The sequence below is a fragment of the Apodemus sylvaticus genome, chromosome 7 (genome assembly GCF_947179515.1).
Source record: "Apodemus sylvaticus chromosome 7, mApoSyl1.1, whole genome shotgun sequence".
NCBI lineage: Eukaryota > Metazoa > Chordata > Mammalia > Rodentia > Muridae > Apodemus > Apodemus sylvaticus.
The window spans coordinates 92,196,445-92,268,533 of NC_067478.1; the positions used below are offsets into that span (position 1 = coordinate 92,196,445).

The window sequence follows — 72,089 nt, forward strand, 5'->3', positions numbered from 1 at the left end:
CCTCAGCCTGTTGACCAAAGTTCTCCTGTATTTCTTTAAGAGATTTTTGTGTTTCGTCTTTCATGACCTCAGCCTGTTGAGCAAAGTTCTCCTGTATTTCTTTAAGTGTTTTTTGCATTTCCTCCTTGTTGGCTTTTGTATTCTCCTGGATTTCTTTCAATGATTTTTGTGTTTCCCTTGCAAGGGCTTCTAACTTTTGATCCATTTTCTCTTGAATTTATTTAAGTATGTCCTTCATGTGTTCCTGTACCAGCATCATGACCAGTGATTTTAAATCCAAATCTTGTTTTACTGGTGTGATGGGGTATCTAGGACATGTTGGTAGAGGAGAATTGGGTTCAGATGTTGCCATATTGCCTTGATTTCTGTTAGTGACGTTCCTGCGTTTGCCTTTTGCCATCTAGTTCTCACTGGTGTTAGTTTGTCTTGTCAGTGCTGGACTCACCAGTGTAAGATGCCCCTTCCCAGTTGGCCTCTGGTGCACAGCTTACCTCCTGCACTGCTTGTAGACAGGGTGCTGCTGCCCAGGCTGTTCAGATCCTAAAGCAGGCACCCGAAGGCTCCCGCTGGGGCCCGCTGGATTCACTGGAGCACACTGACTTCTCCCGGCTGGCCTCCCGGAAGCCCAGCTAGCTACTTGCAGGACTTGGAGATGTGGTGCTGCTGCCCAGGCTGATCTGGATCCGGAAGCGGAGGGAGTAGGCTTCTGCCTGAGGCCTTGACCCAGATGGAGCCTGTGTGCACCCCCAGGGAGTGCTGATGGTGTATGCTGCTGTGATCTCCCCTGTGTTCCCGCTTACTCCGCTGGGCAGCCAATCCGCCAACCGGGCTGTCGCACACAAGGTTAGCCTGGCCGCCCAGTCCCTGAGTCCAGGCAAAAGCCTGGGAGGCCAAGGTCTGAGCAAAGTTCCCCTAGGGCTATGACTATTAATTGGGTCTGCCAGGTGATTAGGAAGGCGGGCGTGCACGCCCGTGCTCCCTTAAAGCGCCGGGAGAGTCTGCTGTGCTAACAAACCCCTGGGCAGGTTGACTCCCAGATGGCCCACCAAGCCGCCCAGTCCTTGGGGTCAGTCCTGTGCCTTTTGGGGCCTAGACCCTAGCTTTGTTAGCCTCAGGCTATGCCTGTTACAGGTCTGCCCTCCAGAGCTCTCTGTCGTCCTGCAGGCAAAATGTCAGCGGCACGCGCGCAGGCCTGGGCAAAAAACCCCCTGGCTGGGTTGGCACCCCGATGGCCTCCCGACCAGCCCAGGGCCTGGGTGCAGGCCAACTCCCGTCGGGCTCAGACCACCGCAGTGTTGGCCTCGGATTATGTTTGTGTACCTCAGTCTGTCTGATCCCTGGAGTCCGGAACCAAGATGGATGCACCTCTCCTGACTGGTGGGAGGCCGAGTTCTGAAGTGGCCTCCGTGCAGGAAAGGCGCAGCACAACTGCAGGTGCTTGTCGCCCGGCTGGTCAGCAAAGGTCAGTGGTCGTGGGCGCAGGGCCTAACTGGTCCCTGTGTCGCCCTGGCTCCACTGCTGATGGCCCTTCAGCTGGACCAGGTACTGCTGCACTGCCGCAGCCGCCGCCGCCGGAAGTGAAACTCTTGGAAGACTTTCTATGACTCCTTCTATTTCTTTAGGCATTATGGGACTGTTTAGATGGTCTAGTTGGTCCTGATTTAATTTTGGTATTTGGTATCTGTCAAGGAAATTGTCCATTTCCTCCAGATTCTCCAGTTGTGTTGAGTACAGGCTCTTGTAGTAGGATCTGATGATTTTTTTGGATTTCCTCAGTTTCCCTTGTTATATCTCCCTTTTCATTTCTAAGTTTGTTAATTTGGATACTTTCTCTGTGCGCTTTGGTCAGTCTGGCTAAGGGTTTATCTATCTTGTTGATTTTCTCAAAGAACCAGCTCCTGGTTTTGTTGATTTTTTGTATGGTTCTCTTTCTTTCTACTTGATTGATTTCAGCCCTGAGTTTGATGATTTCCTGCCTTCTACCCCTCCTGGGCGAAATAGCTTCTTTTTGTTCTAGGGCTTTCAGGTGTGTCATTAAGCTGGTAATGTATGCTCTCTCCATTTTCTTTTTGGAGGCACTCAGGGCTGTGAGTTTTCCTCTTAGCGCTGCTTTCATTGTGTCCCATAGATTTGGGCATGTTGTGTTTTCATTTTCATTGTGTTCTAAAAAGTCTTTAATTTCTTTCTTTATTTCTTCCTTGACCAAGGTATCATTGAGTAGAGTATTGTTCAGTTTCCACGGGTATGTGGGTTTTCTATTGTTTCTGTTGCTATTGAAGACCACTTTTACTCCATAGTGATCAGATAGGAGGCATGGGATTAGTTCTATCTTCTTATATTTGTTGAGGTCTGTCTTGTGACCAATTATATGGTTGATTTTGGAGAAGGTACCATGAGGTGCTGAGAAAAAGGTATATTCTTTTGTTTTAGGATAGACTGTTCTATATATATCTGTTAAATCTAATTGGTCCAAAGCTTCAATTAGTTTCATTGTGTCCCTGTTTAGTTTCTGTTTTCCTGATCGGTCCATTGAGGAAAGTGCAGTGTTGAAGTCACCCACAATTATTGTGTTAGGTGCAATGTGTGCTTTGAGTTTTAATAAAGTTTCTTTTACGAAAGAGGGTGCCCTTGCATTTGGGGCATAGATGTTCAGGATTGACAGTTCTTCTTTTTGTATTTTTCCTTTGACCAGCAAGAAGTGTCCCTCAGGGTCTCTTTTGATGACTTTGGGTTGAAAGTCAATTTTATCTGATATTAAAATGGCTACTCCAGCTTGTTTCCTGAGACCATTTGCTTGTAAAATTGTCTTCCAGGCTTTTACTCTAAGGTAGTGTTTGTCTTTGACCCTGAGGTGTGTTTCCTGTAAGCAGCAAAATGTAGGGTCCTGTTTACCTATCCATTCAGTTAGTCTGTGTCTTTTTATTGGGGCATTAAGTCCATTGATGTTAAGAGATATTAAGGAATAGTGATTGTTACTTCCCATCATTTTTGACGTTATTTTCTAAATTTGAATGCTTATCTTCTTTTGGGTTTGATGAAAGGTTACTATCTTGCTTTTTCCAGGGTGAAGTTTCCCTCCTTGTATTGGTGTTGTCCTCCTATTATCCTTTTTAGGGCTGGGTTTGTGGATAGATATTGGGTAAACTTGGTTTTGTCATGAAATGTCTTAGTTTCTCCATCTATGGTGATTGAGAGTTTTGCTGGATATAGTAGTTTTGGTTGGCATTTAAGTTCTCTTAGAGTCTGCATGAGATCTGCCCAGGACCTTCTAGCCTTCATAGTCTCAGGTGAAAAGTCTGCTGTGATTCTGATAGGTCTTCCTTTATATGTTACTTGGCCTTTTTCTCTTACTGCCGTTAGTATTCTTTCTTTGTTTAGAACATTTGGTGTTTTGAATATTATGTGACGGGAAGTATTTCTGTTCTGGTCCAGTCTGTTTGGAGTTCTGTAGGCTTCTTGTATATTCATGGGCATCTCTCTCTTTAGGTTAGGGAAGTTTTCTTCCATAATTTCATTGAAGATATTTGCTGGCCCTTTAAGTTGCAAATCTTCACTCTCATATATGCCTATAATCCTTAGGTTTGGTCTTCTCATTGTGTCCTGGATTTCCTGGATATTTTGGGTTACAAGCTTTTTGCATTTTGCATTTTCTTTAACTGTTGAGTCCATGGTTTCTATGGAATCTTCAGCATCTGAGATTCTTTCTTCTATCTCTTGTATTCTGTTGTTGAAATTTGCATCTCTGTCCCCTGATTTCTTCCCAAGGCTTTCTATCTCCAAAGTTGTCTCCCTTTGAGTTTTCTTAGTTGTTTCTACTTCTATTTTAGATCCTGGATGGTTTTGCTTAGCTCCTTCACTTGCTTGTTTGTGCTTTCCTGTAATTCTTTAAGAGATTTTTGTGTTTCCTCTTTCATGACCTCAGCCTGTTGACCAAAGTTCTCCTGTATTTCTTTAAGAGATTTTTGTGTTTCGTCTTTCATGACCTCAGCCTGTTGACCAAAGTTCTCCTGTATTTCTTTAAGTGTTTTTTGCATTTCCTCCTTGTTGGCTTTTGTGTTCTCCTGGATTTCTTTCAATGATTTTTGTGTTTCCCTTGCAAGGGCTTCTAACTTTTGATCCATTTTTTCCTGAATTTCTTTAAGTATGTCCTTCATGTGTTCCCGTACCAGCATCATGACCAGTGATTTTAAATCCAAATCTTGTTTTACTGGCGTGATGGGGTATCTAGGACATGTTGTTAGAGGAGAATTGGGTTCAGATGTTGCCATATTGCCTTGATTTCTTTTAGTGACGTTCCTGCGTTTGCCTTTTGCCATCTAGTTCTCACTGGTGTTAGTTTGTCTTGTCAGTGCTGGACTCACCAGTGCAAGCTGCCCCTTCCCAGTTGGCCTCTGGTGCACAGCTTACCTCCTGCACTGCTTATAGACAGGGTGCTGCTGCCCAGGCTGTTCAGATCCCAAAGCAGGCACCCGAAGGCTCCCACTGGGGCCAGCTGGATTCACTGGAGCACACTGACTTCTCCCAGCTGGCCCCCCCGGAAGCCAAGCTAGCCACTTGCAGGACTTGGAGATGTGGTGCTGCTGCCCAGGCTGATCTGGATCCGGATGTGGAGAGAGTAGAGCTGAGGGCTTCTGCCTGAGGCCTTGCCCCAGATTGTGTCTGTGGACCAGATGGAGCCTGTGTGCACCCCCAGGGAGTGCTGATGTTGTATGCTGCTGTGACCTCCCCTGTGTTCTGCTCACTCCGCTGGGCAGCCGATCCGCCAACCAAGCTGGCGCACACAAGGTTAGCCTGCCCGCCCAGTCCCTGAGTCCAGGCAAAAGCCTGGGAGGCCAAGGTCTGAGCAAAGTTCCCCTAGGGCTATGACTGTTAATTGGGTCTGCCAGGTGACTAGGATGGTGGGCTGCGCGCCCGCGCTCCCTGAAAGTGCCGGGAGAGTCTGCTGTGCTAACAACCTCCTGGGCGGGTTGACTCACAGATGGCCCACCAAGCCGCCCAGTTCTTGAGGTCAGTCCTGTGCCTTTTGCGGCCTGGACCCCTGCTTTGTTAGCCTCAGGCTATGCCTGTTACAGGTCTGCCCACTAGAGCTCTCTGTCGTCCTGCCGGCAAAATGGTGGCGAGCACGCAGGCCTGGGCAAAAAACCCCCTGGCTGGGTTGGCACCCCGATGGCCCCCCAACCAGCCCAGGGCCTGGGTGCAGGCCCAACGCCCGTCGGGCTCAGACTCCTGCGGTGTTGGCCTCGGATTATGTTTGTGTACCTCAGTCTGTCCGATCCCTGGAGCCCGGAACCAAGATGGATGCACCTCTCCTGACTGGAGGGAGGCCGAGTTCTGAAGTGGCTTCCATGCAGGAAAGGCGCTGCACAACTGCAGCTGCTTGCCGCCCGGCTGGTCAGCGAAGGTCAGTGGTCGTGGGCGCAGGGCCTAACTGGACCCTGTGTCGCCTTGGTTCCACTGCTGATGGCCCTTCAGCTGGACCAGCCACTGCTGCACTGCCGCAGCCACTGCTGCCGCTGCCGGAAGTGACCGCTCCACTACATCTTACTGTGTCACTTGAGACATGGCACCAGCCATGGCTGGCTTGCCCATCCCAACTGACTAATTGCCCTGAAGTCTAACATAATCTCTCAGTGCTTTCCTCTTTGTAATCTTTGTGTCTGATGTAGTTAACTGTGTATACTGTATTCCAAGTTTGTCTGTGTTGATTTTTTTCTATAAAATTTCCTTTGGATAATGAAATAAAATTGTGTTCTTTAAAAAAAAAAGTAATGCCACATGAAAACAACCATGATATCTCTAAACTATAACTAGACTTAAAATGTTTATTGAATTTTAACAGATTCATCTATAAATAATTTAAAAACTACATTACCTTAACCAAATCTTTGCTTACTCTTTATAATCATCCCATGAGTATTTCACAGTTATTTTGTATATGAAAGCAGAGAAACATATCTCATAGCTGTGTGAACACAGTATTTAAAATTGGTCCTTGACTTTGAAGTTTGTCTTGGAAAAGGAGTTTTATCAAGAAGTTAGCTAATAATCATGTGCAAAAGTATTATAACAGTTATAAACTTAACAACCAATATTTGCAGGATGAAAGATGCACCAAGAAGGTATTGTTTGCTTGTGAATGTGAACTGATAGTAAACACCATTCAACAATGATAAAGTGAAATGATGTTTTAGATGATAAATATAAGGAAAGGCATAACACAGAAATACCACTCCTCAGACCATTTCAGTCTTAAAGGGAAAGAGGAGGTAGACTGGTTAATTCCATAGTATTCAAAGTCAAATAGTAAAGTAAAGGTTTTCATGTTCAATATTATGGATCTACAACAATCATCAAAACATACCAAGGATTTCAATGTTTGATCTAAAACAAACAAGTTATCTAAGTGAGAGAAGAGATAGGAAGGTAAGATAAGGAGTTCCTTGATGACTTGTTCTAAATTGAAGGTGTGGGTTAGATAGAGCATTATTAGGTAAACCTATCCAGGAAAATTGTGTATTTATATTAAAATTAATTATACTCTACCTAGAGATACTGGGCGGTATCTGTCTGACCAGTAAGGCAGATGGGGATTGAATGCCTTATGTTGCCTCAGAGATAGTAACGCCAATTAAATGCACTTTGTGTCAGCATCACACCCATCTATTAAGCATATATGGGAAAATGTTAAAACATAATTCTTTTCTTGCCTTCTGATACATCTCTTGAAAATGTGAGTGATCTTTTTCAGCTCCTTTCCTAGATTGTCTAGAGACAGGACCTCAGACTGTCTAATTCCAAGGTAGAGTGGTGCTAGGAGAAACTGAATCTGGGTGCTCACCTTTTCTCTACTGGGAAACTTCTCTCCCAGTTCTGTGTGAGATTTAGAGCCAGTGACCTTCTCATGAAGTAGTTCTGTAGTATGTGATGATCGTTCAAATAAACCTTTCCCAATCTCTTTTACTCAGAGGATCAAGACACAGATCTCAAGTTCTCAGTAGTTTACGTATTAAGAATTAATTGTCATAGTTCATGTTCAAATTTTTCAAATCAGTAGAATAAAGTTATGGCAGTTTTGAAAGTTAAAAAAAGAGGTGTCATAAATAAATATATACTCATGTATATGGCAATATATGTATATATTGTATATATACATATATATGTATATATATTCTCACAAGACTTCCTATAATTACTATGAACTGCATAGAGTGATGGGGGAAGCTAAGAACAATTAAAATTGTATCTTAAGTTCCCTGTGTGACATTCTTATCTCCCTGGTGTATGATTCTTCTGTTTGGAAATAGTAGTGATCTTTAGTTTAAATCTAGAAATTAAGCCCTGGTGGATATGTCTTTATGAAGTGTGTATGACATTGACTTTCAAACTAAAAATAATTAGTAAAATATTTGAAGGCATGTCAACGTGTTTCAGCTGATTTAAGGCATGGTGAAATAATGATTTGTAATTGTTATTAAATCTTGTTCTTTTCATGGCTGTTTTTCTTCTCAATGTTTCTTTCTTTTTTCATTTTTTCTTTTATTAATTAATTTATTTTTTATACTCCATATATTATTCCATCTACTGCTGTCCACCCTCCAACTGTTCCACATCCCATACCTCCTCCCCAACCCCTGTCTCCATGTGGCAGTCCCCACCTGCCACTCCACCTAACCTCTAAACTCCCTGGGGCTTCCAGTTTCTTAAGGGTTATGTACACATCTCTGAGTGAACACAGACCCAGCAGTCATCTACTGTATGTGTATTGAGGGCCTTATATCAACTGGTGTATGCTGCCTGTTTGATGGTCCAGTGTTTGAGAGATCTCAGTGTTCCAGTTTAATTGAGACTGCTAGTCTTTCTATAGGATTGCTCTTCTCAGTAGCTACTTTCATCCTTATCTAATTCAACAATGGGGGTCAGCCTCTTCTGTCAATTGGTTGGGTGCAAATATCTGCATCTGACTCTTTCAGCTGTTTGATGGGTCTTCCAGAGTGTGGTCATGCCAGGTCCCTTTTTGTTAGCATTACGTAGCCTCAGTAATAGTGACAGGCCTTGGGACTTCCTCTTGAGCTGGATTATACTTTGGGCCTGTTGCTGGACCTTCCTTTCTTCAGGTTCCTCTCCTTTTCTATCCTGTAACTCTTTCAAATAGGAACAATTATGGGTAAGAGTTGTGACTGTAGGATGGCCCCTCTCTCCCTCTTTGATGCCCTTTCTTCCTGTTGGAGGTGGGCTCTCTAAGTTCCCTCTCCCTACTGTTAGTCATTTCATTTAAGATCCCTCCTCCTTTTGAGTCCTGCGAGTCTCTTACCTCCCAGGTCTCTGGTGCATTCTGGAGGGTTCCCCAACCTCCTATCTCCTGAGGTTGCCTGTTTCCATTCTTCCTGCTTGCCCTCAGGGCTTTGGTCCTTTCTACTCACCCAATATGAGAACAGTTCACCAATCCCCTCTACTCCCTCCCTGCCTCCACTTTCCCTCCCAGGTCTCACCCTCACTACCCATTTGTGATTGCTTTTCTTTTCAACTTTTCTTAAAGAATCTCAATTAATGGTCTACAGAACAACACATTGACTTAAGTAAATCTGTAATTAAGCGGTGATTCAGAAGAACATACAATGAATTTTGTACATATTTTAGAAGAGATAATAAATTACTACTAGAATTGCTTTCCACAAAAATATAGGATGTAAATTCTGAATACAATATAACAGAAATTAACCAAGAAAACAAAGCAAAATGAAAACCTGTCACTAGTTTTCATGAATTGTAGAGTTAAAGATGAGCACCGTAGCTTATGAAGTAATTGATAAGGTGGAAATGTAGAACATAAAACGTCTATTATTCATGTTTAGCTCATTATAAATACATACATAAATTATTAGTACATGATTGAAACATGTCTTTATAGAAGGTGAACATAAACACATGCCTGCTACTCAACATGGTTGAATAATGCTTTTATGATAGGGAAAATGAATCTCTGAAACAGAAGTTTGAGTGTTTAAGAGGGCAATAGAGATGATTGAACAGGTTTTGCTACAGCCAAGCTTTAACACATACATTTACAAAATAAATATATTAACAGTAAAAATTAACAAAAGTTAATACATATGGATCCAGTGGTTTATGTAAATCAGTAGGGGTAGAAGATGGATGTATAACACAAAAAGACCTTAGGTCATTTACCTAAATGGTTTTGCATCAAATAAATGGGAATAAATGGTGAACTTATTCATCCTCTACATACTCTATTCTATCTCTTTTATTATTTTCCTTTTATGTCAGATTTCTCATTTATTTGTGATAAGAAAATTCTTTCCCTATAGCACATGTATTCTTAACTTTAGGTACTATGTAATACAACTACAGCTAGATTGTATTTATATTCTCAATTATAACTATATATTGATAGAAGAACTGCATATTTCCCATTCCCTTGGCGTGGAGCCACTCTTCTATTTTTCTCCATAATTCTTACTATTTTAGACATCTCATATATGTTGTACATTAAGGTGATTGTTTTTGATAAAATAAAGTGACCTATTTAATTGAGCATGATGCCTTTCATGTCTATTGAGATCTATACATGTCATTGCAATTGGCAAGAAATATTACTAGGAGATGTTCCTAATAAGACAATGGATATTAGCTTAAAACTTCAATAAACTAGAAAATAGCTTTGGGTAAAATGAAAATATATATCTTTTTAAAATATTTTTTTATTTTATTTATATGAGTACACTGCAGCTGTCTTCAGATACTCCAGAAGAAGACATCAGATCCCATTACAGATGGTTGTGAAGCCACCATGTGGTTGCTGGGAATTGAACTCAGGACCTCTGAAAGAGCAGTCGGTGCTCTTAACTACTGAGAAATCTCTCCAGTCCTAGAAAACACATATCTTATAGAGGTTATTTTCATAGTATTTTCTTTAAAGTAAATTATACTTAATGCTTCACTCTTCACTAACCTAATTTTGAGATAAGAGTTGCAATAATTTTGCAAAGATTAATTTTATATTAATTTGCTTTGGGTTACTTTGAATTGTTCGATGTGAAGATGACTTTTAAAGAATAGTTTTCAAATTGGTGAAATCTACTTATTAATTTTTTAAAAAACAAACCCATAATAACAGAATAAATTAGGATATACATTTCTCTTAGACATGTGATCCAATACAAGGCACATTTTTTGTAAAGCTTTTTTAAAAAATAGTTTTATTTTCTATATTCTTTGTTTACATTCCAAATGATTTCCCCTTTCCCAGATTCCCCCTCCCCATATGTCCCATAAACCTTCTTCTCTCCATCCATTCTTCAATCACCTCCCTCCTTTTTTTCTCTGTCCTTATATTCCCCTCCAATGCTAGATCAATCCTTTCCAGGATCAAGACCTTCTCCATACTTCTTCATGGGAGTCATTTGTTACAAGGCACATTTTTTAATGTACAAGTTTCAAGGCACATTTAACACTGAGAAGAAGCATCATTACTATAGTCCATATGATGATATAGTGCTGAGCCTGACTATAACCAGGTGTTGTGGTACATAAATAATAACTGAAAATTGCACTTGTCCCTAAAATGCTGGTGTGGGCAGAGTAAAAATGTCATTCCTATGTGGAAAATCTTTTAGAACAAACAGGACTACATAAATGAACTAAAAATTGTTAAGATTCTAGAGACTTCTTCATCTAAAATGATGGAAGCCTTTTCTAGTTATTAAAATATTATGCATGCTATTTTGAATTACATATTTTTAATCACATTTAATACTATTTCTGTCCATAAATGCAATTATAAATTCAAATATTATATTCTAGATACAATATACAAAGTACTTTCTGATAGAACACACTTTCTCATTATTTTTAATCAGTCAAACTTATGATTACATGTGTTATGCCTAAGGGTATACATACATCACATACCATAAAAATTGAATGTTAATAGGTATACAAATATGAATATTAACAGATGGTAAGAGTAATATGATGAACAGAAGTTTTTACTTTGTAGAAATTAGTAGTCTAAATTTTATTTATTTTTATTTTTTTTTATTCATGAATTTAATGGAAGTTAATATGATAACAATTTAGTGATAATTTTGCAAAGCATATGGTCAAAGAATATTTAAAATTGTTCAAGGTAGATGTAATCTTTTCATAAATATTGTTTTCAGTAAAGAACATTAACAAATGCCATATTAACATTAAAATTGGTTAGGAATTTAAAACATTTTCTATATAAACCAACACTTTTGCAAGGTACTATAATAATTTTGGACACATTCTGTACCCAAGTAGACTACATTTTAAGGGGGAAGAGTCTGTCTTTCATTACAAATTCTGATGTTATACAGTGAGGTAGAGGTGACTTGAGAGTGAGAAGATTCCACTGTGTATTCCAGCGTAAGCTGCTAGAAAAGTCACCACCCCTTTAGGTTGTTATTGGAAAGATATCTGCTATTTCATGTGTGATGCTACCTTGCTTATCCATTGTTGCTAACGCTCTATAAGGCAGAATATGCTGCCTCATGCTATACCTAAGGACACTTGCAACACAACAGGAAACACCAGTCATTATTTAGAGTCGTCTGTGTTAGCCTCCTTAGTGCATCTCTGGAAGCCTTTGAATATACAGGAATCAGAAACAATTCAGTCATCACCAAGTATATGGAAGAGTTCTCTAAAACATGTGACCACAAAGTATCAGAGAAGCTTCTCTAAAATCAGGGGAGAAAAGTCATCCAGTTGCGGTTACCTCCAAGATTAAAAGTCATAGAATGTGTACGATAGATGGACATCACCATCTTTCTCATCTCAGACTCTAAGGGGACAGTGATACTTCAGTAATACCAAGCTTCTCTCTCTCTCTCTCTCTCTCTCTCTCTCTCTCTCTCTCTCTCTCTCTCTCTCTCTCTCTCTCTCTCTCTCTCTTTGTTCCCAAAGCACCATCAGACAGTCCAGTGTGTAAAAGGTTGAATGGGAAAACTACTACATAAAAGGTTCTTCCCTGCATACCAAAAGATTAGGTTTTTTTTTTCCCCTAGAACAGATAGCTGGCCTAAACTGTGATGGATTCTTGTCCTTTACTAACAGGAAAGAAATTTAGAAGAGTTAAGTTTTCTATGTGAAGAAGCAATCTGACATGAATATATTTACAAAAAATATTTTCAGAAACTTATAATAAAGTTTGGGGAAATGCATTAATTATGTAAAATGGGAAAATGAAAATATAAATATCAGAAGAGTAGAGTGCTGACACAGTCAAGGCATGACCAATAAATTTTGTACAAATATGTAATAAACTACAAAATGTTTACAGTTTTTTACTTGTTAGTATTCTATAATATAATGTTAAATAAATACTATATCATCGCTCATATGTCACTATATTCTCCAAAACAATTCTGTACTCATAGTAGAAAAGGAGCTTATACCTAACTTTCTTTATTATATGTTTCATCATCTATGCTATAAAGTAGGAAAAGTTTATTTTAGTCAAAATAAAAGTTTATTAAGTCAAACTAAGTTCTAGGGTTCCAGGTCTGTACCCTGTAAGATCATGTATCTTCAAACTGTATTTTCAAAGAGCTCTTAAGCCTATAATTAAAGGAGACCTTGACTCTCTAGCCAATGCTGCTGGCCAGTAAGAGGTTGACAATTGTCTCTATTTACCTGCCACCTATTATGTTGTTTGAGTTTGCTCACAGGCAGACACCCCAAGAAAATGCCAGGAGTCATGGCCTCATCTAGCTATGTGCTTATCTGTGCTTAATGATTGCCAGGGAAAAAGGAAGACTTCCAAATCGTGGCCAGAAAAAGTTAATTGTAGGATTTTCCTACAAAGACTCAGAAATAATTTTCTCAAGAAAAGACATAAAATGAGTCATAATGGAAAAGTTCCTCAAAATGTAACATACAGGGTCTAAATCCCAAAAGTTAGAGAAGGAAAGATAGTGATTGCATCAATCCGCACCATTTTTCTGGGACTGCAGATTAAGCAGCTCTGCTAGATTCATGACCTTTTCCAGTGGACATGACTGTGCCACTGTTTATAAAAATGAAGTTGTCAGACAATGAGCAATGGTTCTCCAAGAGTAGCTTTGTCAGCTTTGTGTTTCTGTGTTTCCTGGTTCCATCAAGGTAACGGATGTAATATGCAGCATCTGAGGCTTTGAAAGTTCATTGTGAAGAAATTGCTGAAGTATTTCTTGGAAAAGGTCTATGATTATGAAAACCAGTGCACTGTTCTGTTCCAGACAAATAGTTTCATGGATAGCTACATTGCCAAAAAATGAATATTATGTTTCTCTATAAAATCCTTGAGTGTTAGCTTTACTAAATAGTTTATAAAAAAATGAGTCAATTTTTCTTTCAGTTCCCAGATAACACAAGTGGATATGTAAACAAAATTGATTCATGATTTCAAACTGTAAAAGTCCATAGAACTTTGTGTATATTTTTATTGTGTGTAATTACTTATTCCTCATATCTCCAGCATCCGAGATGTGTTCCTTCAAAGAATGAGTTGCAAGCAAACCGCTGCATCTTTTCTGCCGCTAATTTCAAGTACTAGGATTTGAATACACCAGCTCAAAGAAAGAGCTCTGCCTTTCTGATTTTGCTGCCCAGATACTGCAGCCAATGGAGATCTGTTATAGTGGGAAAGAGAAAGAATACAGTATATTATTCCTACACAGACTCATTTTCATTCATAGTCAGACATATAAAAAGCATATAAAATATTCATTAGGCATAGAAGGAAATCTGCTCACATGATAATTTTATGTACATTTGTATAAGCTATGGGAGTTTCATACCCATTTTGAACTATTATAGCTTAAAACAGTCCAAGCAGTTATAAATTTAATCATCATTTTATACTCAAAAGTTCATTTTAGGAGAAACAGTTTAGGAGGAACAATATTGTTAGCTGACATGTGTTCTGTCTACAGGTATAACATTGACCAAAGCTCATGATAGAATATAATGCTTAATAATTTTGCTATTAGTTGAATTTAGTAGAGAAGAGGCTTAGTGAGCAAACTTGTTAGTGAGGTATATGATAAGTTATTGCTCAGACAAAGGAAGACGTGAATTCAAGCCAGTTTAAAATATACATACACACAGGCTTATTGGGAAACTGTTCTTGGGCAAGAAAATTCCCTGTCTCTAAAGGAGGCCAATAAAGGCACCTTGGAGAGGGTGATAGAGGGAAGGGTGAAGAGAAAAGGAGAAATCTAGAAATCATGCAGAAAAAAAGGAAAAGGGAAAGAAGAAGAGGAGAGAGAAGGAGCAGCAGAGAAAAGAGAGGGAGAGACCACAATATCTGAATAATATAGCACAGAGCCTCTGTGTGAGGGGAAGTGCAGCCTGTAGGCTAGAAAGTTCAGGTTAAAGGTGAGTTATGCCAGGTAGGAACTGAGGTATGTTGGGACATCTTGGAGGCCAGGACTGCTTTGGAATGTTAAATATGCACTTCAAATGTCTGTTCCAGTTTCTGAAACCTAATAGTGCACAGCATTTTATATCATTTTTAAATAATACATTGTCAGCATTGAATCTTGAAAAACAAATATTCTACCTTTGACTGAAAGGCCTCGAAGTAGGGGACTCTCAGCCTCAGGAAAAGGTAACGCCCCCAGAAATTCATGAGAGACCTTCTTGATGCAAATGCATGAAGTTTATTGGGGAATCCAGTGCAGCACTAAGGCCGAACCTCATAACCCACGAGAGGTAAGAAGAGTTCGGTCATGAACTGTGGTGGTTGGGGGTTTTTAAAGGTAAAAACCACAAAGAAACGGGGAAGTTTGACAATGCATTAGACATCCTGTCAATGATTCAAAACCCCCACAAACCCAAGAAGAATGGAGAAGCAGGCTAACCTCCGGGGGTGATAACAGGTTATCTAGAGCCAACATTTACACTTTTAGGATATTGTATGGCTAAACATTTAACAGAGCACTAAATGCTTCAGGGATGCTATACATTTAACAGAGCACTAAATACATCTGGGGTGCTATACATTTAACAGAGCACTAAATGCATAAGGGATTTGGTGGGGCTAGAGCAAACAGGCAACATTCTTGGGCCATTATGTGGTTGAAGATTTAGCAAAGCTCTCAGCTGTGAAAAGAAGCTGGCAGGCCAGGTCCGGGATCAGGGATTGCTATCTTCTATGGTAATCTTGAAGTCAAAGCTGGAGGCAGTATGGCAAAGGAGCAAGTTTCTGTGTATTAGGCTAGCTGCTAGAAGTCTACAAATATTAAGTTGGGGCTCACATTTTGAGTTAGGGTTTCACATGACTACCTTTATTAGTATTTCTGAGTCTCTGAGTAGACCTAGTAGAGGGGAAAAATAGAACAATTGCTCTAAATTTTATACAAAACACTTTCTTCCTTCTATCAAAATAGAAACAGAAATTTACTATTTCATTAAGAATTTTCAGTCCACCCCTTTCCCTAGGACAACTGTAACTTTATAGCTGGTCCCTAGAAGTGGGCGGGTCTTCCTGGAATTGCTGCTTTAGTTGCTTCTTCCTGTAATTTCTCTTAAGGTTGCTTTCACTTTGTCTCAGAGCTGCTGAGACTTTAAGAGTGGCTGATTTACTGGACTCTGCTCTCTCTGCGAAGCATCCTACCTATCCCTCAACAGGGTAAGACCTTTTATTCTAGTTATCGGTACAAAGTATTTATTATAAGTGCCTTTTAATGGGAAACCATGGGGTCTGGGTGCGGTGGGACAGCAACTCACATCCTGGAGTCTGTTTACAAAAGATTTTTCTAGTTATAGAGTATATACATGATATCAATTTCAGGTCCATATTCTCCCTGCCTCCCTCCTGAAATTAAATCCTGCTAGAAAATTTAAAAAAAAAATCTATTTTTGTCCCTCCCTTCTCATCCCTTCTCCTCATTCTTACTCTTTCCACCCCAGCCCAGTTTCTCTCTTACCTCCTTCTCACTTTTCCTTCAATTTATAAGAAGAGGGTTTTTTGTTTGTTTGTTTGTGTTTTTGTTGTTTTTTCTTCCCAGCTTCAGGTTAGTTTCTCCTATGGAAATCCAGCTTTGATTATCCACTCACTTTAACCCATTGCATTCCATAGCCCTTCTCTATAGACACTGGAGAAATTGAAGTTGTGCCTTCTGTAAATATCCAGCGCTGCAGGTCTTAGACTGAGAGGTAAAGGATTAACTATCTTTATTCATGGCTCTTCACTCCACACAGCACTTTACTTAGCTTGAAGCACAGATTCCTGCCCCTCCCTGCAGCTGTAAACAGCGGGGGTGTGGCAATCTGACTCTGCCTGCAGTTAAAGTATTCACTGGCTGGACTGTTAGCTCTATAGCAGCAACCTGTTTAAGGCTATAACTTTGAGCACTTCTACAGCCAGTCTTTAACTTAAGGCAAGTTTACACTTGTCACATCTAATTAACTGTGAAGGGGACAGGAGGGGGAGAGGGTAGACGACTCAGTGAGGGAAATTTGTTCTGAGATTGGAATCAGGAAATGAATTTTTACCTTGTAATTGATGCCTCTCTCTTCTCTCAGCTTCCTGCAGTGGCCAAGGGCAGCCTGAGATCTCTTCTGTCAGACATAGTATAACCTTCAGCTGTGCTGCTCCTAGGTGAGTCTCCTCCTATAAGCTGGTGTCAGTAGAAGTTCCCCATATTCTCTGCTCCTTTACTGGCCCCCAGGAAAAGGCCTATCTTGTGCTCCTTTGCTCCTATGCTGAGGATCCTCCTCCTGTCTCTATTCTTCCTTCTCCTCCTCCTCCTTTTCCTCCTCCTCTTCCTCCTCCTTCTTCCTCTCTTCCTTGCTTAACTGCTACCTCTATTGCTGGCCTGATCTGAGCCATTTTAATTCTGTCAGACTTCTCCAACTGCTCAAATAATAGATGTAGAACACAGCAGGTGCAAGTGAGTATGGCCTGCAGCAGGGACCTGCCAGTCTCTGTCACTAGGCAGCAACCATGATCAAGGTAATGTGACCCTACTTTAGTCTTGAGGATGGCACCTGCTCTGTTCGCAGTCACCAGGCTGCTCTGGCTACCTGAAAGATGGCTTGCTAATCACACAGGCCCTATCTTGGGTGACTCCTTGCAACCACCTTTAATGTGTGGATGAAAATGGAAATTCATTGAGCTTAGAATAGCAAAAAGACAGCCAATCCTTTTCAGGAATTGTGGGTGGTAAATATGAACTTGATGCTGGGATGTCTTGAGCAACTTCAAGGTCTCCTACAAAACCTTCAGAATCTTACACTGGGGTTGTTCAGTGATGGGAAGCTGATCTTTTAAGAGGGTTTTACGGGCTGTATCTGAAAGAGAAGGCTGGACTTCTAGAGAACTTGGACCCATCACTGTGCTTCTGGGCAAGCATGGTACATGTTCCCAGGTGTGCCCTTTCAGCTCCTTCTGACTCATTTCCAATGAAAACCACCCTTGCTGGTTTTGGGCACTGAGCTCACCTAGAATGACAATGAGGAAAGGCAAGCTAGCATGTGGTCAGATTTAGAAAGACCCACAAGAGCTCCCATTGTTATCACAGACCATGATTAGGATTAAACTAATCCCTACCCTCTGTGGATAAAATAATCATGAAAATCATAACCTGGAAAAATCATGCTTTTTGTTATCATATCATACCCAAGATTTATGAAATATCATAATCAATTCAGGAAATATAATTAGGAAAGTCTGTTTTAAAAGAATGAAAAATATAGTATAAATAATCTCTTTTTACCTGAGGTCTTTCCAAAGATACAATATTCTTAATTTATCCTTTGAAATTGTGTAGATGTGTGCAATCTATTTTGATAACATTACCTAGTTTCTCCTGACCCATAACAGGTCCCTTGCCCAACTTCAAAATCTTCTATATTTTTTCTTAACCTACTGCATCTAGTAGTACCTGTATGTGAAAATGTGTGTGCTCACGAATTGGAGTATATGCAACATAACAAGGACAAAAGCCCCTGATCAAAATTTTTCTCCCATTTGAAGTAGCTATGAACTGCAAAACATTCTAGGTAGGGTTTGGTCTCTATGTTGTCTCCCTTATCTGTTCTAAATATTGATTGGCTTGACTAGGCATGTCTTCCGGCATGTCTTGTATAGGTAAGAACCCCTGCTTTACTCTGAGATCATAAATACAATGGACAGAAAACACTAATTTCAATAGTCTTCCCTGGCTCCTGCCTCTCAAAAATGTTCTGAAACTTCCCTGTATTCTTTGTACACTCTGTGTAGGTTGCAGAGTGATAGGTATTCTTGTGTGGGAATCCAGACAAGATGATATAGATGGTTACTTATACTGTGAACTCTATAATCTCTTATTTCTTTTCTGTATTGGACCAGTAGTGATCACATGACAATATCTTGAAATTAAAAATCAAGAACAAAACAGTGGGTTTCAATACTAAGTTCTAAGGAAAAGTGATTTAGTAAGAGGAGTATAATACAAGATGTCATTTGAGTCACACAGGTCTGCAGGTAAATATCTGGGAGGAGGTACTGAAGATGTGCCTCAGTCTTTACAAGCTCTGCCTTTTCTTCTGAAGGACTACAGTGCAAGTCCTAGGTCCTATATGGCAGCTCATAACCATCTATAACTCTAGTTCCAGGGGATTCAACATCCTCTTCTGGTCTCTATTATGTGTAATATTATGTGTAATAGGTTCGGCCTGAATATGTTTCACAGACATACCTTCAGGCAAACACTCTTACATATAACATGAAACTAAACAAAATATTTTTAAAATTGAAAAAGTGATCTTTAAATAGAATGATTCCAAGTAAATAATAATAACAACGCCAACAGGAACAACACAGGCATCCATCCTCATTGATAAATACTTCCTTGGGCCAGAACTTAGATGTGGACCTAAGGTAGCTTAACATACTGTTTTGATTCTGTGTGGAGAATGCTCAGTGTTCAATGAGGTTAAATTACGGCTCCTATCCAGGTCACATTGAATGGTTCATTCAATACTGTTTATAAAAGTAGAATGGTGTTTGATGCAACCTCAAGATATTTTAGAGATTTCCTACCTAGTGGGTATATACAGCCTACACACTTGAGCACCATTTATCAGCAACATCAATACGGGCATCTCTCCTCATTTTACCCTCTTTTTTATCATTTAGTTAATAAATTAATTATTTTTTACACTCCAGATTTTATTGCCTTCCCACTCCACGCTCCAACATTTCCAAATCCCATACCTCCTCCCTGACCGCTGTCTTCACAAGGATGTCCCCACCCTACCACCCCCAGACAACTCAATTCTCTGGGGCCTCAAGTCTCTTGAGGGTGAAGTGCATCTTCTCTGACTGAACCCAGATTCAGCAGTCGTCTCCTATATGTTTTAGGGGCCCCATATCAGTTGATATATGCTGCCTGGTTCGTGGTCCAGTGTTTGAGAGATCTCAGCGTTCCAGGTTAATTGAGACTTCTGGTCCTCCTACAGGGTTGCCCTCCTCCTCAGCTACTGCCAGCTTTTCCCCAATTCAACCCAGGGGTCAGTACCTTTAACCCATTGGTGGGTACAAATATCTGCATCTGACTCTTCAGCTGCTTGTTGGGTCTTTTGGAGAGCACTCATGATAGCTCTCTTTTTATGAGTGCTTCATAGCCTCAGTATGACAGGCCTTGGGACATCCCCTTGAGCTGGATCCCACTTTGGACCTGTCCCTGAACCTTCTTTTCTTCAAGGTTCCTCTCCATTTCCATCCCTGCAGTTCTTTCAGACAGGGGCAATTAATTGCTTATTACTACCCTAAAAATTTGAAGCTGTTTCTGTGAGACAAGAAGAAGTGGCTCGGTCATTACAAGATGACAAACACATGAAGTACTGGCATTGATGGTGTAACTCCTAACGTGAACCTCTTAATGGTGTATCATTTCCACAGAAGCGTGCAGTCACCATGGAGCATCACTGTGGCCTAATCACTGACAGCAAGGAGCCAGGTAAGCTTGGTTTACAACTCTTACTGATAAGAGCTGTGTATCCAGAACAACTTCCTCACCTATGTGTGTCATTCTAGAAAAGCTTACTGGCTTCCTAAACCCTGATCTCTTCCCCAGTACCACTGAAGAGCATTTCAGTCAATTTGTCCATCAATGACTTTGTGGCTGCTGTGGCTGCAACCTTAAATTATGAAAATGAGGAGAACATCCCATTAGAGGCAGTCTTTGTATTTCCTATGGATGAAGACTCTGCTGTCTACAGCTTTGAAGCTTTGGTGGATGGGAAGAAAATTGTGGCAGAGTTGCAGGATAAGATGAAGGTCTGAGGAATAAGTGCATTATCTTTTGTCTTCTTTCTTTGAAATTGCATTTTCTTTATCTTTTTAAATAATTCGTAAATGCTGATGATGCCTGTTCCTTTTTCCATCCCCTTTTAATTACTATATGCCCAACTGTAAGGCAGAGGAAATGAAGTAGAAGATACCAGATGAATTGTAAAGTTCAGACGATCCATGACACTTCCTTTGAATATTTTCCTGATTACTTTTGATTTCATTTAAGTACACCCTTCTCTAGGCTCATAGAAAGTATGAGGATGCCCTCTCCCAGGGCCACCAAGCATACTTATTGGAAGAGGATGACTATTCCAGGGATGTCTTTTCTTGCAATGTGGGGAACCTGCAGCCTGGAGCTAAGGTTGCAATTACCCTGAGATATGTGCAGGAACTGCTCTTGGAAAGAGATGGGGCCCTGCGCTACGTGCTCCCAGCAATCTTGAATCCAAGATATCAGCTCACTGGTAAGAAATTTCTGCATTGGACAAACCAGTGGTAGAATGACTGGGAATATACATAAAATTTTTCTTGTGCTGGACATTGTTGATATGAAAAGGAAAATTTATGTACTCTTTTGTAGAACAGTCAGGGAAGAGTTGCTTGAATATACAGAGCCCCATCGTCCCTTTGAAAGACCTGCCTTATACACTCAGCATGATTGCCACTATCACTTCCCAGCATCGTATTGAGAGAGTCCAATCCAACTGCTCCTTGAGCACTGTTCAGTACCTTACAGATGACAAGACTTCTGCTCAGGTGAATAGTAAGGGGATGCTATTGTTGGTCTCTGTCTCCTCAAACTTCATTGATGAACTTGTCCTCACTCTACCTTCCCATATCTCCATTGCTTTTTAGCACATGCTTGTATAAGGTAACAACTTATCATCCCTATTTTGCAAGACAGATAGCCTCTTTCTCATTCAGTCTTTCCTGTGCTTCTGATTATGCTCCTGATGGATGAATTGTGCAATCCTGAACTCTGACCTTAACTCACGAAGCAATCACTGAGAATTCTAACATGGCTTCTCTGCTGGTTCCCTACTCAGGTTTCTTTGACTGAAGGGCACAAGTTTGATCGGGATGTGGAACTCCTGATTTACTACAGTGAAGTCCACAGCCCCAGTGTAGCTGTAGAGATGGGAATGCTGAATAAGAAGCCAGGTATTTTCTATGTCCCTCTATGATCCCTTTATAAGAAGTAACTTATAGGTACCCTTGATTTTCTATCCACTCCAGGAAAGAAAAATCCTCTCCAGGCCCTTAAAATGTTGACATTTTACTTCCATATAGAAAATTGAGGTTGCTTAATAGATAATCAGGTAATTATTTTCTTTTGGCTGTCACATAAATTCTTGGGAACTTCAGGAAAAAATATGACCAAATGATTCACAAGAAATTATTCAGCCTATTATCAACATGTGACAATGACTGTTCTTTAAAACAAGGACAAATAAGAAATAATCCTGTTCCCACTTCTTCTTTCATAGCATCAGGAATGCCCGAGTCTGATAAAGACTCAGTCTATATGGTATGATGAGTTTTACATTGTCAGTTAGTAGAGAAGTAAATTGATTTGTCTCAATTGTTTTCAAAGAATTTGTGCTACAAAGAGTAGAGCAAATGCTCAGTTTGGCAATTTATTTTATTTGAAATAAATTAAAATATTTACTAAACCTGAAGATGATGTTGAGTTATAATATTATATACTATTGTCAAATAACTAAAATGTAAAAGAGTTATAAACTGCATTATCATTTACATGATGAGTTATAATACCATTATTAAAATAATGTACATTTACAAATTGGAAGATTTTAGATAAAGGTTACTAAATAATGGGAATGAAAACATAGTTAAAATTCTTCTAAGTACTGTAAAATAACCATTGGAGTGTGAAAATAATACTATAATCTAGGCAATATGCAAGTGCTAATTTTTATTAATGAATAATAATCTCACTTTAGCTGAATATGTTTTGTTGACTAATTTATAACACCTGCATGCCGTCTTGCTGCCATATCTTCCTTCCTTCCTTCCTTCCTTCCTTCCTTCCTTCCTTCCTTCCTTCCTTCCTTCCTTCCTTCCTTCCTTCCTTTCTTTTTTCCTTCTTTCTTTCTTTCCCTTTTGTTTCCTATTTTATAACTAGAATTGCCAAACTAATGTAGAATTGTTGTTAGTTCTTCTTTGTTCTGAAGAAATTAAACTTTGAAAACTTCTCTCAAACACCTTCTTTGTAGCTTACTTTATTGTATTTTCTTACACTATGCAGAGCTTCCCAGTGAGTTTTGATTTTTATCTACATTTAGTTGTTGTCATTTTAAACATTTCCTAATAAGTGCACTTAACTTGTAAAAAGGGTGGTACCACACATTTTTGTTTTTCTCATTTTGTTTTTTCTGGCCCATTCTGCACTGGGTTGCAGGGATCATAAACACTGCAAGAAGAGTACTGAGACTAATTAATGTTCAACATGGATTCATGGAAGCTCCTTGTGCAATGGTGAGCTTCTACCCAGATATCCCAGAAGTGGAAGCCTCAAAGGTCTGTGGAGAATTTGTGTTTCTAGTGGATCGCTCAGGAAGTATGAAATACCCTATGAGCACAAAGAAGAATTCTCAGCTACGCATAGAGGCTGCCAAGGTAAACCCGATCCTTCACTACGCAGCAGGGCCATGTGAGGAAGATTTGTCAGGGTAGGAATTGGGCCATTTGTAGCTGTAGGTTAGTTCTATATTTGAGCCACCGAAAGTATAGCCACTATGTTCTCACCCTTGAAATAATAAGGTAACATAAGATGGTGACATTTCTTACCTTTAGGAATTAGACTGGAGTCCGTATGTTTTGTAGTGATATGCTTGGTAAAAAGGAGTATGAAGTGACAGGAGGGGATGACTTAGCAGGCTCATGCTAAGCATCCCCCACTCAAGTTCAAGCCATATGTTGAGTCTTGTATAAAAGGAAGTTCATTTGGGGACATGAGCTGGGGATTGAGAAGGAAGTAAAGGAAGAGAAATAGAAGGTACAGAAAAGAACGAGGGTGGAACAGAGAAAGAAGAGAAAGAGAAGAATCCAGTCCAGACTGGAAGACATGAAGAGAGTAGAAATGGGGCTGGAGAGAGAGAGAGAGAGAGAGAGAGAGAGAGAGAGAGAGAGAGAGAGAGAGAGAGAGAGAGAGAGAATGGCCAGAAAGAAGCTAGAGAGAAACAGAGAGAGGGATCAGAGAGGAGAGTCATTTTATAGCAAGCCAGGCTCCCACCTGGCTGTTGCTAGGTAACTGTTGAGCTGAGCTTAGGGTAGAGCCCTCTTTCCCTCTATCTCACTATCTTTTCTTACCTTCAGGAAACTTTGTTACTCTTGCTGAAGAGCTTGCCTATGGGTTGTTATTTTAATATCTATGGATTTGGATCTTCCTATGAAAAATTCTTTCCGTAAGTGTTTTGGAAAACAGAGGACTGTGAAATAATGTGCTTTAAAGGAGATCTGGACATTCAAAAAGACCAATGCAGAGTTGACCTGAACATTGCGGTTGTCAGGAGTAACAATGGGCAATGTGTGCTATGCCATGTGACTAGACATGCTTGTTTCTCTAAGGGAGAGTGTGAAGTACACTCAGGAAACCATGGAGGATGCAGTGGAAAGAGTGAAGGATTTACAAGCTGATTTAGGGGGCACTGAAATCTTGACACCTCTCTGCAACATTTACAAGGCACCCTCCATTCCTGGTCATCCCTTACAGGTAAGCACTGGAAGCATAGGCAGAGCAAGAAAAGTTCTGTATAGTTCTAAAGAGGAAAAATATCTTTAAAGAGAAAAGAAACCCAGGCTAAGCTAAGAATGGTAGAGGGAAATTCTTTGATAACCCAAATTCTGAGCAGTTTTCCTTATAGAATTGAGTAAGGTTGTGTAGTTATCTACTATACACCAAAGAGAAAATAAGACCAAAGGCAGCCTTTTTCCTTTATTTCAAGTGGCTAGGCAGTTGGTACCACAAAGCTTCAGATGAAGCAGCAGAGCAGAGGGAGGATGTGAAATTTTTCAGGAGTCTGAAGAGTCTCTGACCCAACATGGTACAAGTGATAGTGGATCATTAGTGTCCCTGTCCCTGTGTGCAGAAGCTTCAAATACTGGAAACACTTGTGCTCTAATGAACCTGACAGAGGCTCCATGAATGTATTCTTTCTTTTCCAGCTCTTTGTCTTCACAGATGGAGAAGTGAGTGACACATTCAGTGTCATTAGACAAGTACAGTTAAACAGCAAGAAACACAGGTATGAAGAGAGTATGGTTCCTTCTGTTCTGACTAGAGCCCAAGAAATAGTACATGTGCCTTCTTCCTCATGCTATGAGGGGAACATTGTGACTATTTTTCAGTATACTACCTGAAATTCTCTATAAAATTTAAAAGTAATTTTACACTTAATGTTTACACTACAATGTTATTGTTCCTTATTTTTCTAAAACTCTGAAGGATACATTCAATCATGTTTTTGTCATAAAGTGATTAACAAGTTAAAATTGAAAGTTAATCAGGCTATTTGTTGTATTCCCAGAAAAGCTGTCAGGGTAGACACCCTGAGAGTCTACCACATGTCTAGGGCTAGACAGTTATCAGTCTTCATTCTCACATTCTACCACTCATTATTTCATACCTACCTGAAGTATTTTTATTTTTAATTTTACTAGTTGGTTGCATGTAGACACAGTGAAGAGTTGCATATGTGTTTGATTTCCATTAAGTAGCTCACTACATTTTATATTGATGTTCATCAAGATGTCTGTCTTTGAGCATTGTAGTAATTGTATTACATGTCTTAAGCAATCCACTGGAGATTTAATTTATATTGGAGGGCATGAGTAAGTTAAAGATAAAGGTTACTATGTATTTGCAAGTATGTTCTGGGGCCCAATTTTACAGAAAGCAAAGCACAGTTGCAGGAACATAGTGACCCACATGTATCATTCTTCAAGTAGACAGAGTCATCCATTTTCAGTGGAAGGGCAAATAGTTTCACAAGCTCCATTAACTTAACTTAAATTAACTTTACAAATGATGTCCCAAAGCTCCTTTTCCTCACAAAATTGTCACTTATGTTCTTTAGTCTTACCCAGTTAATGCCTGTCACAATACTGTTTTATGCTTTAAAGTTTTATGTTCTTGGTATCTCTACCTCATACACTTTCTAATGTTTACTAGCCATAAGAATGACTTTTTTTTTTGGTGTGCCTTCAAATCTTTCTGCATGTGTTATTGTTTTCTCCAGTAAATGTTCTGTTTTTATTGAGTTGCATATCATTTTAGGTTTTGTATATGAATATATCAGTAAGTATACAGTCAATATATAAATGTAAACTTACTCAGTAGCTTACATTTACCAATCAAAATAGTTTTCTTTGCTTTTTGTGTTTTAAGATAGGCTTCCTTACATAGTCCTGACTGGTATGGAACTCTCTGAGTAGACCGGGCTGTTGTGAATGGGTATCAGTCTGCCGTTTGTTTTCTGCCTCTAGAGTGCTGATTGCAGCCATGTGCTACCATCACTGACTCAAGCATCTGACATTTCAATTTCTATTTTCTCAAAATTTGCTTTGAGATTATTCCCTTTGTATTTGGTCTGTTGAAGATTTTCTTTATTTAAGCTATGTAGAGAATTTTTTTCTGTATATATATTGATTCTCTGATAATGTCATACATGCACATGATATATTCTTTCTATTATCTCCTCTCGCATTTTCCTGTTACCCTCTGGTCTCCATCGGTCATCTCTTCCCTACCAGTTCCTTTCCTTGTGTTATGTTCTTTTACTCCACAGTGATACCCAATTTGTTTAATCAGTGATATCTCTATGAACATTGTATTGGGACTATCCTATGAATCATTTTGGGCTTAGTTGTGTGCATACAACTGAAGGCTATAAATCTTCTAGTTCTAAGTATCTTAGGATGTTACTACCATCATAGTAATGCAACTATTGCTTCAGTGAGGATATCCTATTGTATTATATTGTATAATATAAAACTATATTGTATTATAGTTTGTAGGGCTCACAGCTGCTTAAGATCATTGATGCTTTTTCTCCATCAGGAGCCTATATAGCATCTCCTGAATTCTTTAAGTCATACAAGCAAACTGAGTGGTGGCATGAGCTTTAGAATTTTTTTATCTCTCTTTTGTAGGAAACCATAGCAATGGAAAGACCAATGTCCTTTTTTTCAGTGCAAGTCTCTGAACAATGTCTCATAAGCAGTTATCACATTTCTGGCATTGAGTTCTTGCTTAGTAATACATGGTTTCAAGTAGAAGCCTTTTGTTTCTTAGACATGGGATCCTTTGCTTCTCCACAAAGCCTAGGGTCAAAGTCTTTTAGGCCTCATATCTGAGATCCTCAAATCATGGGATTGTAGGTGTGTGTCATCATCTTTCCTTATTTTTGACTTTTTATAATAATTTATCTCATTTTCCTTTCATCTATATTTGAATTTCATATAATTTCCTATCTCTTCAATCCTCAACTGCCTGGTAGACAAACACAAAGAAAGTGTCAGACTACACTTTTTGATCATATTAGTCATCATTATCTATTTAATACCTCACATTAAAAATTATGCTATTGAATATTATGATTGATTTAAGGATTTTTGTCTGTTTTGCTGTTATTGTGTTGTATGCATTTCTGATAATTAAATTTGTCATTTGAGCATTTCTTATAAATACAGCATATTCATTGCTCTCATATATCATATTTCCACGTCTGTGACTTCCTTCTTTCCCAAAAGACTTTTTACTGTACATTTACATTTATTCATACTTAATATAACAATGATCTTTAATTTATTTGTTGACAAAGGTGAGAGACTGTGTATGTATGTGTGTGTCTGTGTGTCTGTGTGTTTGTTTATGTTTATACACTTCATGCTCTTCATGTTCCTGTATTGTGTGCATTTAAGCATTTTTATTAATGAATGATAGTTAAATTTAATCAAATGAATTTAATCCATTGTTGAGGTAGGTGGTGATTTTGTGCTTTGAGATTTTGTGTGGGAAAGATGACTATGAATAATGCATTTTAGTCCACCTTACACATTTAAATAGACTCATCTCAATCCTGATGAAAAATCTCTGTCACATATTTCAGATTCAGTTGGACCATATGGCTTTGGATTTTGGAATATTCATTAATATTAATATTTATTAATGGGGAATAATCCTGTGAATTTTAATTTATATGTGAGGTTTATGCAGCTATGCATACCTGCATCACACAATGAGTCCAAGACACTGCCTTTTTCTGCTTTATGAAAATGTCATTTCTTCAATGTGTATTATAAATGGTCAGTGTGCCATTCAGACCTGGTGGACTTGGGAGGACTTTCGGATACTCACCTTTACATAGTATTTTTTCACTGATAGGTCTTACTCTTTGCTTTCAATTATTGTCTAGACTGAATGATGACATCTTTAATCCAAAGTGAAATGAACTTTATAGCTTTGTCATTTTTGCTGACATCTACTTATTGGGTATTAGTACTTCTACATTGTTCTGTGAAAAATTCTCAGGGTTTTCAGGGATACTTGCTACTGAAAATTTCAAAACTACCATTTTCCTACTACTTCTGAAACTGTTTTGTTTTGAACTTTGCAGACTTGTCAGAGGCTTCAAATGATAAGTGGATAACATGGGCAGCCTTAGTTTATTTTCTTCTCTCCATTTTCAGGTCTGGTTTCCTAGCTTCATATTATCTCAGCAGTCATTGGAGCCAATTGTCAGGGCAGTTGGGTGCATTACACAAAGAATTAATACTATTGTTTATATGTCTCTAGTTCTCTTACACTTAGGTAACATAGTCTAGGTTGTCTGTGAGTAGAACTAATAGTGTAGTTTGTCTTGTGCCTTTTATGTGAGTCATACAATGTCAGAATCTCTTAAGCAGTCATATATTATACTTCTGGGTCTTCTGCAGAACATATTTCAGGAAACGCCACTAATCTGTCTGTCTTATTGAAAAATGATAAAAAAATAGTGACTGACTTGTAGGTTATTGAGAATGAATGAAAATACAGTATAAATTTTATCCTCAAGCTTACATGCAGAAAAGACCAACTCTAAGGCCCAGTTCTTGGAGAATGACTAACTCATATTAACAAGAGCTCATATGTATCAGCCAAGATGTCAGTACATTTACTCTTCTCTTTGATGTTTTCATAATTTAAAAAAGGATTTTTGGAGCTAGAACCTTACCAGTTAGACGGTGCCCTATCTGACCTGTAGTGAGAATAGAACATGAGAGAGTTATTGTAAATTCTCTGTTCTCTAGTTTTTCATCAGCAAAATAAAAATGAGCCTTACTTGATAGAAGACACATAATATTAAATTATATCACTTATATAAGGTATGTATTACAGGCCATAGAAATAAAATATGATTTCTAAATGAGAACATTGCACAGACATTTAGGTAAACACATTATTTCTTCATGTGTTTGTGACTAGCTCATGTTATTTGATAATTCTGCTATGGAGTATCCATCTCTAATGTTCATCATTTTGCTATTGCAGATGTTTCTCATTTGGTATTGGACAAGGAGCTTCCACCAGTTTAATCAAAAATATAGCCCAGGTATCAGGGGGCACTGCAGAATTTATCACGGGCAAGGACAGGATGCAGACCAAGGTGAGAACAGACTGAGTGTCCAGAGCTATGTAATCCAGAGAGAGCATGAGAAAGGACAAGGACACTGTTGAAGAGGTAGATTGGTCCAGTACCCTGAAGGACACATCTTCAGGAGTGCCATTCTATACACTTCAAGGGTCTACTTGCTATTTCTGTTCTTTTCTCATATCAGAAGAGTGACATCTGACTGGCTGCTGTGAATCCAGAGAAGAGATAATTAGGGCAGTTGTGACTTTTGTTTTTATGGCCAGAGAGAAAGACATAAATGCTTCAGCTACTCTATCTAGAACCAGAGAATGTGCTCTCAGTAAAACCAGAAGAAATCCATTATCCATTCAAAAGATACAAAAGACAAGCAAGCACGTATGTCTCATAGACTCAAAAACATAAGTCTCATTTTTTATTAGAATACAAAAAAAAGTAGACTATCAACTATATTTCTCAGCTCTCTTTCCATGTTGTTAGTATTCTCTTTCTATCTCTTTTGCAGGGGTCTCCTTTCATAATTATTGCCTTCATACATATCTATACTTTTATATCTCTGGAGTGTAACTTCACCATACACACAAGTCGAGGAAAAACAGCATTTCTCACTTTTTACTGGTGATTCGACCTGATATGAGTTATCCTCAGGGTCCGGAAAATACTCCATACATGTCAGCAATTATTGTCATTCTTTTGTATAATTGTACCTCTCCTCTCCTCCAACAGGCTCTTGGGTCTCTCAAGTTTGCACTACAGTGTGCAGTGGATAACATCTCTCTGAGTTGGGATTTGCCTCCTGGTCTGTCTATTAAAATGGTTTCTCCAGAACACCCTGCCATCTTTAGGGGTCAGAGGTTAATCATCTATGCACAACTGACTGGGCTTATGCCTGTGAGTCCCTATCTGTATTCAATTTTTATTCAGTGGAGACTGTATCACTGCTTTTATTAACACTGGTGGTTGCTTGGGATTTCTGTAAGATATGACACTTGCCTGATAGCCAACCACACTTCCTCTTTTGTATGCTATGGGTAAATGCTGCTGCATTGCTCAATTCTGACATACTATTGATCTAAGGAACTTCCTTAGTTCTCACCATTTTCCAAGTCATGTGTCTGTTTGTCACCCCTGCTGTTATGTTTATGAGAAGATAAAGGGCAGAAGGAATATGTTTTGTGGGTGTGTAGTTATGTATGGGGGAAAGGGGTCCCTCCGAGGTCCCATGGTGTGGCATCCCTTCCCCTTGAGGGACAAGACTCAGCTCAGTATAATGTAGAATAGAGTCTATTCAGGGCATGTAGAAGAGAGTTGAGGGGATAGTAGAGACAGACAGGGAGAGAGAGAGAGAGAGAGAGAGAGAGAGAGAGAGAGAAGTCAGCAGCACATGAACAGGGGGCAATGTGGAGAGAAGGGGAAGGGGCAAGAGAAGCAAGAAGGCAAGTGTAAGAGATAGCAGAGGGGGCAAGCAGCCCCTTTATAGTGAGTCAGGCACACCTGGCTGTTGCCAGGTAATTGTGGGGTGGAGTTTAGACAATATGCTAACATCTGCTTTCCTGTTTTTGTAGCAAGTGGAGAGCACAGGCACAGTGTGCATCAAGCATACCCTCCAAGGCAAGAGTCTGGAAAACAGGGTGACATTTTCCCTACCACCCAAGGCAAATGCCAAGTAAGATTTCATTCAGTCTTCCTTCTCCTTCTCCACACTTTCTCTGCTCTCCCTGACCTCCCATCCAATCCATTCCTCTCCCTTCCCCTCACCTCGCCTCTTCTCCTCTTCTTTTACTGTACAAACCTTGAAAGTTTACTCCTTCCTGAACATGAACTCTGCTGTATCCTCTGACTCTTCTCTTTTGTATTGATTATTTCAAATTCTTTATCTCTGTATTCCATTCTGACTACAAACAATTGCTTTTAAGAGGCTTTTTGATTTGCAGTTATTATTTTTTAATTTTCTGCAATATCTTCTTTCAGTTTCACCATTCATCGGTTGGCTGCAAAGTCCTTGATCCAAACCAAGGATATGGGATTTGACGAGAACTCTAAAGAAGAGAGAGAGGATGTGATGAACATCAGCCTTCAGTCTGGAGTCCTCAGCTCCTTCACAGCCTTCATTGCCATAAACAAAGAGCTTAACAAGCCAGTGCAGGGGCCTCTGGCCCACAGAGTGATTCCTAGGCCAGTGATGGATGTAACTATGCCATGGATACCTCAATCGAGTATGTTTTATCTCAATTTAAGCTCATATTTACTGTGCCTCAGATATCTAAGTACAACATTTAAGCATGGTAATTTCAGAATCTCATACATTTAGATTGAAATACATTTCTTAGATTTCCTGGATTTCCCTCATCCTTCTATACCCGAGATATGTAGCTTTCTGTAAATGTCCTAGAAAACCATATTATTTCCAACTGGGAGGGAGATTTTTTTGTAGAAGTAGAGAAGAGAAGGAGACATCTTACAATGCAGTAATATTTGTAAACACTGGACAAGAAAACCATGTCATTTGAATCTTACTTGATCTTTGATAACTAATCAGTGACCATATGGAGGGCAGATGTCAAGACTTAGTTAATGTTAGTGGTAGAATAAGGAATTTATAAAACCAGGAGAGATCAAAAAGTGCTACTGGGGCTTACTAGGAATAAATAAAATGAAAACAATTGCTGGATGGCAGAAGGTCAAGTTGTTTGATGCCTTTTAAAAGGCATCAAATAGTCAGAAACACTACTAAGAGTCCTACATTGTGTGAATAGTTTCTAGCAGGGTTTAGGAGCTTTAACTGAAGAAGGAAGTGGGCTCAGGGTTGAATTGATTTCTTTTTTCTTTTTCCTTTTTATTTTCTAAATTCTTTGTTTACATTCCAAATATTTTCCCCTTTCCCAGTTCCCCCCTCCCCATGTGTCCTATAAGCTTTCTCTACACCCATACTCCAATCACTTCCCTCCTCTTTCTCTGTCCTGTTACTCCGCTACAATGCTGGATCAGGCCTTTCCAGGATCAGGGCCCTCTCCTTACTTCTTCATGGGAGTCATTTGATAGGATATTTGTGTCTTGGGTATTCATAACTTCTGGGCTAGCTAATATCCACTTATCAGTGATTGCATTCCATGTATATTCTTTTGTGATTGGGTTACCTCATTTAGGATGATATTTTCCAGTTCCAACCATTTGCCCAAAAATTTCATGAATTCATTGTTTTTAATTGCTGAGTAGTATTCCATTGTGCAAATATACCACATTTTCTGTATCCATTCCTCCATTGAGGGTCATCTGGGTTCTTTCCAGCTTCTAGTTATTATAAATAAGGCTGCTATGAACATAGTGGAGCATGTGTCCTTATTGTATGCCAGGGAATCCTCTGGGTATATGCTCAGGAGTGGTATAGCAGGGTCCTCCGGTAGTGTCATGCTCAGTTTTCTGAGGAACTGCCAGACTGATTTCCAGAGTGGTTGATTTCTAATGTATGATTTTTTCATATAGATCTGAATTAGAAATTATGGTAGTGGATTGAATATTCTGAGGGTGGGAGTATGTGAGACTGTGGTTTAGCTTGAATGAAAAATAGTTTGAAGGAAGATAACATATTTGGAAAATTAGAGATATTGGGTGTTAAGCACATGTCTGGTCAAAGACCATTTTTTAATACAGGAAACACTATGCAAAAAAAAAAAAAACAGAGATATAGGTGTTGTGTTTTAAATTTAGTAGAGCTGATGCCTTACATTCCCACACTTTGTAATCTTTGCATTCTGCAGAGCACAAAGGATGCTGTAGCAGTCACTGTTCTTTTGTGGTTTTCAGCTGCCTGCAGTAGCCCTGTGCCAAGAGACCTATTATGCGCATCAGCATGTGGTATGTATACAAGGGAAAGTACTAAAATATTTCCGTCAAATCAAACTATTCTGCAGGATAGCAATGACTTGAAGGCATCAGAGAGGTGCCTTAAAGCCATAATCTCTGAATCTAAAGAAAGCAAGGTCTAATGTTGCATAGGAGAAACCGGAAACCTGTCGTGTGGCTTTTTTCTACTTTGGGTACTGCTCAGAGGTAAATTAAGTGGTTGAGGATTGATAGATGTGAGGACACATGGAAGATAACCCAGGTAGGTGAGAAAGCTGAGGAATCTTTTCTTGAGCTGAAAAAATTGCCAACCTTACCTTCTGAACCCTGATGATCAGAGTACAATAGAGCTCCTTTTAAAGGAGACAGAGAGAAAACAGCTTCTTAGGACAGAAAACGAATGTATCTTCAGTTATAATGTAGCTGTAATAATCCTCTTGTGTTGAAGGTAGGATGCAGCTATGATTGTTTAGCACATTAAAGAGGTGTTAAAGACTCAATAGGAAGTAGAATGAAGGCTTGGGGTGGGGTGTGTCCTTATGGAGGCAGCAACACAGGAGAATAGGCCATTGTGGTAAGTGGGTGAGGCTGATATATGTAGTAGTGCTGATGTCTTACATCCCCACACTTTGTAATCTTTGCTTGCTGCAGAGCATGGAGGATAATGTATCCTTCACTGTGCTTTTGTGTTTTTCAGGTGCTTCACAAAGGGCAATGCCAAAAATCAAATTATGTGCATATGATGCATGCATGGAGGAAAGTTAGTATCCCAAGGGGGGTATGGAGATAAACTTCTACAATCTGAGGGAGTTTGTCTATTGGAAAAGATTCTCAGGAATGTTTATTTGTCACAGGTGATGATTTTTCTATAATAGAATCTGAAGATTTTGGCATGACAGATGTAGCAACCATTGAAGAGAAGAAAAAGGCAGATTCTTCTACCAAGAAAAGCAACTTGCAAAGTGAACAAAAAGGTGAAACAATGCTCTGATTTTTTGTCTCTGATTAGTGTTAAGCCTAAACAAATTTTCAGTACTCTTATTTTGAAGCTTCTTGTACATAGGGATGAGGTATTGATGCATCAGGCTGGAGGTCATATTTGATATTCCTATGTATTTGCCAGAATGAGTCTAGCTTTATTAATCTACGGTATAGCACTTGATACCTTCTAACCTACTGCAATTGTGTCCTCTAGTTCTATAATGCCATTAGCTATCTCTGCCTACAAACTGTATGTGTCTCCGGGGACTGGCCCCAGCAGACTCTACTGCTGCTGTGTTTGGACCCCAGACCATCTGGAAACCCATTACGTAATGGAAACAGTTTGGATTTTCGGAGGAATCCTCACTACAGTCTCTTATTTCCTCAGATGGGCTGTGATTCCCAAGGATTTGGAATTTCTCAGGGCATTCCTCTTTTTTCTTATTTTTCCATAAAGCATTTGGAGAAAATGTTGTGGTACAGCTGATTTCACTCCAAAAGGCCAATGGCTCCTGGAAGCTGGATGAAGATCTGACCAAGATCCTGGGCTCTAAGCTGAAAGACATCAAGGCTGCAAACCCTGCCAAGGTGAGATGCAAAGAGAAACAAGGGGAAGAATGTACGCTTCAGGAAGTCAGGAACATAATGAAAATTGAAGTCAACCAGGGCCCAAGAAGGAAATAAGAACATAAGGAATGCAAAGATGATATTAACTTGTAATATGTAGGTGATTCAATCACTTCTACTTTAGCTGGAACATAGAGAACATAGCATTAAGAGCCAGGCTGCTGGAAGGCATGGCTAGAATCATGAATGTCAAAGGGAAAGGTAAATACTCTTCTGTGTTAATCTTAATCACTGAGACTATACTGCAAACGGTAATAGTTTGGTCTTCATATTGTGCTAGGCATTTTTTTTAATCACTAATACTTTTATATTTATTTGATTCTCTTTTAGTTAATTAAGGCAGGTTCAGGTTCTGTTTATGCAGCTACATATAGATGAAGAAATTGAACATTGAGAAAACAAACACTGGGAATAGAGAGATTGCTCAGAGGTTAAGAGCACTGACTGCTCTTCCAGAGGACCTGATTTCAATTCCCAGCAACAATATGGTGGTTCACAACCATCTCTAATGTGATCTGATGCACTATTCTGGTGTGAGTCTAAAGACAACTATAGTGTACTCATACAATAAAAATAAATAAATCTTTTAAAAAAGAACATGAACACTGTGTTAGTTAGGCAGCGCAGAGCTAAATTCAATTCCAGGATGCTTTTTTTTTTTTTAGCACCTCCAATAAAATCCCTATTATTGCTGTTTTTTTATGTTCCCAAATAGGTTGACTACAGTAAACTTTATTTAGAATTTTGAGATTACATTCCAAGTGGCCTAAATCTGCTTGAAAAATGTCTTTTTTAAAAATATAATCTTCATTACATTTCAAATGGTAAAACTTTTCCTGCTTTCCCAACTCCCTGATTTGCCCCAAACCCTCCTTCCACCTCTGCCTCCAAGTATATGCCCCTCCACCTAGTCCCTCCTCCCCTCCTCTTGATTTCCGTTTGTTGGGGCATCTATTGAGCCTTCACCTGACCAGGGACCATGCCTCCTACTGATGCCCTACAAGGCATTCCTCTGCCATATGTTTGGCTGAAACCATGTATATCCCTTGGTTGATGGTTTAGTCCCTAGGAGTCCTGAGGCATCTGGGTGGCCTACACTGTTGTTATTCCCATGTGGCTGTAGACCCCTTTAGGTCCTCCAGACCAACCTCCAACTCCTCCATTGAGGATCCCACACCCAGACCAAGGGTTGGTTGCTAACGTCTAATTCTATATTTGTAAGACTCTGGAAGGGCCCCTCAGGAGACAACCATGGAATGCTCCTTTTGGTATGTGCTTCTTGTTGTCCATAATCATGTCAGGGGTTTGGTGACTATTTAAGAAGAAATACAGTTTTAATCAGTTGAAATGTGAAATGCAATAACATAAACTTCAAATGTTCTATGGTTATACAACTTCTATCCTATCTCCTAGTCTGGTCTGGCTACTTAGCCTATGAAATGTGGTGAATGCAAATGAGAAATAAATTTTTGAATCAGTGGTATCTATGCAGCAGTATGTAAACTGACTTAATTATTTGGGGCAAAGCCATGGGAATATTTCATTAAAATTATTTCATGTTGGATACTTGTCAAAATGATAATTCCTTTTTATCATTTAACAGAATGTGATCTGCTGATAGCTAGAAAAGTAGATCACCAAGAGAGCTAACAGTATAAAGGAGATCATGTATTTAATTTGGTAAAAACATATAGCGCAGTAGAATGTATATTCATGTATATGTACATACATATACATATATAAATATGTGTGTATATTATGTTGATAACTGACTTTCAGTTGGAAACAAGAAAATTTTAATTGTTAGCAAAAAATAATGCTATTGATTAACAAATCAATGTAAAAAAATGGAGACATCTATCTAATACCTGAAGTTTTACAGATCTATATTTTCAATGATGACCTTAATGAAGGTATAAAGATTTCTATAGGTAGATTCTAAAACTAAAAAAAAAAAAAAAAAAAAAAAAAAAACCTGATAAATAGGAGACTTGAGATCCCTTGAGCATTTCTGATCATGATTTGTAATCAATACTAGCAGCACTAACAAAAACTATGCAGCATAAATAAAAGTCATGAGTTGCTTCTGATTCTTAGCAGTCAGCTGTAATAGAGACAGAAAACACTTGCACATGGAGTCCACAGGTGTCCCATAGCCATGGGCAATGTGAGCAATAGATCTGAACCAAGATCCTCAGGATGAGCTTCATTCTTGGGCTATGATTATAGATTTCCATATTCCACTTGCCCTATGCTGTGACCACATCAATATAAGGCAAAAATCTAATACCCACCATTACTACACTATAATATTCCATAGACTAACTAGAGACAGATATTTTTACTTTTGTACTACTTATGTTTATACTTAGAAACATTCTATTGATAATTCTTAGGGATGTTTTTGTTTAAAAAAAATTGAAGAACATAATACCTTTAATCAAATTTAAAATTTCTTCTCTTTCCACCTTCCAAATATCCACACACTAAGTGTTTGGAAGCATTTTGTGGAATGCGATAATGATTACACTGCACTTATAACTTAAGCCCTTTTCTAAGTGGGAATGGAAAGCTGTCTTGAAGCTGTGGCCAGTCTTTTTGATAAGGATGGGACAAGAAATTCTATGAAATAGCAGATTACGGAACATTGAGGAAGGTGATAGTAAAGTGATTCCTTCCATCTTGAGTGACTTCCTGCCCTGCCTGGTTCCTTCTGTTTTGTAGCATGGGGACCTCTCAGCCTGGGCTACAGTGCTAGCTGTGGTCTGGTTACATTCCAATGGCAAGGACTTAAAGTGTGAGTGGGAGCTTCTAGAAAGGAAGGCGGTGGCCTGGCTTCATGACCATGCAGGTAGGAGGACAGACCCTCCCTCCCTTTCCCTCTTTCTGTCTGCTTCTCAAGGAGCCATGCCTCTATGTGTTACAGAGCACTCAAGAGTCCCTGTGGTTGCCACAACCATGCTATCTCTGAACATTGTCTCTTCTTTCAGATAATTGTTCCTTTTCAGGATTAGGGCAAAGTATGTACTTGGTACTTGGGACAAGCTGAGCAAAGACAAGGTCCTCAGGTGTGAATGCTTAGCTGAATAAGACTTCCTCTGCAGATGTAAGAAGTGTCCTGGATATTTATTGTATCCTCTTTGCTGTGTTCCTGTGCACAGAAATGACTAAAGCAGAATCAGAAGAAGAATGGGGGAAGAGCAGGGATTACTATAGGAAGCTAAGTCAAGGCTGAAATGGGAAGTAGAAATGATTGAGGACAGCTGAGGAGTCTCCCTCTCCTCTCCCACAGTTCTGACTCTTGTTTCCTCTCCTCACAGGGTCTTCCATCCCCATGCTTGTGCAAGCTGCCAATAGTCTCCTGAAATCATCTGTGAATCCTGCTGTCTTTGGAGTCTAAAGATGTCACCCATGAAAAAAGATCCTTTCCCGGCAACAACCAAGTCCGTCCCTTCTGGTTGACTGAGATAGCTTTTGGGTTCTATCCTTACCTTTTCTATCCTTACCTTTTCTTGCTTGTCAAGGACATACATGCACCCTTGTTTATCATTCCTGGTACCTTTGCACCTGATTTTCTATACCTATCATTTTTTTTTGGAGAAGTTAGCATATTCTCCCAACATGCTTTCTTTATTCAACCTTTTATTTTAATCATCTTCATAATGACACATGAAGTTTTTCAGACAAATTACACCATAATTACATTATAATGGTTGGCGCAGGAACTACAATAAGCATTCATTATTGATCATGGTCAATGGTTAAATTAAAGGCCTGCATTATTGTTATGCACTCTCTGTGCAGAGTCATGTAGTATGGTCAACAAAGGGCTTTAAACTCATGGAAACGTCTTGCCAGTTAGCACAGCCATGATGGGTGCTCCTCAGTTGAGGAAGGACCTGTAGAATTACATGTTCTGAAGCACTCACACTGTTAAGATGTTTCCCATCCTGTTGCCTTCACATTTCTCTTAATCTAAGGATGGTATGAAAACTCTAAGCAGGCTTCCAGCCCCTCACTGGGCAGTATCATTGAACTAAACAATAATAATAATGCCTGATAGCTTTCAGGCATTGTTGCTGGAACAGATTAATGATTCAATTACTGTAGGAAAGAACTTAGAGATGTTGATTTCTAGCAATGATCACTACCATTAGAACCTTTATTTGGAAAACTAAAGTTGTAATGAAGCTATGATAGCATCGTTTTTGCTATTGACACTGGTTTAAAAAATCTTAGTGAATGTTTTGAACTTCTGTAAAGCACACACATATTATTTAAGCCAGGGACATTTCATGGTTCATTTCATTTCACAGAGAACAAGAACAATGGCAGCACTGCCTACCATGGATCTCACTTCGGCCAGACTGCTGCTGATTCGTTATGTCTATTTTTGCCCTCAACGTCCTGATATTATTTAATAAGAATTACTGATTAGTAGATATGCATTCTTAAAGCACATAATACTGACTTTATACAAAAGTTCAGGCTTGTGATTCATTGCAGATTTTTGCACAATGACTCTTTAAGATAAATAAAATAATTAATCCTTCCTTTGTAAGTGCAGATTGGTGCCTTAGTGTGAAGAGGAGCTGGCTGAGAAAACTACCTTGCTTACTCACACATTTTCAGATCTATAACAAGTTTCTTAGTTATGAATATACATGGGTTCTTGGGAATAATTTTTTCATTACCAGAACTACAAAATGTTATTTCTTGTAAAGGTATTGTGTAACTTCCTGGCTTATTTCATTCACTAGAAGGAAAATAGGATGTAATAAAATTGTAATTTTATTCTGCTTAAAAGATTTTGCTGGGATAAGTAAAAGATGGGAAAAAATAAAATCATTGAAACTTTGCTTCTTCCACCTCCAAGTATGTATGTAGTATGTATGTACATATGTATACATGTCCATGTGTGTATGTATTATGTATACATGTTCATGTGTGTATGTATTATGTGTAAAGTTTGTGGGAGAATACATTGGAACTTTGTTTCATCTATCAAATTTGTATCTATATCTACATGTAAAGCTTGTGTGAGTGTGTGCTCGAGATTAAAACATCCATCAACTGTATATATATGTATGGGTGGATATGTGCAAAATGCTTTGGAACCTGCTTGTTTGTACTTAGTTTTTGTTACCCATCAGGTATGTTTATATTTAATGATATATATGTATATATACATATGTATATATGAATACATATGTGTGTGTGTCTTTGTGCCTGTGTATGCTTGAAGACTGATTGCTGCAACTTTCTTCTAACCATTCAATGTGTGAATATGTACATGTCCATCTCTCTGTCTATCTGTCAATATGTATGTATATTTGCATATGTGAAGTTGTTAGAGTCTGGCTTTTGCTTCATTTACACAGTGTGTATGTGTGTGTGTGTGTTTATGTATTTTTTTGTGTGTGAGTGTGTGAATTTTATCTCTTTTTCTTATGCTTCTTACAATTTCAAGGATTAAACAGAGTTCAGAAATTTTCTCTGGCCACAGTGAGGTCCAGCTCCAGTAGTACATCAGGCTGTGTTCCCTCAGAGAAAAGTCTGCTGAGTACTTGCTGTAATCACGGGTTTACATGGGAAACAACACTGTTGATAGCTTGACCCTGTCAGCTGCTCTCAGAGGCCACCCCACAGGCTGTCTGCCTCTGTTTACTCCCTGTCTGTGAAGCTGGTAAGTGACAACTCACTTTTGTTCTTGAATGATTATCAGGACCATTGCCGTAAGTTTTGTGTTCCTAAGAATTTGATGAAAATTGAAAAATCAACATGAATGTAACAGAGAGACAGAAGAATTGCCCATACATTTTCCATTTCAAAACTACTATGGATATCTTGAATAGATTTAATTTGTAATTTTGACTATACCTCATATCTTTGTTTCCATTTCCCAAGTACACTGGTTTAACTAATACAAGCAGATAAGTGTTTCTCCTTAATCTCTAAATGAGATGACTGGGAGTACTCAGATGAAGTCTGGACTATGGGTTTCTTTGGCAGCTCAACTTGAAAAATAAAGAATAGCTAGGCTTAAGAATGCATGTGTAAATCAGTGTTCTTTATTCTTTTCTTTTCATTTCTTTTCTTTTCTTTACTTTTCTTTTCCAACACTGTGACAAAATACTTGAAAAACTTAATGGAGAAAAGGTTTTGATGGGAGATGAAACAGTATGTAAATTGTAGGTGTGCAAGTCTGAGGACCAGAGTTTGTGTACTGCAAGTCTATATAATAAGACTGATATGGTAGAGCAGTCTTTAATTCCAGTGCTTGCAGGAAGATACAGAAGTTCCCAAGAGCTCACTGGTCAGTCCAACTAGACTATGGTTTGGCTACAAGCTCAGTGGTAGATACTACCTCCCAAGTAAGTTGGAGAGTGATCCAGGGAGACTTCTGCTTGTTTCAGAGCAAGTATCTATGACAGAAAGATGCACTTTAGATTTAAAGTGAGTGAGTTCATTAAGCCTGCAAGAGGTGAAATAAAAGGAAATCATCAGACAGCAGGTAGATGTAGCAGAAAATAATTAAAAAGTACCACCCCACTAGGCCTCTACACCAAGTCACTCTGTAAATGCCTGGAGACTGTGCTCTGGCCCGCCATTTAAATAGCCAGTAAAGCATGACCCTTAAACTTAATCAACCAAATATATTTATGTATATAAAACTCCCAGTTACATAATGACAATTTCTTTTATGAGATATATTCTTTATTTCAAATGATCTCTGCTTTCCTGGTCCCCCCTCTGTTCCTGAAAATTCCATAAACCATCACCCCTCCCCATGTTGCACAATCTACCCTCTCCTGCTTCCCTGTCCTGGCATTACCCTACACTGCTGCATCTAGCCTTTCCAGCATCAAGGGCCTTTCCTCCTTTAGATGGCCAACAAGGCCATGCTCTGCTCCCTATGTGTCTGGAGCCATGGGTAACAAACATCATGTGTACTCTCTGGTTAATGGTTTTGTCCCTGGGAGCTCTGTGAGTACTGGGTAGCTCATATTGTTGTTCCTCCTATGGCACTGCAGAGCTCTTCAGCTCCTTGGGTCCTTTCTCTAGCTCCCCCATTGGGGACCCTGGGATCAGTTCAATGTTTAGCTGAGAGTGTACCTCTCTGTATTTGTCCTACACTAACAGAGCCTCCCAGGTGACAGCTATATCCAGCTCCAGTTAGTGAGTATTTGGGGGCCATCGATAATAGTATCTGGTTTTCATAACTGTATATGGGATATATCCCTACGTGGAGTAGTCTCTGGATGGTCGTTCCCTCAGAATCTGTTCCACCCTTTGTCTCTGTATCTCCTTCTATGGGTATTTTGTTCTCCCTTCAAAGAAGGACCAGAGTATCCATACTTTGTTCTTTCTTCTTCTTGAGCACCAATTGATACGTGATTTTTGTCTTGGGTATTCCAAGCTTCTGGGCTAATATCCATTAATCAGTGAGTTCAAGCCATGTGTTTTCTTTTGTGATTGGGTTACCTCACTTATGAAGATATTTTCCAGTTCCACCCATTTGCCTAAGAATTACATTAACTCATTGTTTTTAATAGCTGAGTAGTATTCCATTGTGTAAATATACCACATTTTCTGTATCCATTTTTCTATTGAGGGACATCTGGGTTCTTTCCACCTTCTCGCTATTGTAAATAGGGCTGCTATGAACATAGTGGAGCATGCTGGGGAATCTTCTGGGTATATGCCCAGGAGTCGTATAACAGGTTTGTGTGGTAGTATCATGCCCAGTTATCTGAGGAACCACCAGACTGATTTCCAGAGTGGTTGTACCAGCTTGTAACTCCACCAGGAGTGGAGGAGTGTTCCTCTTTCTTCACATCCTCGCTAGCACCTGCTATCACCTGAATTTTTTTGATCTTAGCCATTCTGACTGGTGTGAGGTGAAATCTCAGGGATGTTTTGATTTACATTTCCCTGATGACTAAGGATGTTGAACATTTCCTTTTTATATTTACTACATTCTTTGTTTACATTCCAATGATTTCCCTTTCCCAGTTCCCACCTCCCCATATGTCCCATAAGCAGCTTTCTCTCCACCCATTCTCCAATCACCTCCCTCCTTTTTCTCTGTCCTGGTACTCCCCTACAATGCTAGATCAAGCCTTTCAGGGATCACGGCCCTGTCCTTACTTCTTCATGGGAGTCATTTGTTATGCTAATTGTGCCTTGGGTATTCAGAGCTTCTGGGTTAATTAATATCTACTTATCAGAGATTGCATTCAATGTGTATTCTTTTGTCATTGGTTTACCTCACTTAGGATGATATTGCTTCTCAGTCATGCAATACGCCTCAGGTAAATATTTTTGTTTATCTCTGTACCCCATTTTTAAATAAGGTTATTTGGCTCTATGGAGTCTAACTTCTTGAGTTCTTTGTATATATTGGATATTAGCCATCTGTCAAATGTAGGGTTGGTCAAGACCTTTTTCCCAATTTGTTGGTTATCCTATTGACAGTGTCCTTTTCCTTACAGAAACTGTGTAATTTTATGAGGTCCCATTTGTCAATTCTCGATCTTAAAGCATAACCTATTCATGTTCTGTTCAGGAAAATTTCCCCTGTGCCCGTGTGCTCAAGGCTCTTTCCCAGATTCTTTTCTATTAGTTTCAGTGTGTCTGAGTTTATGTGGAGGTCCTTGATCCACTTGGACGTGACATTAGTACAAGGAGTTAAGAATGGGTTTATTTGCATTCTTCTGCATGCTAGGCACCAATTGTACCAGCAATATTTGTTCAAAAGGCTATCATTTTTTCCACTGGACAGTTGTAGCCCCTTTGTCAAAGATCACGTGACCATAGGTGTGTTGGTTCATTTCCAGGTCTTAAATTGCATTCCATTGATCTACCTGCCTTTCATTGTACCAATACCATGTCGTTTTTAACATTATCGTTCTGTAGTACTGCTTGAGGTCCAGGAAAGTGATGCCCAAGAATTTCTTTTACTGCTAAGAATAGTTTTAGATGTCCTGGATTTTTTGTTATCCCAGATGAATTTGAAAATTGTTCTTTCTATCTCTATGAAGAATTGAGTTGGACAGTTGATAAGGATTGCATTGTATCTGTAGTTTGCTTTTGGCAAGATGAATATTTTTGCTATATTAATTGTGCCAATCCAAGAACATGGGAGATCTTTCCATCTTCTGAGGCCTTCTTTGATTTTTTTTCTTTAGAGAATTGAAGTTCTTGTCATATTTACCTTTCACTTGTTTGGTTAGAGTCATACAAAGATACTTTATATTGTTTGTGACTATGGCAAAGGGTGTTGCTTCCCTAATTTCTTTCTCTATCTGTTATACTCCTTTGAGTATAGGAAAGCTACTGAATTGTTTGAGTTAATTTTATATCTGACCACTTGGCTGAAGTTGTTTATCAGCTGTAGGAGTTCTATGGTTGAGTTTTTTGGGTCACTTAAGTATACTATCAAATCATCTGCAAATAGTGATAATTTGACTTCTTCCTTTCTGGTTTATATCTATTTGACCTCCATTTGTTGTCTAATTCCTCTAGCTAGAACTTCAAGTATGATATTAAATACATATGGAAAGAGAGGGCAGCCTTGTCTAATCCCTGATTTTAGTGAGATTGCTTCAAGTTTCTCTCCATTTAGTTTGATGTTGGCTACTGGTTTACTGTATATTGCCTTTATTATGATTAGGTATGGGACTTGAATTTCTGTTCTTTCCAAGACTTTAAACATGAAAGGTTGGTGAATTTTGTCAAATGCTTTTTGAGCATCTAATGAAAGACAATGTGATTTTTTTCTTTCAGTTTGTTTATGTAGTGGATGACATTGATTAATTTCCATATTTTGAACCATCCCTGCCTCCCTAGGATGAAGCCTACTTGATAATGGGGAATGAACATTTTGATATATTCTTAGATTCAGTTCGCAAGAATGTTATTGAGTATTTTATCATAGATATTCACAAGGGAATTTTGTCTGAAGTTCTTTTTCTTTTTTAGATCTTTGTGTGGTTTTGGTATCAGTGTAATTGTGGCTTCATAGAATGAATTGGTAGTGTTCCATGTGTTTCTATTATGTGGAATGGTTTGAAGAGTGTTGGTGTTAGGTCTTCGAATATCGGATAGAATCCTGTACTAAAATCATCTAATTCTGTGCATATTTTAGTTGGGAGTCTGTCAATGACTACTTCTATTTCTTTAGGGGTTATGGGACCTTTTAGATGGTCTATCTGATCCTGATTTAAGTTTGGTATTTGGTATCTGTCTAGGTAATTGTCCATTTCATCGAGATTTCTCAGTTGTGTTGAGTATAGTCTTTTGTAGTAGGATCTGTATGTAGTATGATTTTTTTTGAATTTCCTCAGTTTCTCTTGTTATACCACCCTTTTCATTTCTAGTTTTGTTAATTTGGATATAATCTTAGCATTTGTGAGAGGCACTACAATTTCAGGTGCATCTACTCCTGACAAGTAGCACAAAACTATAAAGGGATTTCTGGAAGTTTCATATTATTTAACGTTCAGTCCATAATTCTCTTGCTCCACGGTCCAGCCAGCATCTTGTGAGACAATCACAAAATATTATAAAATATGGCTTTAGCTCCTTTTCTAAAGAGCTCAGGCAGATGGCATTTAATGTTTGACTCTGTGTTTAACATGAGAATGAAACAATTATGAACTCTAAGTGAAAACTGGGAGTCTTTTGGGGAAAATAAGAATTTAAGAGAATAACTAGAGTAGGTCAGCATTCAGGCAGTAGTCAAGGATGAAAGAAAGCAAACAGTAGGCTCCAGCTGTTATATAGTAGAGGATGGCCCTATCAAGCCTCAGTGGGAGGAGATGCTCTTGGTCCTGTGAAGGCTCAATATCCCAATGTAGGGGAATGCCAGGGCAGTGAGGTAGGAGTAAGTGGGTTGAAAGGAGAGCACCCTCATAGAAGCATGGATAGGGGGATGGTATAAGGAGTTTGCAGAGGTGCAACTAGGAAAGGGGATAACATTAGAAATAAAAAAATAAAATATCCAATAAAAAACAGAAACTAAACAGGGACACAGTAAAACTAATTGAAGCTTTGGACCCATTGGATTTGACTGATATTTATAGAACATTTCACCCTAAAAAAAAGAATATACCTTTTTCTCAGCACCTCATGGTACCTTCTCCAAAATCAAGCAATATTTTGGCCACAAGACAGAGCTCAACAAATATAAAAAGATCAAACTAATCCCATGCCTCCTATCAAATCACTATGTAGTAAGACTGGTTTTCAATAGCAACAAAAACAACAGAAAGCTCACATACACATGGAGGCTGAACAATACTCTACTCAATGACAACTTGGCCAACGAAGACATAAAGAAAGAAATCAGAGACTTTTTAGAATTTAATGAAAATGAAGGCACAGCATACCCAAAACTTTGGGACACAATTAAAGCAGTACTAAGAAGAAAACTATTAGCCCTGAGTGCCTCCAAAAAGAAAATGGAGAGAGCATACACTAGCAGCTTAACAACACACCTGAAAGCCCTGGAACAAAAAGAAGCCAATTCACCCAGGAGGAGTAGAAGACAGGAAACCACCAAACTCAGGGCTGAAATCAATCAAGTGGAAACAAAGAGAACCATACAAAAAAATCAACGAATACAGGAACTGGTTCTTTGAGAAAATCAACAAGATAGATAAACCGTTAGCCAGATTGGCCAAGGGGCACAGAGAAAGTATCCAAATTAGCAAAATTAGAAATGAAAAGGGGGATACAACAACAGAAACTGAGGAAATCCAAAAAATAATCAGATCCTACTACAAAAGCCTATACTCAACACAACTGGAGAATCTGGAGGAAATAGACAATTTCCTAGACAGATACCAAATACCAAAATTAAATCAGGACCAAATAGATCATCTAAACAGTCTCATAATCCCTAAAGAAATAGAATGGGTCATAGAAATCTTCCAACAACAACAACAAAAAAAAAAGCACAGGACCAGATGGATTCAATGCAGAATTCTATCCGACCTTCAAAGAAGACCTAACACCAATACTCTTCAAACTATTCCACAAAATAGAAACAGAAGAAACACTACCCAATTCCTTCTACGAAGCCACAATTACACTGATACCAAATCCACACAAATATCCAACAGAGAAAGAGAACTTCAGACCAATTTCCCTTATGAATATCAATGCAAAAATACTCAATAAAATTCTTGCCAACTGAATACAAGAACACATAAAAATGATCATCCACCATGATCAAGTAGGCTTTATCCCAGAGATGCAGGGTTGGTTCAATATACAGAAATCTATCAATGTAATCCACTACATAAACAAACTCAAAGAAAAAAAAACACATGGTCATTTCATTGGATGCTGAAAAAAAGCATTTGACAAAATTCAGCATCCTTTCATGGTTAAAGTCTTAGAAAGAACAGGAATTCAAGGCCCATACCTAAACATAGTAAAAGCAATATACAGCAAACTGGTAGCCAGCATCAAACTAAATGGAGAGAAAATTGAAGCAATCCCACTAAAATCAGGGACTAGACAGGGCTGCCCCCTTTCTCCTTATCTTTTCAATATTGTACTTGAGGTACTAGCTAGGGCAATTAGGCAACATAAGGAGGTCAAAGGGATACAAATTGGAAAGGAAGAAGTCAAACTATCATTATTTGCAGATGATATGATAGTCTACCTAAGTGACCCAAAAACTCCACTAGAGAACTCCTACAGCTGATAAACAACTTCAGCAAAGTGGCAGGTTATAAAATCAACTCAAGCAAATCAGTAGCCTTCCTATGCTCAAAGGATAAGCAGGCTGAGAATGAAATTAGGGAAATGACACCCTTCATAAAAGCCACAAACAGTATAAAATACCTTGGGGTGACTCTTACCAAACATGGGAAAGTTTTGTATGACAAGAACTTCAAGACTCTGAAGAAGGAATTAGAATACCTCAAAAAAAAAAAAAATGGAAAAACCTCCTATGCTCATGGATCCGCAGGATTAATATAGTTAATATGGCCATTTTGCCAAAAGCAATATACAGATTCAACGCAATACCTATCAAAATCCCAACTCAATTCTTCACAGAGTTAAAGACCAATTCTCAAATTCATCTGGAATAACAAAAAACCCAGGATAGCTAAAACTTTTCTCAACAAAAGAATTTCTGTGGGAATCAGTAACCTTGACCTCAAGCAATACTACAAAGCAATAGTGTTAAAAAACTGCATGGTATTGGTACAGTGACAGGCAGGCAGATCAATGGAACAGGATTGAAGATCCAGAAATGAACCCACACATCTATGGCAACTTGATCCTTGACAAAGGGGCTGAAAACATCCAATGGAAAAAAGATAGCCTTTTCAACAAATGGTGCTGGTTCAAACTGGAGGTCAGCATGTAGAAAAATGCGAATTGATCCATCCTTGTCTCTTTGTACTAAGCTCAAATCCAAATGGATCAAGGACCTCCACATAAAGCCAGACACTCTGAAGCTAATAGAAAAGTACCTGGGGAAGACCCTTGGGGACATCGGTACAGGGAGAAAGTTTCTGAACAGAACACCAATAGTTTATGCTCTAAGATCAAGAATTGATAAATGGGACCTCATAAAATTACAAAGTTTCTGTAAGGCAAAGGACACCATCAAAAGGACTAATCGGCAACCAACAAATTGGAAAAAGATCTTCACCAATCCTACATCAGATAGAGGGCTAATATCCAATATATATAAAGAACTCAAGAAGTTAGACTCCAGAAAACCAAACAACCCTATTAAAAATGGGGTACAGAATTAAACAAAGAATTCTCACCTGAAGAACTTCGGATGGCAGAGAAGCATCTTAAAAAATGCTCAACTTCATTAGTCATTAGGGAAATGCAAATCAAAACAACCCTGAGATTTCACCTTACACCAGTCAGAATGGCTAAGATTAAAAATTCAGGAGACAGCAGGTGTTGGTGAGGATGTGGAGAAAGAGGAACACTCCTCCACTGCTGGTGGGGTTGCAAATTGGTACAACTACTCTGGAAATCAGTCTGGCGGTTCCTCTGAAAACTGGGCACCTCACTTCCAGAAGATCCTGCTATACCACTCCTGGGCATATACCCAGAGGATTCCCCACCATGTAATAAGGATACATGCTCCACTATGTTCATAGCAGCCCTATTTATAATTGCCAGATGCTGGAAAGATCCCAGGTATCCCTCAACAGAAGAGTGGATGCAAAAAATGTGGTATATCTACTCAATGGAGTACTATTCAGTCATTAGAAACAATGAATTCAAGAAATTTTTAGGCAAATGGATGGAGCTAGAGAAAATCATACTAAGTGAGGTAACCCAGACTCAAAAGGTGAATCGTGGTATGTACTTGCTAATAAGTGGATACTAACCTAGAAAACTGGAATACCCAAAACATAATCCACACATCAAATGAGGTACAAGAAGAAAGGAGGAGTGGCCCCTTGTTCTGGAAAGATTCAGTGAAGCAGTATAGGGCAAAACCAGAACGGGGAAGTGGGAAGGGGTGGGTGGGAGAACAGGGAGAGAGAAGGGGGCTTATGGGACTTTCGGGGAGTGGGGGGCTATAAAAGGGGAAATCATTTGAAATGTAAATAAAAAATATATCGAATAAAAAAAGTTAAAAAAAAAAGAAAACTTGATTCTATTAAACTTAAACAAAAAACATAAAAAAAAAAAGAAAGAAAAAGGAGTTGAAGATCTGAAGACTCCTTTGACATCAGAGATGCAGAGTTTGGACTCTACCCAGATGGTTTCTGGTCTTGATTTTAATATTACAGTTAAGCAATTGGATTGGTTTCAGAAGAGACTTTGAACTTTGAACTTTTAACATTGTTGATTCTGCCATAGACTTTGGGGACTTTGGGCAGTTGGATTAAATGTACTTTTTATCATGCTATAACTAGATTTGGCCCCCATAGACATGTGTTTGACAAAACCTATGGTGGCCATGGGGATGGAATGTGATGGTTTGAATATTCTTAGCCTTGGGAGTAGCACTATTAGGTGTGCCCTTTTTGGAATAGGTGTGGCACTGTGGGTATGGGCTTCAGACCTCATCCTAGCTTCCTGGAAGCCAGTCTTCCACTAGCAGCCTTCAGATGAAGATATAGAAAACTCTCAGCTCTGTCTGTCCCATGCCTGACTAGATGCTACCATACTCAAACCTTGATGATAATGGACCTGCAAACCAGACCTGATTAAATGTTGTCCTATATAAGACTTGCCTTTGTCATGGTGTCTTCTCACAGCAGTAAAATCCTAATTAATACAGGGTCCTAGAGAATTAAAAAATGCTGAGGTGTTAAAAAAAATAAAAGAAACTACAGATGTCAACCAGACTACTATAACAATCAAAATTTTTTATCACCATAAATGGAGAAAAGAAGATGTTCTCCACCAAATTTAAACAATATGTATAAAAAAACAGCACTACAGAAGATACTAGAAGGAAAACTCCAACACAAAGATGTTATATATATCCCCATCCCCCAAAACTATAAAACAAAAATCATACTACCGTAAATATAACATCAACACCAAAATAACAGGATCTAATAATTATTGGTCATTTATATCTCTCAACACCAATGGACTCAATTTTCCAGCAAACTAACAGAATGGATATGAAAATAGGATCCATCATTCCTCTAAATAAAAAAGCGCACCTCAGCAGCAAAGGTAAATAGTACCTCATAGTACAAAGCTGGAAAAGTGTTTCCAAACAAACAGACCCAAGGAACAAGCTCAAGTATCCATTCTTATGGCTAATAAAATAGATTTTCTATCAAAATTAATCAAAAGAGATATAGGAGGACACTTCATTACCATCAAAGGAAAAATCTAAGGTGACTTCTCAATTCTGAGAATCTGAGCCCTAAATGTAAATTCACTCAATTAGGTTAAAAAAAAATTCTAAAGCTTAAATCACACATTAAACCTACACCTTTATAGTGGGAGATTATAACACCCAATTCTCACAAATAGGTCATCACGAGAATTAACGAAACTAACAATGATTATGAATCAAAAAGACCTAACAGATATCTACAGAACATTTCACACAAACAAAATAGAGTCTTGGCACCACATTGAATCTTCTTCAAAATTGATCATATACTTGGTTAAAACACAAGTTTCAACAGAATAAAAAATTGAAATAATACTAGATTAAAGCTGGACTTCAACAGAAAAAGCACAAGAAAGCTTACAAAGTCATGGAAGCTAAACAACTCTTTACTCAATGAAGAGTGTGTCATGAATGGAATATAGAAATTAAAGACTTTCTAGAATTCAACGAAAATGAAAACATAGCATCTACATTGAAAATGCATTGGTTCTATCATTTGTATTCATTAGTATTGCTATGCTTTAATATATTCCTCATGATAATTCTGGAATAGTAAAACACTAACAAAAATACTCAAATTTGTTCATGAAATGGTAAATATTTGAATGAAAGATGTTTATGCTGGTGGCTTTTCTTGTTGGTTATTGTTCCCTTTTAAAAGTTTTAAGTTGTTTTGATTTCTTAATATAGTCTAATGAGTATCATTTAAATGGAATCTAATGCCCTTTTCTGGTGTGTCTTCTTAAATAAACAAACAAATACACACATTCACACATATGTACTTGCTGGTGCTACAGAAACCTATTAATTCTCCTGGTCCTGTGTAAGTTTTAATAGATTTTACTGAATATGTTGTGATATTGAAAGAACACATAATCCCTAAGTAGCATAGGAACATTCAAGCTTAAAAACAAAATTAAATCAATGTCACAAGTTAGTCTCAATATAACATGTATCATTTCTTCTGAAAGTGAAACTATATTATAAATAGGTATCCAATTTAATCTCATCAACAATATAATACCAGTGCATTGTCTATTCCAGATAATTATGATTAGGCACAGTGAAAAATTGAAGTTTACACATTTGCAGCATGTTATTCTGGCCTAGTAATCAGAACACCACCAATAATCTAGCCTATATACTTAATTTAAACACACTTTCAATTTATTTTACTTTCAATGTATGGTGAATTAATCTAGACAAAGACTTGTCATAAATCTGTGAGCACTGGTTACTTACAGGTGAAATTTCACTCTTTCTCGTTTGCTGGGCATTGTTTTTACGTTTTACTTTTCGTTTCCAAAAATTATTCACCACAAATTCCTGATTTTGTGTATAATTTATGATTCTTATTTTATAATAAATAGACACTGGTTAAAGAAGTATTAACTACCTCTCCCTATCTATTACATTAAGAATTCAATTTCCAATTCTCCACTCCGTTTACTTCCAAGATATTTCAATGACATGTGTAAAAATTGTAAAAAATGTATAAAAATTTTAAAATATTGTGTTTAAGAGAGTTTGATATTTAAGTGGTAAATTCAAGAAATGTTAAAATCAGAATCCATGCAATATGTAAATTTAATTTTAGAGCGCTGGGGAAAGTATATTTCTGTTTGAACTCTAGGAAAAATATATAAGTTCTTAATATCCATTTCCAGATCAGCTAACAAAATAACACAAATTAAAAAATAATTTAAGAGATATATAAGGGGGCATTACAAATTAAGTATTATTTTACTCCATGAACAGTTTTTACAAAATAAAAAGAACTGCAACTGTAGAAATATCGAAGAAAAAAACAATGGCTATCTCTGAAGAAGCTAATTAGGAAATGGAAGTTTGATTTTGACTCAAGTACTACGGATGTACACTCCCCATAGACCAGGGTAGGCACTGATTGAATCTCTGAGGCACTAAGGATACTTCATGGCCTAGCATATACAAGCAATCATGTCAGTTCTTCTTTATACCTATCTTTAGTTTCTTTGAATAATTAAAGAAAGCTTCTGGTATATTCTGATTGTATTAGGAAATTAAACCTACATGAAACTGGAGTTTCATGTGGCAAATAAAAGAAAATTGGCTTGTATTTCTCACGTTTTACTGGATTAAGAAGTAATACTACAGCCTGTAGGCAATAATTTAGAAATGTATAAGGAAAATGCATGAAAATAACTTGCTCAGCATTCTCATAGAATTAATGCTAAAACTCAGAACCTAGTATTGAATTTCTAAGACAAGAAAAGTAAATAATAATGACAATGAGTCCATACATTTTTCTCTGCTAAGTAAATGTGTTAAAAATCTATTCACACTTATATTTTAATCTTAATTATATACATATATTATTTTGTTGAGTTACTACTAATGTTTTACTTTAATGTGTAAAGTAGCATATCCGTCATATAATTCTTGTTGTTTGATCAAGATTTGTACTGCTGAAATAATGAAGCTAATTCACATAACCCTTTCATACAGGTTTGTGTGGTTTTATGGATGTGTATAAGTACTAAGCAATTTTTAAGCAAACTTAGATAAAAATATAGAACTGCTAATTTGTTTATCATTGCTGAACTTTTGAAATCAAGAACCTATTCTTGTTGCATAATTGAACATTATTCAACTTGGCCAAATGTCACTTTGTAATCCACTCTTATATACCATGGCTATGTCCCCTAAGGTGTGCTGCTATCTTATGTTTAGTTCATATTTCATAGGACTTTTGGGTGCCATGATTCACACTTGTGTATGCTTTGACTAACATTTTGTGATGGGAACACCATCAATCACTATTTCTGTGACCTCCTCCCTTTACTGCAGCTCTCCTGCACCAGCACTTATGTCAATGAAATAGTGTTGTTCATTGTAGCAGGAAAGGTTATTATTGTTCCTACTGCCATCATTGTTACTTCTCATGGCTTCATTCTTTGTAACATATTCCAAGTGAGGTCCACTGAGAGCAGATAGAAAGTCTTCAGTACCTGCAGCTCTCATATATTTGCCATTTCTCTGTTTTTTGGATCAAGCACATTAATGTATCTTCAGCCCTCCTCTGCTGGGTCTATGGATGAGGGAAAAATTTCTTCCACCTTTTACACTATTGTGGTTCCTATGATGAATCCTTTAATCTACAGTTTCCAGAACAAAGCTGTTACAGTTCCCCTTAGAAAAACCCTGAGTAGGAAAATGTATTGATCAAAATTCAGTTTAACTTTTTCTGCATTTAAACAACAAAGAAATTCTCAGTGGGTAGCTCTTTTTCAGGGAAGCTTTTTTTTTTTTTTTGTCCCATTTCATTCTGCTATGTGTACTTAAATTGGAAGTTATGTTGTTTGCATGACCTTCATCTTTAATATATGCTTTATAAATTATCATTATATATTTTCTTATAATATAAAGAATACTTTTCCATCTTTAAAAATAATCCTGGGTTGTCAGCATACCTTTGGGTAACACCAGTCATGTCTAACACCTGAAAATAATTATGAATCTTACATTATGCCTGTGCTTTTTCCTTTCTACCCTGGGCATGAATATATTACTTTTAAATATTGTCAATTGATACATGCAGTTATTAGTGCTTTTACTGTTTCAGGTGTAAAAATTCTAACACAATTCATTGTTTAGGGTCTGAAAAGTTTTAAAAGAAACAATTGAGTTGATGTAGTTAGCAGTTTGGTCTAAATATATTTAGATTTTCTTTGGGGAGCAAATCTCACCAAAATTGTTTGTCCATCTTCCCATACTTGCTTCACTGGATGGACTCTATATTTTGCTTTTCACTTTTTTTGAGGGGATGGGTGGGGAGTTAAGGCAGGGTTTCTCTGTGTAGCCCTGACTGTCCTGGAACTCACTCTATAGGGCAGGATGGCCTCAAACTCAGAAATCCACCTGCTTCTACCTCTGCCTCTACCTCTGCCTCTACCTCTGCCTCTGCCTCTGCCTCTGCCTCTGCCTCTGCTTCTGCCTCCCAAGTGTTGGGATTAAAGGCATGCACCATTAATCTGGATTATTGTTTGTTTATTTTTGACCTAATATTTTAAATACAACATGTTTCTATTCCTTGTCCTTCCTACTGACCCTCTCTAGACCTCTCCATGCTCTCTTTTAAATTCATGTACTCTTTATCAATTGTTATTACATTAAATATATTTATATTTGCATATATATTAATCTGATCCTTTTAATTGAGTGTTGGAGGATAAATGGCTGTACGTGACTTGTTGCTGCATAGGCAGTGAAGGCAAGTCCCTTAAGAGAGACTATTGTTTCTACTTTATTGGGTAATCGCTGTTTTCTACTTCATTAAGAATATAACAGTCCTAAAGATGCAATGATGGTTTGCTAATTAAATTCTTTTTTTTTTTTAAGCAGACGTTAGTTTTTATTGTAGTCAGAGGTTTGAGTTGTTTGTAAGCAATGTGTGACAAAATGCTTTAGGTTGCTAAATATGAAATAGGCAGAAAGCAATTATACCAATCATGACACTGTGTATTAGCAGCATATTGTTTGTGGTGCTGCAGACTGAACCGAGGACATGTAAGAGCTCTACTATTGAACAATATCACCAGTGTTTAGCATACTTTACACTAATTGCCTATGAACAACTATATATCAGAAAGCTGAAGATTGACGCTCCAACTTCCTGACTTACTGGGGCTGTATAGTCTCAGTTCTAGAAGCTACTTTAGGCTTCCTGTATTTTCAGATAATGTTGGTCATTCTTGGATTTCTGACAGGGTTGAAAACTTATAGTCTTATAGGCAACCCAAGCTGGGTGGTGGTGGCCGTGGCAGTGGTGGTGCACGCATTTTTTTTTTTTTATTTTTTTATTTGATATAATTTATTTACATTTCAAATGATTTCCCCTTTTCTAGCCCCCCACTCCCTGAAAGTCCTGTAAGCCCCCTTCTCTTCCCCTGTCCTCCCACTCACCCCTTCAAATTTCCCCGTTCTGGTTTTGCCGAATACTGCTTCACTGAGTCTTTCCAGAACCAGGGGCCACTCCTCCTTTCTTCTTGTACCTCATGTGATGTGTGGATTATGTTTTGAGTATTCCAGTTTTCTAGGTTAATATCCACTTATTAGTGAGTCCATACCATGATTCACCTTTTGAGTCTGGGTTACCTCACTTAATATGATGTTCTCTAGCTCCATCCATTTGCCTAAGAATTTCATGAATTCATTGTTTCTAATGGCTGAATAGTACTCCAATGTGTAGATATACCACATGTTTTGCATCCACTCTTCTGTTGAGGGATACCTGGGTTCTTTCCAGCATCTGGCAATTATAAATAGGGCTGCTATGAACATAGTAGAGCATGTATCCTTATTACATGATGGGGAATCCTCTGGGTATATGCCCAGGAGTGGTATAGCAGGATCTTCTGGAAGTGAGGTGCCCAGTTTTTGGAGGAACCGCCAGACTGATTTCAAGAGTAGTTGTACCAATTTGCAACCCCACCAACAGTGGAGGAGTGTTCCTCTTTCTCCACACCCTCTCCAACACCTGCTGTCTCCTGAATTTTTAATCTTAGCCATTCTGACTGGTGTAAGGTGAAATCTCAGGATTGTTTTGATTTGCATTTCCCTAATGACTAATGAAGTTGAGCATTTTTTAAGATGCTTCTCCACCATCCGAAGTTCTTCAGGTGAGAATTCTTTGTTTAACTCTGTACCCCATTTTTTAATAGGGTTGTTCGGTTTTCTGGAGTCTAACTTCTTGAGTTCTTTATATATATTGGATATTAGCCCTCTTTCTGATGTAGGATTGGTGAAGATCCTTTCCCAATTTGTTGGTTGCCGATTTGTCCTCTTGATGTTGACCTTTGCCTTACAGAAACTTTGTAATTTTATGAGGTCCCATTTGTCAATTCTTGATCTTAGAGCATACGCTATTGGTGTTCTGTTAAGAAACTTTCTTCCGGTACCGATGTCCTCAAGGGTCTTCCCCAGTTTCTTTTCTATTAGCTTCAGAGTGTCTGGCTTTACGTGGAGGTCCTTGATCCATTTGGATTTGAGCTTAGTACAAGGAGACAAGGATGGATCAATTCGCATTCTTCTGCATGCTGACCTACAGTTGAACCAGCACCATTTGTTGAAAAGGCTATCTTTTTTCCATTGGATGTTTTCAGCCTCTTTGTGGAGGATCAAGTGGCCATAGGTGTGTGGGTTCATTTCTGGATCTTCAATCCTGTTCCATTGATCCTCCTGCCTGTCACTATACCAATACCATGCAGTTTTTAACACTATTGCTCTGTAGTATTGCTTGAGGTCGGGGATACTGATTCCCCCAGATTTTCTTTTGTTCTGAGAATAGTTTTAGCCATCCTGGGTTTTTTGTTGTTCCAGATGGATTTGATAATTGATCTTTCTAACTCTGTGAAGAATTGAGTTGGGATTTTGATGGGTATTGCATTGAATCTGTATATTGCTTTTGGCAAAATGGCCATTTTAACTATATTGATTCTACCGATCCATGAGCATGGGAGGTTTTCCCATTTTTTGAGGTCTTCTTCCATTTCCTTCTTCAGAGTCTTGAAGTTCTTGTCATACAGATCTTTCACATGTTTGGTAAGAGTCACCCCAAGATACTTTATACTGGCTTATCCTTTGAGTATAGGAAGGCCACTGAATTGCTTGAGTTGATTTTATAACCTGCCACTTTGCTGAAGTTGTTTATCAGCTGTAGAAGCTCTCTAGTGGAGTTTTTTGGGTCACTTAAGTAGGCTATCAAGTCGTCTGCAAATAATGATAGTTTGACTTCTTCCTTTCCAATTTGTATCCCTTTGACCTCCTTATGTTGTCGAATTGCCCGAGCTAGTACCTCAAGTACAATATTGAAAAGATAAGGAGAAAGGGGGCAGCCTTGTCTGGTCCCTGATTTCAGTGGGATTACTTCAAGTTTCTCTCCATTTAGTTTGATGCTGGCTACTGGTTTGCTGTATATTGCTTTTACTATGTTTAGGTATGGGCCTTGAATTCCTGTTCTCTCCAAGACTTTAAGCATGAAAGGAGGCTGAATTTTGTCAAATGCATTTTCAGCATCCAATGAAATGACCATGTGGTTTTTTTCTTTGAGTTTGTTTATGTAGTGGATTGCATTGATGGATTACCGTATATTGAACTAACCCTGCATTCCCGGGATAAAGCCTACTTGATCATGTTGGATGATCGTTTTGATGTGTTCTTGGATTCGGTTGGCAAGAATTTTATTGAGTATTTTTGCATCGATGTTCATAAGGGAAATTGGTCTGAAGTTCTCTTTCTTTGTTGGATATTTGTGTGGCTTTGGTATCAGCGTAATTGTGGCTTCGTAGAAGGAATTGGGTAGTGTTCCTTCTGTTTCTATTTTGTGGAATAATTTGAAAAGTATTGGTGTTAACTCTTCTTTGAAGGTGTGATCGAATTCTGCACTGAAACCATATGGTCCTGTGCTTTTTTTGGTTGGAAGACTTTCTATGACTCCTTCTATTTCTTTAGGCATTATGGGATTGTTTAGATGGTCTCGTTGGTCCTGATTTAATTTTGGTATTTGGTATCTGTCAAGGAAATTGTCCATTTCCTCCAGATTCTCCAGTTGTGTTGAGTACAGTCTCTTGTAGTAGGATCTGATGATTTTTGGGATTTCCTCAGTTTCCGTTGTTATATCTCCCTTTTCATTTCTACGTTTGTTAATTTGAATACTTTCTCTGTGCCTTTTGGTCAGTCTGGCTAAGGGTTTATCTATCTTGTTGATTTTCTCAGAGAACCATCTCCTGGTTTTGTTGATTTTTTGTATGGTTCTCTTTATTTCTACATGATTAATTTCGGCCCTGAGTTTGATGATTTCCTGTCTTCTACTCCTCCTGGGTGAAATAGCTTCTTTTTCTTCCAGGGCTTTCAGGTGTGTCATTAAGCTGGTAATGTATGCTCTCTCCATTTTCTTTTTGGAGGCACTCAGGGCTGTGAGTTTTCCTCTTAGCGCTGCTTTCATTGTGTCCCATAGATTTGGATATGTTGTGTTTTCATTTTCATTGTGTTCTAAAAAGTCTTTAATTTCTTTCTTTATTTCTTCCTTGACCAAGGTATCATTGAGTAGAATATTGTTCAGTTTCCATGTGTATGTGGGTTTTCTGTTGTTTTTGTTGCTATTGAAGACGACTTTTACTCCATAGTGATCTGATAGGAGGCATGGGATTAGTTCTATCCTCTTATATTTGTTGAGGACTGTCTTGTGACCAATTATATGGTTGATTTTGGAGAAGGTACCATGAGGTGCTGAGAAAAAGGTATATTCTTTTGCTTTAGGATAGAATGTTCTATACATATCTGTTAAATCTAATTTGTCCAAAGCTTCAATTAGTTTCATTGTGTCCCTGTTTAGTTTCTGTTTTCCTGATCGGTCCATTGAGGAAAGTGCAGTGTTGAAGTCACCCACAATTATTGTGTTAGGTGCAGTGTGTGCTTTGAGCTTTAATAAAGTTTCTTTTATGAAAGAGGGTGCCCTTGCATTTGGAGCATAGATGTTCAGGATTGAGAGTTCTTCTTGTTGTATTTTTCCTTTGACCAGCAAGAAGTGTCCCTCAGAGTCGCTTTTGATGACTTTGGGTTGAAAGTCAATTTTATCTGATATTAAAATGGCTACTACAGCTTGTTTCCTGAGACCATTTGCTTGTAAAATTGTCTTCCAGCCTTTTACTCTAAGGTAGTGTTTGTCTTTGACCCTGAGGTGTGTTTCCTGTAAACAGCAAAATGTAGTGTCCTGTTTACGTATCCAGTCAGTTAGTCTGTGTCTTTTTATTGGGGCATTAAGTCCATTGATGTTAAGAGGTATTAAGGAATAGTGATTGTTACTTCCTATCCTTTTTGACGTTATTTTTTTAAATTTGATTGCTTAACTTCTTTTGGGTTTGATGAAAGGTTACTATCTTGCTTTTTCCAGGGTGAAGTTTCCCTTCTTGTATTGGTGTTTTCCTCCTATCATCCTTTGTAGGGCTGGGTTTGTGGATAGATATTGGGTAAACTTGGTTTTGTCATGAAATATCTTAGTTTCTCCATCTACGGTGATTGAGAGTTTTGCTGGATATAGTAGTTTTGTTTGGCATTTGTGTTCTCTTAGAGTCTGCATGAGATTTGCCCAGGACCTTCTAGCCTTCATAGTCTCAGGTGAAAAGTCTGCTGTAATTCTGATTGGTCTTCCTTTATATGTTACTTGGCCTTTTTCTCTTACTGCCTTTAATATTCTTTCTTTGTTTAGAACATCTGGTGTTTTGATTATTATGTGACGGGAAGTATTTCTCTTCTGGTCTAGTCTGTTTGGAGTTCTGTAGGCTTCTTGTATATTCATGGGCATCTCTCTCTTTAGTTTAGGGAAGTTTTCTTCCATAATTTTATTGAAGATATTTGCTGGCCCTTTAAGTTGTAAATCTTCACTCTCATCTATGCCTATAATCCTTAGGTTTGGTCTTCTCATTGTGTCCTGGATTTCCTGGATATTTTGGGTTACAAGCTCTTTGCATTTTGCGTTTTCTTTAACTGTTGAGTCCATGGTTTCTATGGTATCTTCAGCATCTGAGATTCTTTCTTCTATCTCTTGTATTCTGTTGTTGATATTTGCATCTCTGTCCCCTGATTTCTTCCCAAGGCTTTCTATCTCCAAAGTTGTCTCCCTTTGAGTTTTCTTAGTTGTTTCTACCTCTGGTTTTAGATCCTGGATGGTTTTGCTTAGCTCCTTAACTTGCTTGTTTGTGCTTTACTGTAATTCTTTAAGAGATTTTTGTGTTTCCTCTTTCATGACCTCAGCCTGTTGACCAAAGTTCTCCTGTATTTCTTTAAGTGTTTTTTGCCTTTCCTCATTGTTGGCTTTTGTATTCTCCTGGATTTCTTTCAATGATTTTTGTGTTTCCCTTGCAAGGGCTTCTAACTTTTGATCCATTTTCTCCTGAATTTCTTTAAGTATGTCCTTCATGTGTTCCTGTACCAGCATCATGACCAGTGATTTTAAGTCCAAATCTTGTTTTACTGGTGTGATGGGGTATCCAGCACATGTTGGTAGAGGAGAATTGGGTTCAGATGTTGCAAAATTGCCTTGATTTCTGTTAGTGACGTTCCTGCTTTTGCCTTTTGCCATCTACTTCTCACTGGTGTTAGTTTGTCTTGTCAGTGCTGGACTCACCAGTGCAAGCTACCCCTTCCCAGTTGGCCTCTGGTGCACAGCTTACCTCCTGCACTGCCTGTAGACAGGGTGTTGCTGCCCAGGCTGTTCAGATCCTGAAGCTGGCACCTGAAGGCTCCTGCTGGGGCCTGCTGGGTTCACTGGAGCACACCAACGTCTCCCAGCTGGCCGCCCGGAAGCCCCTTTAGCCTCTTGCATGCCCTGGAGATGTGGTGCCGCTGCCCAGCCTGATCTGGATCAGGAAGCAGAGAGAGTTGAGCTGAGGGCTCCTGCCTGGGGCCTTGCCCCAGATTGTGTCTGTGGACTAGATGGAGCCCGTGTGCACCCCCAGGGAGCGCCGACGGTGTATGCTGCTGGGACCTTCCCTGTGTTCTGATCACTCCGCTTGGAAGTGGATCCCCCAACCGGGCTGGTGCACACAAGGTTAGCCTGGCCGCCCAGGCCCTGAGTCCAGGCACTAGCTTGGGAGGCCAAGGTCCGAGCAAAGTTCCCCTAGGGCTATGAGTGTTAATTGGGTCTGCTAGGTGACCAGGATGGGGGGCGTGCTTGCTCGCGCTCCCCGAAAGTGCCGGGAGAGTCTGCTGTGCTAAGAACCTCCTGGGCAGGATGACACACAGATGGCCCACCAACCGCCCAGTTCTTGGGGTCAGTCTTGGGCTTTTTGAGGCCTAGACCCCTGCTTTGTTAGCCTCAGGCTATGCCTGTTACGGCTCTGCCCGCCAGAGCTCTCTGTCGTCCTGTAGCCAAAATGGTGGTGCACGCGCAGGCCAGGGCAAAAAAGCCTCCTGGTTGGGTTGGCATCCTGATGGCCCCCCAAACAGCCCAGGGCCTGGGTGCAGGCCAATGCCCATCGGGCTCAGTCCCCTGCGGTGTTGGCCTCGGATTATGTTTGTGTACCTCAGTCTGTCCGATCACTCTGGAGTCTGAAACCAAGATGGAGGTGAGCCTCTCCTGACTGGTGGAAGGCCGATTTCTGAAGTGGCTTCCGTGCAGCGAAAGGCGCTGCTTGCAGCTCGCTGGTCAGCGAAGGTCAGTGGTCATGGGCGCAGGGCCTAACTGGACCCTGTGTCGCCTTGGTTCCACTGCTGATGGCCCTTCAGCTGGACCAGCCACTGCTGCACTGCCGCCGCCGCCTATATGTATGTACTAATTAAATTCTTAATTTGATGAATTTTACATGTGATTCTCTTCTCAGAGTTAGTATTGGCACCACCCTAGCTACGTGTTACCTGTTAGAAGCCTGATGGCATAATTATACTGCTGTGAATGTTAAAAATGGATTTTGGAGACAATGACTCATCTCAAGAGAACAAATGTATACAATGTGAAGGAATTAGGTCATAACTCACAAAACAAATCAAAACCACCACCATTCCCAAAAAACTTTGGCGAAGATGTGGGGAAAGAAGAAAGCTCACTCCCTGTTGGTTATATTCCAAGCTGAAAATTGGTACACTTGAAATAGTTACAAACATCATTTTACAATTTATATTCTAGATTAATTTGAAGACAGTTCTCCAATTCACTATGAACCCGAGGCAAAATGAATCTTACTATTGTTTTATTTTATTTTTGTGTATTTTTTAATTGTGGAAAATCTATTAAGTTAAATGATACATGTTGGGTTTTCTGAATATATTAGCAATATATAATCAAAGTTCATTTACACTAAAGAGTAAAACAAAATTTAATGTTTTAAAACCAGAATAGAATTCTAATATATGATGACAAGATAATTTGTTCTTTCATTCATTAAATGATGCAAACTTGGCTTGAATTTATACTTCATGCATTAAGATTGATGGTGTTATGAACGTTATTTCATTTATATTCATCTCTTTAGTATATATTTATGTATAATTGCTAGATCATGTGATATCTCCATTTCTACACATTTACAGAACTACCAGATATTTTCATAAACTTGTTGTGACATTGGCTGCTTCAAAAATGTTTAGACCATTTTTCCTTCCCATATCTTATCAACAAGTAAACAAATTAAACCCATAACTTGTACTGAAGAAACAGTGGGCAATTCAAAATCTCATGACTGAAAACAAGTCAAGAACTAGGCAAATTCAGTGCAGAATTCTATCAGAAAGTGAAAGAAAAATTAACACTAATTCTCCTTAAATTATTTTACAAAAAAGAAATTGAAAGAACATTTCTAAATTCTTTTTATGAAGCCACTTTATTTTCTTGATACCAAAATTTTAAAGACTCGATAAGAAGGAATATTTTATACCAATATTTTGCACAAATATAGGTACAAAATAATATCAGTAAAATATAATAAAACCAAATTCAAGAACACATCAAAAAATTGTCCACTATGGTCACATTGACATCATCCCAGAGATGCAGGGATGGTTCAACGTACATTAATCAATCATAATAATGAGCCACAAAAAAGCAAACAAAACAAAAACTAAAACCACAAAATAAATCGGATCATCTCATTAAATATAGAAAAGGCCTTTGACAAAATCCTGTGTCTCTTCATGATAAAAGACCTGGTGAAACTAGGACACAATGCACAAACTTCAACATAATAAAGGAAATTTATATAGAAATTCCACAAGTCCATAGTTAACATCACACTAAATGAAGAAAAATACAAAGCATATCCACTAAAATCAAGAGAAGGTTAGCCACTTCTTCCATTCCCATTCAAAATAGTATTTAAAATCATAGCAATAAGATAGTTGAAGATTATGGTCATACAAATAGGAAAATGAAGCCAAAATATCTTTATTTGAATATAATATTTTATAGATAGGAGACCCCAAAGACCCCACAAAGATATTTCCATATCCGATAAACATTTTCAGAATACAAAATTAGCACACACACACACACATAAAGTAAATTGAATATATACAAATGACAAACTGACAAAGAAAGAAATCTGGAAACACAATATCTTTCACTATAACTCTGCAATATATCTTGGGATAACTCTAAGCAAATGACAGACATAAAAGACATAATACTGCTGCAAGCCAAACTCAGCCGCAGGATAACCAGGATTCCTTTGGTCCAGGAAGGCACAGATTCTGAAATGACACACAGACACCAGAGGCAGAGGTGGTTTTTGGATCTGAGTGTATCTGTCTGTTTTGAGGCAAGAGCCTTTAAGCATGAGGGATTGACATTTACATATCAAAAGATGTATCCAGTAAAGCAGGCAAAAGGAAAAATTAGCATAACCATTTGGCACAAGGAAGTATAAAATCAACCAGATAAAATGTTTTCTCCTGAAACAATTTAGAAGCTCGAACACAGACAACATCAATCTTCTTGATATAAACTTTTAAAGAGATTTTTAAGGATGTTTTGTCAAACTCCAAGTTTAAATGAGTCTCCGTGAGTAATAAATATGAACTGCATCCTGAATCACACCTGGAAAAGTTAAGGATGTTGTTTTGGCCAAAGATCCCCTAGGTGGGGTCTACAAGACAAAAGCAGTTCCTCACAAGCTTCCATTGAGGCAGCACTGAGCTTTGCAAGAACTCAAATGTAAATTATTTCTAATTTGCCCAATACCCAAATGTTCAGAGAGAACAGTGTATAAGGTTCTTCAGATGTAAATATCTTCTAGTCTGGGCTTATTGCTTCAAATACACCTGTACTGCAAGGGTGACTATGAGGGTCAAGAAACAAAAGAAACTTGTTAAACTAACCTCTTCTTAATAATATTATATCTTTTCAATTATGTCCGATGACTTATAAGCCAAAATACAGTCAAGACACATGAAATATATTTATACCACTGTGCTAAATAATGCTTTTTTTCATACCATAGTGTCAGAGCCATACTTCATTTATATACTGTTGGGAGGTATGAATGTAATTATGTAAACAACTGGAGCAAAGCATTGCAGAATTTTCTGGCTAATGACTTACTTCAAGATGGATTCTTTTGCATCTTAATTTGCTTGGTTTTTCTTAGTCCTGGCTACTAAGAAGGGGGAGAGTTCAGGAGCAAAGCAAATTGCCAAGTGAAATTTTCCGCTTCTGAATAGAGGTGTTCCCAAGGGTTCCAGGAGACATTTCTCACCTCAGTCTGTAAAACTTTGTCTCACAGAATCTACTGGAGCCAATCCGGCATAATACAAACTCTAAATTATTGTAAAAGAAACCTAGGTTGTAACGAGAAGATGGAAAAACTTTCCATGCTCATGAATCAGTAGAATTAATATTGTGAAAATATCATAGTTTATAGGCCTGGAACTAATGATCCCAAAGGCTTATTGCTATTATTTCTGGGGTATTTTAGTAGTTTCAATGCAAGGGTTGCTCCAACTATAATCCTCACAGTGCAAGCACCTAGGAAGTACCTGAACATACACACTTTTTGGCTCTAATGCATGGCTCCTGAGTAAAATCTTTTGAGGTCTGTGTTATTGCATGAAGATTAAACTAGGTTCCAATACTTTCAGAAAGAGTGGAAGGTGTAGTCTAAAACATGGTTTTTGTCATAATGACCTGAGTATTGATGATCGATATGTATGAAATTCATTATCCTGTAAAGGTGACTAAAAGTAACAGAACATAGAATATAACTTTGCATTCATTAGTTAACTTGTGTGGAAAGAATATTTTCTTTTTTCTTTAATATTTTTATTTTCTATATTCTTTGTTTACATTCCAAATGATTTCCCCTTTCCCGGATCCCTCCTCTCCATATGTCCCATAAACCTTCTTCTCTCCATCCATTCTCCAATCACCTCCCTCCTTTTTCTCTGTCCTTATATTCCCCTCCAATGCTAGATCAATCCTTTCCAGGATCAGAACCTTCTCTATACTTCTTCATGGGTGTCATTTGTTATGTGATTTGTGCCTTGGGTATTCAGGGTTTCTGGGCTAATTAATATCCACTTATCAGAGATTGCATTCCATGTGTATTCTTTTGTGATTGGGTTACCTCACTTAGGATGATATTTTCCAGATCAAATCATTTGCCTAAAAATTTTGTGAATTCATTGTTTCTAATTGCTGAGTAGTATTCCATTGTGTAAATATACCACATTTTCTGTATCCATTCCTCCTTTGAGGGGCATCTGGGTTCTTTCCAGCTTCTGGCTATTATAAATAAGGCTGCTATGAACATAATGGAGCATGTGTCTTTATTGCATGCCGGGGAATCCTTTGGGTATATGCCCAGGAGAGATATAGCAGGGTCCTCCGGAAGTGTCATGTCCAGTTTTCTGAGGAACCACCCAACTGATTTCTAATGTGGTTGTACCATCTTACAGCCCCACCAGAAGAGGAAGAGTGTTCCTCTTTCTCCACATCCTCACCAACACCTGCTGTCTCCTGAGTTTTTGTCTCCAGGCTTACTTTCAAGGAAACTCAGAAGCAGGACATTTCCTTTTTCCCTTGCAGTGCCTCACCTCGCACCTCATAACTGGTGCCCATGTTTGTTTAATTAACAAACATGCATAGATCTGAGTTCTATGCAGCTCCATTTGTGGAAATCCGCTAGTAAAGTAAATGCCCTGTGAATATAAGTTGGCTGGCTTTCATAGCAGCCTACCTTCAAGTCCTGGACGCCATTGTTGTAGCAGCCCACCTTCGAGTGCTGTATCTGAAAGATACCTTCTTGAAACACAAAATAAGAGATTGAGAGGAAAAATGGCTTGGACTGTTTCTCTGGAGAGCCGATGGTATTTAATTTGGTTGTAAATTAGTAGCTCGGGAATAAAACCTGGCTTGCAAATTATTGGCTAGGGGAAAATTAGCCTACCTTCCCAATATGGGAGAAGCAGCTTTAAGAACATTACTGAATTAGTCATACTTACCAGCTGATTCAGGGTCTCTATTTACCTTCCATATCAATCTTTCTGGCAGCCATCGGGCTCCATCTTCTTTTTGAGAGAAAACACAAATAGAACATCTTCTCCATAATAACACAGGGTCTGGATCATTCCATGTATTAGTTAAAGTGTCCCGCCACCTAACCATGACAATCCCTTGGTATAAAAAGCTTGTGAACAATGATTGATTACATTTAGAAGCTTCTCTCAAATGTAGAGAAGTGACAAGAAATCCTGAACAAGTATCAGTGCAAACATGTATAAATTTTAATTTTCAAATTTTGCATAGTGAGTTACATCCACTTGTCAAAAATGATAGGGCATAAGGCCACATAGATAAACCCCTAAATGGGGAGCGGGAGATAAGGAAAGGCAGTTAGGGCATTGTTTTACAATAGTGAAAATAAAGATCCTGATGGCATATTAAAATTAAACATGCCATAGGTTTCTAATAAAGGACAAATACTGTAACATACAAGCTAATTGTAAAAGGATTAAAAGTATTATTTATAGGTTGAAAAACATTTAATATCATTGTCAGCTCTGCTAACTGAGCTGAGCCCAGGTGTTTCTATAACCATCTGTTGATTATAAATAAGATATCTAGCTCTTCCTTCAGAAGAACCATCTATGAAAATCAAGAGTATTTTTATGTAGAGGTTATAAAGATCATATTACGAAATATAACCTCATGCATATCTATGAAACATTATTAATCTATATTGAGGACAACAGCCATGCCAATAAGTGAATTTAAAAATATATAAGCATAATTCAAATTATATGCATGGGGATAACATTTCCCCACTCTTTTTCTTTTTTAAGAAGATATTGTTTTGTTTTGTTTATTAAAAATGTTTTATATTACCTCATCTTTGAGGATAACAAAGAATTAAATTGTTAAAGATATCTCAAATGAATAGGTTTATTTATTAAATGGCCAGTTCAATTGTTTGTTTTAATCAAAGTTGGAACACCAAGTGTATACCATAACATAGGTAATTACTATGTGATAATAGAAAATAAACCCAGCATTCTCAGTTGGTTTTTGCTAGAGTAGTTGCAACTAGAATGCCCAAAAATGAATCATAGTTATATGCACATATTTTCATTTTCTAAATTAGAAATATGAGTATCATTTATCTGTAAAAGTTAATTAAGTCCTCTAGAATCAGCACCATTATGTGGTAGAAGTAGAAATTGAGGACATCAAGAAAAAATCTTTATAATTTGATGTACAAAAAATATAAAAATTTTTAAGCCGTTACCCTTTTGATGATATAAATAATAAATATGTTTGTATATCTCAAAGTTTCTATCTACCCTATTTGGGATACAAATTTTATGTGCCCTGCCCCAAGGGGTCATGTCTAGGCACCTTTTTAATGATTTAATTATAAATGAGTATATAGTAGCTTGTTGGATTCCATAACTGCCTGCAGCTATTATGAAGTGGGTTTCTGGAACAGAAGCTAAGGGATGGATAGGGAAGGGGCGAAAAGAAATAAGGGCTAAGACAATATTCACTGATCAAAGCCGGAAACTTTAATGGTGCCAGACCTTTTAACAGTTTAGGCAAACCCTTCCCCCCAGACTCCAGGCTGAGTTCTGGTGGAAGTTGTCTAGCTTCTCTTGGAGGTCCTTGTCTTGACTGCTCTGGTAGCTGGGTGGGTCACCTGCTTAATTCAGGAATTCCTAGACCTGGAGGAACAATGAACTTAACCTTCCCTGAGCTTCTCCACCCTAGGATAAAAATTCCTGCTTTAACCTACTTCCCTAATAGGTCCTAACAGCATATTCCTGCCTGAAGCCAGGGATTGTCCTTGACCAAAATCAAACTCCGACAAAGTGCATGACTGCCCCAATATGGCTCTGTACAGTATTTGTCTTCAGACACGCAAGAAGAGGGCGTTAGAACTCACCACAGGTGGTTGTGAGCCACCATGTCATCGTTGGGATTTGAGCTCTCATGCTCCATGAATGAAGGCCTAGCCTTCAGTGGCTGAGCCATCTCTCCAGGCTTACAACCATAAAATATTTTTTGTATTATTATTTTTTATTCGATATATTTTTATTTACATTTCAAAAGATTTCCCCTTTTCTTGCCCCCCACTCCCCGAAAGTAACATGAGCCCCCTTCCCTCCCCCTGTTCTCCCACCCACCCCTTCCCACTTCCCTCTTCTGGTTTTGCCTTATACTGCTACACTGAGTCTTTCCAGAACCAGGGGCCACTCCTCCTTTCTTCTTGTACCTCATTTAATGTGTAGATTATGTTTTGGGTATTCCAGTTTTCCAGGCTAATATCCACTTATTAGTGATTGCATACCGTGATTGATTTTTTGAGACTGGGTTACCACACTTAGTATGATGTTCTCTAGCTCCATCCATTTGCCTAATAATTTCATGAATTCATTGTTTCTAATGGCTGAATAGTACTCCATTATGTATATATACCACATTTTTTGCATCCATTCTTCTGTTGAGGAATACCTGGGTTCTTTCTAGCTTCTGGCTATTATAATAAATAGGGCTGCTATAAACATAGTGGAGCATATATACTTATTACATGCTGAGGAATTCTCCTGGTATATGCCCCAGGGTGGTATAGCAGGATCTTTTGGAAGTGAAATGCTCAGTTTTCTGAGGAACCGCCAGACTGATTTCCAGAGTGCTTGTACCAATTTACAACCCCACCAGCAGTGGAGGAGTGTTCCTCTTTCTCCACATCCTCGCCAACACCTGCTGTCTCCTGAGTTTTTAATCTTAGCCATTCTGACTGGTGTAACGCTGCCGATTTGTCCGTTTGAGAGTGTCCTTTGCCTTTCAGAAACGTTGTAATTTTATGAGGTCCCATTTATCAATTCTTGATCTTAGAGCATAAGCTCTAGATGTTCTATTTAGGAACTTTTCCCCTGTGCCCATGTCTTCAAAGGTCTTCCCCAGTTTCTTTTCTATTAGTTTCAGTGTGTCGGAGTTTATGTGGAGGTCCTTAATCCACTTGGAGTTGAACTTAGTACAAGGAGATAAGAATGGATTGATTTGCATTCTTCTGCATGCCTACCTCCAGTTGAACCAGCATCATTTGTTGAAAAGACTACCTTTTTTTCCACTGGATGGTTTTAGCTCCTTTGTCAAAGATCAAGTGAACATAGGTGTGTGGGTTCACTTGTGGGTATTCATTTCTATTCCATTGATCTACTAGCCTGTCACTGTACCAATACCATGCAGTTTTTAACACTATTGCTCTGTAGTAATGCTTGAGGTCTGGGATGCTGATTCCCCCAGTTCTTTTGCTCTTGAGAATAGGTTTAGCTATCCTGGGTTTTTGTTATTCAACATGAATTCGAGAATTGTTCTTTCTAACTCTGTGAAGAACTGAGTTGGTATTCTGATGGGGATTGCATTGAATTTGTATATTTCTTTTGGCAAGATGACCATTTTTACTATATTAATCCTGCCAATGCATGAACATGGAAGATTTTTCCATTCTGAGGTCTTCTTTGATTTTCTTCTTCAGAGACCTGAAGTTCTTGCCATACAAATCTTTCACTTGTTTGGTTAGAGTCACACCAAGATATTTTATATTGTTTGTGGATACTGTGAAAGGTGTCATTTCTCTAATTTCTTTCTCAGACTGCTTATCCTTTGAGTATAGGAAGGCTCCTGTTTTGCTTGAGCTGATTTTATAACCAGCCACTTCGCTGAAGTTGTTAATCAGCTGTAGGAGTTCTCTGGTGCAGTTTTTTTGGGTCACTTAAGTATACTATCATATCATCTGTGAATAGAAGTAGTTTGACTTCTTCTTTTACAATTTGTATCACTTTGATCTGATTATGTTGTTAAATTGCTCTAGCTAGAACTTCAAGTACTATATTGAAAAGATATGGAGAGGGGGCAGCCTTGTCTAGTCCCTGATGTTAGTGGGATTGCTTCAAGCTTCTCTCTATTTAGTTTGATATTGACTACCAGTTCGCTATATATTGTTTATACTATGTTTAGGTATGGGCCTTGAATTCCTGTTCTTTCGAAGACTTTTAGTATGAAAGAATGGACCCCTCATTTCTTCCCAAGGTTTTCTATCTCCAAAGTTGTCTCCCTTGTGATCTCTTAGTTGTTTCTACTTTTGTTTTTAGATCCTGGATAGCTTTGCTCAGTTCCTTCACTTGTTTGTGTTTTCCTGTAATTCTTTAAGAGATTTTTGTGTTTCTTCTCTCATGACTTCTGCCTGTTGACCCAAGTTCTCCTGTATTTTTTTTTAACTGATTTTTGCATTTCCTCTTTATTGGCTTCTATCTCTTGACCCATAGTCTCCTGAATTTATCTAAATGATTTTTGGGCTTCCCTTGTAAGGGCTTCTAACTTTTGATCCAGTTTCTCCTGTATTTCTATAAGAAATTTATTTATATCCCTTTTATATTCCTCTACCAGCATCTTGACCTGTGATTTCAAATCCAAATCTTGTTTTTCTGATATGTTGGCGTTTCCAGAACTTGCTGTTGTCTGAGAATTGGGTTCAGATGCTGCCATATTTCCTTGATTTCTGTTAGTAACATTCCTAAGTTTGTCTTTTGCCATCTGGTTATCTCTGGTGTTATTTGGTCCTGTTGCCACTGTCTGGTGCTTGAACCTCCTGTAAGCCTGTAAGGCTATTTCTGCTCCTCTGGATGACTGGTTTTCCCCTGGCACAGATTGCTGATGGGCTGCCCTACCCCTGGGGGCCATTGGAGCCTGGGGTGCCTTGCCCCAAGCAATGTTATACTCGTGGTTTTCTCTGTGTACCTGGAGCTGCCTGTCCTGTCTGACTGGAAGCGAAGAATGCTGCAGGGAGCCCCTACAAGTGCTGATTACTCTGCAGGGCAATCGACCCACATCAGGGCTAATACACAGATGTACCGCAAAGCTACCCAGGTCTTGGGTGCAGGCAGAAGCCTGGTTGTCTGTGTCCCAAGTGATATTAAACTAGGGATATCTCTGTGTACCTGGAGCTGTCTGTCTTGTCTGTCTGGGAGCGAAAATGGCAGTAGGAGTCACCTGTGTTTTATACAATCCTTTTATCCATACTGAACTCTATGATCTACAGCCTGGGCTAGAAAGATGTTGAAATGACACTGAAAGAAAAATGCTAGCAAACAGAAATTTCTTGTAAACAATTGTAATTCTTTTTGAAAGATACAGGAGTACTATGTCATTGACATAAGTATTGGAGCAGGCAAGCTCCATCGATGGGAAAAATCACAGAAGTAATGGTTTATTATATTAGCCTTATAGAAAACTACTCTTAGCATGCAGAAAGTATGAACTGCTGCACCAATGAAGCCTGTATCATACCCCCACCTACCATATAGAAACAGACATGGTAAGACATGGTAACATTGTAGAGCAAGGGATTACAAATGGCAACATAACAGTCATATGCCATTGCAGCCAACATGTGGCACTCAGATATAACAAAAGCAAGGAAGAAATAGAGCTGAGTCATATATTCCTGATAAGGGATGGCATTCTTCTTTGTAACAAAATTCACCAGCATGTTGAGGGTAATAACAGTGGAGTAACAGAGGTCAATGAATTACAAGCTGCTGAGGAAGAAGTATATGGGTGTGTGCAGATGGGAGCTGACGAGGATCAGGATGATCATGCCCAGGTTCCCCAGTATTGTAAACAGGCAGATTCCAAGAAAGAGAAGGAACAGGGGCAGCTGCAGCTCTGGTTGGTCTGTTAATCCAGCAAGGATGACCTCAGTTATTGTGGAGTGATTTCTATCTGCCATATGGACCTGGATGTTTTATGTAGAAACATAAGTTAGGAAAAATGTTGTTTATCTCTGTGCTC

The 72,089-nt window shown here is 38.5% G+C and overlaps 1 protein-coding gene and 2 pseudogenes across 3 annotated transcripts; 2 read left to right on the forward strand and 1 right to left on the reverse strand.

Annotated features, from left to right (window-relative positions):
* The first annotated feature begins 15,552 nt into the window (after positions 1 to 15,552).
* On the forward strand, positions 15,553 to 39,273 carry LOC127689225 (von Willebrand factor A domain-containing protein 5A-like). 3 transcript variants are annotated; one of them, XM_052188656.1, is made up of 22 exons: positions 15,556 to 15,658; positions 16,109 to 16,185; positions 16,555 to 16,630; positions 19,916 to 19,973; positions 20,091 to 20,293; positions 20,550 to 20,772; positions 20,889 to 21,064; positions 21,355 to 21,469; positions 22,731 to 22,948; positions 23,648 to 23,736; positions 23,900 to 24,044; positions 24,497 to 24,576; positions 28,863 to 28,977; positions 29,689 to 29,853; positions 30,528 to 30,628; positions 30,934 to 31,178; positions 32,767 to 32,817; positions 33,503 to 33,565; positions 33,660 to 33,779; positions 34,244 to 34,374; positions 37,138 to 37,264; positions 37,734 to 39,273. In XM_052188656.1, exons 4-22 carry the CDS (start codon positions 19,931 to 19,933, stop codon positions 37,811 to 37,813), a joined length of 2,490 nt encoding a protein of 829 aa, XP_052044616.1. In that variant the 5' UTR covers positions 15,556 to 15,658; positions 16,109 to 16,185; positions 16,555 to 16,630; positions 19,916 to 19,930; the 3' UTR covers positions 37,814 to 39,273. The 3 variants fall into 3 exon arrangements, with proteins under 3 accessions (XP_052044618.1, XP_052044616.1, XP_052044617.1); XM_052188657.1 differs by lacking the exon at positions 16,109 to 16,185; XM_052188658.1 differs by lacking the exons at positions 33,660 to 33,779; positions 34,244 to 34,374; positions 37,138 to 37,264; positions 37,734 to 39,273 and having other exon boundaries at positions 15,553 to 15,658; positions 32,721 to 32,817.
* A 13,640-nt stretch (positions 39,274 to 52,913) lies between these two features.
* Positions 52,914 to 53,476, forward strand: LOC127689777 (olfactory receptor 145-like; annotated as a pseudogene).
* A 17,848-nt stretch (positions 53,477 to 71,324) lies between these two features.
* LOC127689778 (olfactory receptor 150-like) lies at positions 71,325 to 72,027 on the reverse strand (annotated as a pseudogene).
* Between the last annotated feature and the right edge of the window lie 62 nt (positions 72,028 to 72,089).

What these genes read in the sequence shown, in the direction of transcription:
- LOC127689225 (XM_052188656.1), top strand. Translation starts at nt 19,931, where the DNA reads ATGGAGCATCACTGTGGCCTAATCACTGACAGCAAGGAGCCAG. An exon ending in CACTGACAGCAAGGAGCCAG is followed by an intron (nt 19,974 to 20,090) that starts GTAAGCTTGGTT and finishes TCTCTTCCCCAG; the next exon opens with TACCACTGAAGAGCATTTCA. An exon ending in AGTTGCAGGATAAGATGAAG is followed by an intron (nt 20,294 to 20,549) that starts GTCTGAGGAATA and finishes ACCCTTCTCTAG; the next exon opens with GCTCATAGAAAGTATGAGGA.